At 36.3% G+C, this 54,217-nt stretch overlaps 5 protein-coding genes across 6 annotated transcripts; 3 read left to right on the top strand and 2 right to left on the bottom strand.

Annotated features, from left to right (window-relative positions):
• The first annotated feature begins 22,164 nt into the window (after positions 1 to 22,164).
• On the top strand, positions 22,165 to 24,235 carry LOC144997225 (transcription factor ILR3-like). The gene is made up of 5 exons (XM_078957080.1): positions 22,165 to 22,485; positions 23,104 to 23,166; positions 23,298 to 23,381; positions 23,456 to 23,618; positions 23,729 to 24,235. The coding sequence occupies exons 1-5, from the start codon at positions 22,340 to 22,342 to the stop codon at positions 24,008 to 24,010; spliced, it is 738 nt and encodes a 245-aa protein (XP_078813206.1). The 5' UTR covers positions 22,165 to 22,339; the 3' UTR covers positions 24,011 to 24,235.
• Positions 24,236 to 25,220: 985 nt separating this feature from the next.
• On the bottom strand, positions 25,221 to 35,427 carry G18F (autophagy 18 F-like protein). Its single transcript, XM_078993374.1, is given in 12 exon segments — positions 25,221 to 25,463; positions 25,544 to 25,791; positions 25,941 to 26,117; positions 26,182 to 26,891; positions 26,894 to 26,933; positions 27,003 to 27,239; positions 27,308 to 27,730; positions 27,822 to 28,268; positions 28,447 to 28,535; positions 28,782 to 28,872; positions 30,187 to 30,372; positions 35,302 to 35,427. Coding segments are annotated over 11 exon segments (2,772 nt in total). The 3' UTR covers positions 25,221 to 25,463; positions 25,544 to 25,545.
• LOC144997229 (uncharacterized) lies at positions 35,096 to 41,414 on the top strand. Its single transcript, XM_078957084.1, has 20 exons — positions 35,096 to 35,591; positions 35,696 to 35,784; positions 36,012 to 36,121; positions 36,225 to 36,279; positions 36,417 to 36,499; positions 36,664 to 36,730; positions 36,831 to 36,893; positions 36,991 to 37,143; positions 37,266 to 37,359; positions 37,586 to 37,665; positions 37,743 to 37,818; positions 37,926 to 37,969; positions 38,076 to 38,143; positions 38,256 to 38,341; positions 38,423 to 38,583; positions 38,673 to 39,939; positions 40,017 to 40,456; positions 40,591 to 40,747; positions 40,823 to 41,115; positions 41,204 to 41,414. Exons 1-20 carry the CDS (start codon positions 35,480 to 35,482, stop codon positions 41,279 to 41,281), a joined length of 3,576 nt encoding a protein of 1,191 aa, XP_078813210.1. The 5' UTR covers positions 35,096 to 35,479; the 3' UTR covers positions 41,282 to 41,414.
• Positions 41,415 to 45,839: 4,425 nt separating this feature from the next.
• Positions 45,840 to 46,785, top strand: CRR41 (potassium/sodium hyperpolarization-activated cyclic nucleotide-gated channel protein). Its single transcript, XM_078958573.1, has one exon. The coding sequence runs from the start codon at positions 45,902 to 45,904 to the stop codon at positions 46,496 to 46,498; it is 597 nt and encodes a 198-aa protein (XP_078814699.1). The 5' UTR covers positions 45,840 to 45,901; the 3' UTR covers positions 46,499 to 46,785.
• Positions 46,786 to 48,643: 1,858 nt separating this feature from the next.
• Positions 48,644 to 53,464, bottom strand: LOC144996927 (Tetratricopeptide repeat (TPR)-like superfamily protein). 2 transcript variants are annotated; one of them, XM_078956720.1, is made up of 16 exons: positions 53,158 to 53,464; positions 52,886 to 52,930; positions 51,956 to 52,747; positions 51,773 to 51,837; positions 51,577 to 51,684; positions 51,340 to 51,453; positions 51,164 to 51,259; positions 50,973 to 51,071; positions 50,720 to 50,839; positions 50,541 to 50,645; positions 50,259 to 50,423; positions 50,046 to 50,173; positions 49,847 to 49,925; positions 49,374 to 49,591; positions 48,973 to 49,189; positions 48,644 to 48,886 (listed from the first exon to the last, which is right to left on the bottom strand). In XM_078956720.1, exons 1-15 carry the CDS (start codon positions 53,438 to 53,440, stop codon positions 49,009 to 49,011), a joined length of 2,598 nt encoding a protein of 865 aa, XP_078812846.1. In that variant the 5' UTR covers positions 53,441 to 53,464; the 3' UTR covers positions 48,644 to 48,886; positions 48,973 to 49,008. The 2 variants fall into 2 exon arrangements, with proteins under 2 accessions (XP_078812846.1, XP_078812845.1); XM_078956719.1 differs by having other exon boundaries at positions 48,644 to 49,189.
• Positions 53,465 to 54,217: the final 753 nt, after the last annotated feature.

The following is a 54,217-nucleotide window of genomic DNA, read 5'->3' as shown; positions in this document are numbered from 1 at the left end:
GAATGCACACTGTCATAACTTCATTACCTAAATGAAGAATAAATGTAAGCTAACTCCTGGATCTTCCTTCCCTTCAATGGACCTTCTTTCCTTTCCAAAGCTTCCAATCTATCACAAACACACTCAAACTCAACAATGGGGCTAGGGTTTACAGGGGAAATGTTCTAAGAGTGATGGAGGCTAGGTTGGGGGCAATAAAGTGTGTTTAAATAACGTGAAAACCCTTAAAATTAGGGCTCCATCCACACAGGCGGATTCACCGAGTCCAGCGTATAGACTCGTCGAGTAGCCAAATCAAAATGCATGATCGTCCCACCTCTACTCGATGAATCGGGCTACAGACTCGTCGAGTACCACTTCAGAAATGAAAATACTTTATTTGAATTACATACCAGAAATAGGGCATTACAACTCTCCTCCACTTATCTTAAACTTTGTCCTTGAAGTTTACTATTGCTGCTGCTGAAAATAACTCTGGGTAATGCTCCCTCATCTCCCCCTCAGACTCCCACGTCCACTCTGAACCCTTTCGGTGCTGCCACTGCACCTTCACTAGCTGAACCACCTTGTTCCTCAAGGTCTTCGTCTTCCGATCTAAGATCACAACCGGTTTCTCGATATAATTTAGGTTGCTATCAACCTGAATATCCTCCAAGGGTACAACTGCTGACTCGTCCACCAAACACTTTCGCAACTGAGAAACATGGAAAGTGTTGTGGATCTAGCTAAGCTCTGCTGGAATATCCAACCGATAAGCAACCCGACCCACCCGGGCCAAAACCCTAAAAGGGACAATGAACCTGGGACCCCGCTTTCCCCTTTTCTGAAACCTGATAACACCCTTCTAGGGTGATACCTTCAGGAGAACCATATCGCCCACCTGAAACTCTAAGTCCGAACGCATCATGTCGGCGTAACTCTTCTGCCTACTCTGCGCAGTCTGCAATCTGCTACGAACCTGCAGGATCAACTATGTGGTCTTTAGCACCACTTCAGTGCTCCCAATGAGTCGCTGACCGACCTCGCCCCAACAAATCAGGGTACTGCACTTCCTTCCTTAAAGCATCTCGAAAGGAGGACGGTCAATGCTAGCGTGGTAACTGTTGTTATACGAAATTCTGCTAATAGAAGATACGTATCCCGACTACCCTCGAAGTCTAGAAAACATGCCCGGAGCATGTCCTCGAGAGTATGAATCGTCCTCTCGCTCTGCCCGTCCATCTAAGGGTGGAAAGCGGTGCTAAAATGAAGACGAGTCCCCATCTCGTCATGAAACCGCTTCCAAAATCTAGAAGTAAAACGGACGTCTCGGTCTGACACTACCGATACAGGCACTCCATGTCGTGCCACAATCTCTCGCACATAAATATCGGCTAGCTTCTCCGCCGATATGCTCTCCTGGGTTGGTATAAAATGAGCACTCATCGTCAACCGATCCACAATAACCCAAATCGAATCCACTCCACGTGTGGTCCTGGGAAGCTTAGTGATAAAATCCATGGTGATATCCTCCTATTTCCTTAATGGAATATCTAACGGTTGCATCTTACCGTGGGGCCTTTGGTGCTCTACCTTGACCTTGCTGCAGGTTAGGCATCTCTCCACATACCAGGCGACATCCCGCTTCATGCACGGCCACCAATAATCGGGTCGAAGATCTCTATACATCTTTGTCGCCCCTGGGTGGATGGAAAATCGAGACTTATGGGCCTCGTCCATCAACACCTTCCGTACTCCGCCCCAGTACGGTACCCAAACTCTCCCATGAAGGGTCAACAATCCCCGGCTGTCATAATCAAAAGAAGCTACTCGGCCCATGCTCCTTTGACACTTCTGCCTCTCCTCCTTGAGGCCCTCAACCTGTGCCTCCCTGATTCGCTCCAACAATGGAGTAATCACTATCATCCTCAAGCATATATCCTTGATCGGGGCCACTGCCGTCTTGCGGCTCAAGGCGTCGGCCACTACCTTAACCTTCCCCGGGTGATAAAGGATTTCAAAATCGTAATCCTTCACCACATCTAACCATCGACTCTGCCTCATGTTAAGATTCGGCTAGTCCATGAGGTATCTCAGACTCTTCTTATCAGTGTAGATGGTACAACGGACCCCATAGAGGCAGTGTCTCCAAATCTTGAGGGCGAACACCACTACCCCCAAATCCAAATAGTGTGTCGGATAGTTAGCATTGTGAGGCTTCAACTGCCTGGAGGCGTAAGCTATCACATGCCCCCGCTGCATCAACACTGTTCCCAAACCTGTGATCGAGGCATCACAGTAGACTACAAAATCATCCACTCCCTCTGGCAGGGTAAGAATCGGTGCCTCACACAATCGCTGCCTAAGAGTTTCAAATGCCGCCTGCTGCTCAGGCTCCCAACGAAACACCACCGACTTCTTGGTTAGTCAGGTAAGTGGAACTGCTATCTTGTAGAAATATTGAATGAATCTCTTGTAGTACCCTGCCAAACCTAGGAAGCTCCGAATCTCTGATGGAGACTTCGAGACCTCCCACTACATCACGGCCTCTATCTTGTCCGGATCTACCAGTATACCCTTCTGGTTGACGAGGTGCCCAAGGAAATGTACCTCGCGCAACCAAAACTCGCACTTGGAGAACTTCTTGAAAAGTTTCTCCCTCCTCAAGACCTCTAGCACCTCCCTCAGGTGCTCCTCGTGCTACTCCTGAGTCTTGGAATAAACCAAGATGTCGTCAATGAATAATATCATAGACCGATCCAACATCAGCCTACACACGCGGTTCATGAGGTCCATGAACACAGCTGGGGCATTGGTGAGCCCAAACGACATCACCATAAACTCATAATGACCATAACGGGTCATAAAAGTTGTCTTCTGAAGATCCTCACCCCTAACCCACATCTGATGATACCCGGAGCGCAGATCAATCTTGGAAAACCAAAATGTTCCTTGAAGCTGATCGAACAAGTCATCTATCCTTGGGAGTGGGTAACGGTTCTTCACCATTACCTTATTCAACTCCTGGTAGTCTATGCACATACGGTGCGACCCATCCTTCTTCTTCACAAACAAGATCGGGGCTCCCCATGGAGAACTACTCGGTCTAATGAAACCCTTGTCTAGCAGCTCCTGCAGCTATGTAGACAACTTCTGCATCTCTGGAGGATCCAACCGATACGGTGCCTTGGCTATCGGAGCCGCACCAAGAACCAGGTCAATCCTGAACTCAACCTGTCTCTCCGGAGGTATCCCAACAATTCCTATGGGAACACGTCCGGGTACTCTCGCACCACTGCTACATCATCTACTATCAACATACCCTTATCTCGGGTATCCATCACATATGCGACATAACCTGCGCATCCCTACTGGAAGTAGCGCCTCGCACTCGCTGCTGAACAAAGAATCGGTTTGCAGTGTGGCCTCTCGCCCTGAATCACTAACTCTCCCCCGCTAGGAGTGCGAACCCTCACTAGCTACAACTCACAATCAATCACCACCCCATTGGGGCTCAGCCAATCCATGTCTACTATGACCTTGTTCCCTCGCAAAGGAATAGGGGCCAGGTCCACCGAAAACTGCTCATCGAATAACTGCAGCGAGCATGCCTTATGCACCCTCGCAACCTTGACGGTCCTATCATCGGCTATCTCCACCTCGATTGGACAATCCAGCTCCCCAGGAGGTCTGCTAAAACTCTTGCTAAGCGCACGGGAGACAAACGATCAGGTAGCCCCCGATCAAACAACACTGAAGCTGAAATGTCGTTCGCTAGGAACGACCCTATACATAAACATATAACCTTAGAAACAATCAATAATAAATGCAGAGGAATATTTAGCATATATGTTATGTGTTATGTGTTCCGGACTTCAGTCTGATGCCGGGGCCAAGCCGGTGGAATGTTTATATGTTTATGTGTTATATGTCTGTTGCTATGTTATATGTATATCGAACTTCGGTCTGATGCCGGATTCGTCCGATGCCGGGCGGGGCCCGATGTAGTGGGCAAGGCCCAATGTATGCTATTGTGTGATCATGTGTATGGTATATGGTAGTTCGGGGAGACTCACTAAGCTTCGTGCTTACAGTTTTCAGTTTTGGTTTCAGGTACTTCTGGTAACAAAGGGAAGAGCTTGGGATATTTGTAGTGCACACACCGTTTGATTCATCGTGGGATGATTTACTTTGATGTTTTGACATGATTTTGATATATTGACAGTTGATTATAACATTTATGAGATACGTTTTTATATGGTGTATGATACTCATGGTTTTTATTTATGAATTAAAAGGAAAATTTTGGACTGTATTTTTAGGAATGTTACAGGATATGAATATAAATATAATTTACACTTAAAGCATAGTAAGTGTAGCTTAATTTACATAGTTTCTAGCAAAAAGTTGGGAATTGCGCGGGCATAACTCCGACCCAAAACTTCTATTCGTCAAGCTCCCAGATATCTCAGAGCCTTGCTTTATTACTCCAAAAAGCTTAAGAAATTTGGACTTGGAAGTGGGAAGATCTAGAGAGAAATTAAATGAAAGTTGCGAGGAAATTGGTGAAGTTTGAGTGCTATTTATAAGCTTCCAGGAGCCAAAAGCGTGCCACGCTTTCTAATGGTTGCTCTGCACTTTTGCATAAGCGGTAAGGGATGAATCTGGAGCTGGCACGTGTCAGATTCTGGCTGGTCCGTGTAGTCTATGCCGGGCAAAAATGTGAATCTTATAAAAATCATATATTTCGTGTATGATCTCTATTTTTGATGTTCTTTATATCCATGCATAGCTATTGAAGAGTATTATAACTTTCATTTAGATTCCATCATGTAATTCTCATTCTATCTTAAATTTAACAGTCTATGAAGTTTACACTTCAAAAGACCATGTAAAATTCATAAGTTTTTCATACGAACTCCGTTCTCAATGTTCTCTATATCGACGAGTTAGTATTTATGAGATCTTCGATTTTCATTAATATTGTTTTGGCTAACACTCAACCGATTTTAATTTTGATTATGTGTCGCACAATGTTGCACTGAATGAAACATCTCAAAAATACAGTCCAAAAATTTCGTTTTAAACTATTCGTAAAAACATAAATACCATTCATCATCTCATAAAAACATAAGTAATGTATCACAAAATCATCATAACAATTTACTGTATCAAAACCATGTGTCAAAATATCAGAGTAAATCATCCCAGGATAAAGGTTGTGGTGTGTTCCATGCATTCATCCCGAGCTCTTCCCTTGCTACCGGAAGTACATGAAACCAAAATTGAAACTATAATCACGAAGCTTAATGAGTCTCCCCAAACTACCACATATCAAACACATATAACATACAGCTAGGAGATACGGGCCCCGCCCACACTCTGCTAACTATGAGATACGAGCCCCACCCACACTCTGATGGCTATGAGATACGGGCCCCGCCCACACTCTGCTACTATGAGATATGGTCCTTGCCCACACTCTACTAACTAAACATGCATACAAGTACCACACATACAACAAGTATAACTAAATCAATCAATCAATCATATATCCATACTCAAATAAATCTATGAGATATGGGCCCCGCCTACACTCGGCTAACTGGGAGATATTGACCTCGCCCACACTCGGCTAACTAATCATACATATATGGACCGGCCTTGGCGCATTCGACCCGTCCTACTAGAGGAAAACTCACCTCAATATCGTGTAAATAGTTGAAGTGTCTATGCTCTGCGATCGGCTCTACTCACACCCTAAACATAGAAATCACATAGTGACCATTTCACATTCATGACCCCTTTACGGGTCAATCTTATCCCAAAATCAAAGTCTAGTCAAAGTCAAAGTCAACCCTAAATTGACCCGAATCATCGAGTCACTTCCTTGACTCGCCGAGTTCCCACGCTACTCACTGACAGGACATGACGAGTCAACTCTTCGAGTCCTTCTACAGACTCGACAAGTTCTGTACTTCAAAGAATCGCGACAAACCAAACCGACTCGTCAAGTTCCTATGTCTGTGACTTCATCTCAAAGGATTAAGCCCCAAATATTCAAATCTAAGCTCCATACTTCACTTAAACTGGGAAAACGTCCTGTTAAGGGTAAAGTTTCCAACTTTACCTGTTAATACCCACACATAATGGTTGTGGCTCAAACCCTAACTCCATAGGACCAAGATCTTGGTCCACAAGCTACCAATACTTCAAACTAAGGCATATTCACTAAGATCTATACTCTAAGCACTGTGATAACACATAAAACTTCTGCCTTTTTCCTCCATGCATGGACTTTGGGGCTACAAAGGCCAAGATGACATCTTAGAGCTTGCATGGAGGCTCCTATGGCATAAATTTTGCACCTTAATGCCATAATAGCCCTTCAAAGTCCTAGATCTGGAAAATAACCACTTGGGTTGTCCATTCTCCACATGCTAACATATTTGGACCAAAAACCCTCATAAAAATGAAAAGAATAGATCTGAGAAACCATTGAGCAAGGTTGGGACTTGCTTACCCGAAAATGTAGCAAATGATGTGTAGTTTCAGGATCTACTCTCTCCCTCTTGATCCTTCTAGCTTCCTCTTCTGCCACAAGCTTCAAAAGTAGACAAAGATCACTTAAAATGGCTCACAACCTCAAACAAGGCACTAGAGTTCGGGAATTAGGGTTTAGGACTTGGATGAAGTAAATGAGGTTGAGGGGTGGGGATTAAGACGCTTAAATAGGGTTGATGTGTGTAAAACCAACTAGTTTTAATCCTACTAACGTAGACACAAAATAAACACACGAAAGGCAGTATACCTATCGATTAGTAATATAGTTCAAGCAAGTAGGGTATCGAACACAGGGAACGGTAAACAATTAAAATAAATGCTAATATTATCTAAATAAAACAAATAACAAAAAGGGGGTTTCTCTAGTTTTGCATGACTAGAAACTTAAACAATTAACTAAAACTTAAACTAAGAAACTAAGAGCTAAGCAAATAAAAATCAACTAAATTCAATAATAAAGAGGACTTCTGTTTAGGTTCGACTCATTTGTTCCCATGGATGATTTCGATGTATCGGATTAATTCTTCATTGGCTACCGACTAAGATGATTAGTTTCACGTTCGCTATTACTAATCCTTAGGAAACAAATTAACTCAAGCAGTGGCCAGTTGTCTAAATCAACAATTTTCCTAGTTATTGATTCGGGTTAAATAAGACTTGTAATAGTTAATCAAATTGGTGATTCAATTAACCTCTTGTTGATGGTATATCACACAAACTCACACATTAACTTACCTATCTTCAAGTTAATTCTAGTTTCATATTCGTTATTCCTAGACATACAACTATGTGGTCACGTAAATCATATGAAATTAGCAACTAAGAGATGTTTATACAACTTAATTAATAATTTATTAACAGGAGAATAGTTATTGTTAACACATAAGATTCTTTAACAAGCATAATAAAACATAATCTCCAATTAAAATTGATCCTAATCAAATAATCAATCCATGTTCACAAATTCATCTACCTAAACAGAAGTTATGAGTTTTTAGCTCATGATTACAGCAAAAACAAGCACAAAAACGAAATCAATTGGTAAAAACATAGTTCAAACAAGAGATTAGGTAAGAATAAACTTGATTTTGACTTGATTCTCCTTAAAATTGAATGTAGGGTTGATTCCCTTGCTTCCCACGCTCCAGCAGCACCTTTAGTCGACAATTGGCCTCCAAGTGTTCATCTATATGCTAGGGTATCGATCTGAAAGTCCCTTTATATAGATTTTCACAAAACAGGGGCTACTCGGCGAATCCATTGACCTACTCGGCGAGTCCATCACTTAAAACCCGTGTGCGGCAAGTCAGCGCGTCCAGAATCGCGAAACTTCTGACTAACTCGGCGAGTAATCGACCCTACTCTCCGAGTACGTTTTGAATCAGCATTTTCTCAAAACACGAAAGTCGTCCGAAATCGTGTCTACTTTTCATAACATTTTGAATCTCGTCAATCGGAGTTACGGTTCATGAGATATGGCCAAAACACTGACAAGGGGTCAATCTGTCCAACAACGTCCTTCTTTTTTCAAAATCCAAGATCCAAACTTCCAATAGCTAGTTCCGCTTCATTTTCCTTTCGAGCATGTCTTTGTTGCTGAAAATGAAATATTTAATCTAATTAAGCACCTTTTGCTCATTAAATGAGACAAAATCAACATAAAATATTAAGATCATGCATGAATTTTATAACTAAATATGCCCATATCAAGGGTGCAAAACCCCGAAATTAGGGTTTCATCCTGGCGACCTTACTCATCGAGTCAAGGCTCTCAACTCGTCAAGTATGTGACTTAAGATCCATATTCCATTCTGATTTCTACTCGACGAGTTTGGGGCTTCTAACTCGTCAACTAGCTCTATAAAAGTGAATAAATTATAATTAAATACATACTAGGAACCCGACGTGTGACAACCTGAAACTTCTACCTGTTACATCTAGTCAGTTAATCTAATTTAAACTCGTTTCTATTAAATCCTAGCACTGATTAAGGGTTCTCTTAAGTGTTCTAAGCTTGAGTACAACCAAGGTCGAGAATAGGAATGAGTCAGCTAGTCGTATAGGGACGGAATTCATCCATACACCCCTTTTGGAGGAGTGTGCGGCCGGACACATGGGTGTACATCTGTACACACCCCTCATGGCCACACACCCACCCCTATATAAAGGGTATCCCCCTTTCCTTTCATTCCTTTAACATCCTGGCAACACACAACACCATTTCTCTCAAGCTTCTTCACCCATAAACCCTCACAAGGCTTAAAAAAATGTTAGTAATCCATCCCTTAGCTTGTTGTGCTTGGAGAACCACTTAATCTAAGCCTATAATCATTGAATTCCATAATGTTCTTCATCTCTTTGAAGGAGTGCGGCCGCACACCCACACAATGTGGCCTCAGACTCCAAAAATACCCTCTAGAGTGAGAATTGGACTTCCATATTCGAGTTGGACATGAACCTAGCTTTTCTACACCTTAAAATTGGCTTTTTGGACATCATCATGTAGGCTGTAAAACCTCACACACCCTTATGCGGAAGCACACTCCCGTGTGCGACCAATCACACACCCTAGGACCACAAACTCATTTCTAAGATCCTAAACTTGTACTACAACTTAGTATGGACCTAGAACACTTTATGGATGCAAGTATGGACCTTGAAAACACCTCAAAGACACCTTCCATAATGAGTGTACGGCCGCACACCCCTTGGACTGCACACCCATGGCTACACACATCTTTAAGGTGGCCATACACCTCCCCCATGCAATCCTTTAAGGTCATAGCACTTAGTGTAAGTACTCCCAAGTTCTTAAAGTGGTTCTCCATCACATTTAGTAGGGAAATACCTTCATTTGACTCCTTTATGTGTCATTACATTTTAATTAGGATCAAATCATGTTCAAGGCTTCACTTGAACATCCCGCATTCCGTATCGATCCTTCATTCAAATCGCACGAGGTGGGTTCATACCCCTACATTTTCCGTGTTTTTAATGTTTTCAGGGGGAATACAAGCCAAACTCAAAGTATTTTATTAAGTTTTAAACTTATTAAGATAGTCTAACGATTTCCACGTTAATAACATATTCATATATTTTATCCCTTTTTGTAATATGTTGAGCATAAGGGAAACTTTTATTTTGGAAAACTAACTACATAGCTTTCAGAAAGGTTTTTACAAAGCATTTTCCATATCAATTCTAATAAACTATAATGGGTATAGTTTGGGATAACCCTCTAGCACTTTTTACCAAATCAGATTTCATGGGTGAATATGTATAAACTATGGCAGGTTTACTTTATGGTATATATTTTCTCACGAGTATAAAGTACTATTATTCAAGGATAATTATTGTTTTATACTGTCTCTAGCTAGTAAACTAGATTATACATATTTGTGAGGCTCTACTTCAATATTGTACCCTTAGGTGTACAGGGCTGAATCCTATCTCAGTATAACCAGAGTCTCCTGGAGAGAGAGCGTGAGATTTGTGAATAGATCTATTCGGGACTGACAATCCCACACATGAATTGCTAGCTACAGTTAGGCAGGCATGCCTAAGGTGAACAAATGCCATTTAGCTTAAACGAATGAAGAACGTTATAAAGGTCTCTAGGTCACATCAAGTATGGTTGTACGACTCGCAAATAAGTTTAAACTAACTTTGGTTTACGGACTCTACTCTTCATTTGTTTTATTTTAATTAATAAAACTGCTTTTATATATACTGATAGTAATCAAGGATTTCTAAACTTGCATCTCTACCTCTAGGACGGATAACTGTTTTTAGGGAAAATATAGGATTTTCCCGGGATAACTTGGCTTTTCATAAACGTATTTGTTTTTACATGTACCTAATTGATATTCATTTTCATTCCATGACTCCTTGGATTGTACATACCTCGTATGAATCGGGAAGTCATGGAAGAAATGGGTTTTCAAACACGCTTTTCATAAGAAAATATAGGATTTTCTTAAGGAACACTTTTCAAAAGGATCAAAGAAACATTTTCCACCAAAACTAAATGCTTATGAACTCACCAGCTTTATGTTGATATTCTTTCAAAGTTGCTTGTATTCTCAAGGATTTAGTAGACAGGTACTTCCAGGATTTTGTAGAAGTCGGCGCGTTAGAGTCACGTCTTTTGATTTTACTTTGAGAAGAACAAAACTTTGTATTAAAACAATGTAAACCTTTTTCATATATGTATTCAATGTTTGGTTGTGTTTACTATGCTTGCTATGATATAACTGTTGTGATACTACGCATGATGTCAACACCCCCGAACGTTTCCGTTGTTCCGATTTGAGGGTGTGATAGATTGGTATCAGAGCCCTTTTTTATAGCGAACTAAGTATACCAAACCTTACATGGTATACAACTATAAATACTAAGGGGACTAAGTTCTCTAAACTAAAAGTATACTTTCAAAAATAAGTATTTTTATAACAAAGCATACAAGCATACTTAAGTACCCGAATCAGTGTCATAAGTAGAATAAAACAAAAGTATGTGGATGTTGGACATCGCGGTTAAACCTGGGCAGTTATGTAATCATTTCTAGGGTCAATATAGCTTGATCAACTATATTCATTCAAGACATGACCAACATGTGCTTGGGAGTGATTGTGGTGTTGCAGCAAGCCTACAACTTACCTAGATACCAGAAGAGTTCTAGAACCAAACATAAGGGTTGAAATACTATAGGAGTATTTTAGGATGCTATAACAACCAAACTGAAAACTTACCCAAGGATCCATTCTTCAAGAATCAAGCATGTGGCTATAATACATTGGAAGTATTATTACATTCGATGACTATTAACTATTCCTTTACCACCATCTCGCGTAGATAGCATGTCCGGATTCCATCTCCCTGGCGACCCGTACTTTCCTAACCAAGGAGATGATGGATGGCTCGAACCAGTGCTAGAAGAGAACCATGAGATTCCTTTGGACGATGACTTTGATGAACCATTTCCTGAAGATGCTGACTCAGAACCCGAAGTCGAGAACCTACCTTAAGTAGCGCCGATACCAAATCCTAACCCTTGACCTGAGTTCGAAGGCCCAATGCCTATGTGGGTCGGAAGCCTATATAGGTGGAGTCACGAACAAGGCCAACCCTACCCATACGACATAAACCGCAACTTCTACAATCTGAACGATGGAGGCCCTGCGGATAGGGCCCTTCCAATCCTAATACGCCGAGTGGATCGCAATGTGGAGCTAGGTATGATAACCCTTCAACGAACCGTGGAGCTCGAAGAGGATTCGAACACCAGGATGGAGTGCATTCGTCGCCTCGAGATTTCTCATGCGAGAGCTGCAAGGAACAATGAAGCTCTGCAGCAAGAGTTAGCTACAACCCTAGCCGAAGTCATAGAGCTCCGCGCACGCAAGTCAGAGTACGAGAGACGCCTGCCTGGTGTGGAGCGTCAACTGCCCGAATTAAGGTTTCACTTGAGGAGTACCCGTCGCCAATAAGGGGATACTCTACTCATCCTTCCTTTTTGGGTCTAAGGAATAACTTTCATATCTATATTCTGAGTAGTTCTTTTCCGTAAACATCTTTGTCTTTCTTGTTTCCAATATGTCCTCTGTATTAGTATGATTTAGACCTACTTTTAGGTCGTGGTTTCCGAAATATATGTAATCTCTGTTTCAGTATTAGTGGCAACAAACATTTATTAGTTGAAGATTATCATTGTCAAAAGTATACCTTAGATCGGTAGCATGCAAATTAAACAACTTTATCAAAGTCCTATCATTGTTTTGTCTTAAAAACATGTATCATAGGATGTACTTACACGATCATTCCTTTTCCTCATTGATTTCATGTCAGTCTCCATAAAAAAAAAAAACAAAAAAAAAACAAAAAACTACGATGTCATAATTAGCATGAGATGGCTGAGCCCCAAATCGTGCTGATGTCCTTGCTTCGAGAGGGCGATTCGTCTCAGTTTTTTCCCTTTTGACGAAATCCTCACTGGTTATAGTGATAAAAATTGTTCGAACCTTCGTATCATTTCCTGCGCCAAAGCCCAAAAGTATCTACGAAAGGGATGCCATGCATTCCTAACTCATGTTGTCGATAAACGCAAAAACTTAAAGGCCTTGAGAGCATCTCCGAAGTCTGCAACTTTTCTAATGTCTTCCCCAAAGACATTCCAGGGATTTCTTCCGAGTGTCAAGTTGAATCCCGTATCGACTTGATCCCCAGAACTACCCTTATAGCTAAATCTCCATAGCGTCTAGAGCCGTCGAAAATGTGAGAATCATCCAACCAACACAATGAACTGAACAACAAGGAGTTCGTAAGTTTATTGTATGTGAACTTTATTGTGTTCAAATCTTTTTCTATTCTTGCTAGGATCACATCATGGGGATGTGGGTCGAACCAATGAGAGTCAGATAGCAAAACGGGAAAATCTTAATGCATAGAGAAACATTTAGGATACATCCAGAGGCAATCATCGTTGCTTACAAGCTTCTATTCTTGACATGTAGCAGATCATGCCTCCGAAGAAACGTAACCAACCCACAGGTAAGACGCCAATCCTCAAGATGGACTGAGCTACTTTCCATAATATTGTCACAACAGCGGTGGCAGCCGCGCTAGCTGTTCTTAATTCTAACAACACAAATGTGGGTGGAAGTGTTAATGGTAATCCAAATCTTGGTGTTAACCAATCTCAACAACAAGTACCTACTAGAAAGGACACACCTGATCTCCAACCTAACATCCTAAAACGAAAGTTCAAAGGAAGTTGTTCAACCACCTACTGAGAGGAAACAAATTAGGATCGTCAGTAACCCAGTCAGCCCTGTTGTTCCAACACCAACCACACCTTACTTGGGAAAATCTCCCGCACTACAGCAAATGCAAGTACCATCATCATGGAGTCTGCCGAGTGCTTCATTGCGCTAGATGAAACAGGAAGGGGCACACCTCCCGCAGTTGTAGGACCCCAGTCAAGGTCATTGATGTGTGTAAAACAAACTAGTTTTAATCCTACTAACTTAAACACAAAGACAAACACATGAAAGGCAGTGTACCTATCGATTAGCAGTTTAGTTCAGGTAAGTAGGGTATTGAACACAGGGAACGGTAAACAATTAAAATAGATGCTAATATTATCTAAATAAAACAAGTAATAGAAAGGGGGTTTTCTCTAGTTTTGCAAGACTAGAAACTTAAACAATTAACTAAAACTTAAACTAAGAAACTAAGGGCTAAGCAAATAAAAATCAACTAAATTCAATAATAAAGAGGACTTCTGTTTAGGTTCGACTCATTTGTTCCCATGGATGATTTTAATGTATCGGATTAATTCTTCATCGGCTACCGATTAAGATAATTAGGTTCATGTTCGCTATTCCTAATTCTTAGAAAACAAATTAACTCAAGCAATGGCCAATTGTCTAAATTAACGGGTTTCCTAGATTATTGATTCAGGTTAAGTAAGACTTGTAATAGTTAATCAAATTGGTGATTCAATTAACCTCTTGTTGATGGTGTATCACACAAGCTCACACATTAACTTACCTTTCTTCATGTTAATTCTAGTTTCACATTCGTTATTCCTAGACATACAACTATGTGGTCACGTAAATCATATGAAATTAGCAACTAAGAGATGTTCATACAACTTAATTACTAATTTATTAACAAAAGAATAGTTATTGTTAACACATAAGGTTCTTTAACAAGCTTAATAAAAAATAATCACCAATTAAAATTAATCCTAATCAAATAATCAATCCATGTTCACAAATTCATCTACCTAAACAGAAGTTATGAGTTTTTAGCTCATGATTACAGCAGAAACAAGCACAAAAACAAAATCAATTGGTAAAAACATAGTTCAAACAAGAGATTAGGTAAGAGTAAACTTGATTTTGACTTGATTCTCATTAAAATTGAATGTAGGGTTGATTCCCTTGCTTCCTACGCTCCAGCAGCACCTTTAGTCGATAATTGACCTCCAAGGGTTCATCTCTATGATAGGGTATCGATCTGAAAGTCCCTTTATATATATTTTCACAAAATAGGGGCTACTCGGCGAATCCATTGACCTACTCGGCGAGTCCATCACTTAAAACCCGTGTGCGGCAAGTCAGCGCATCCAGAATCGCGAAACTTCTGACTAACTCGGCGAGTAATCGACCCTACTCGCCGAGTACGTTTTGAATCAGCATTTTCTCAAAACACGAAAGTCGTCCGAAATTGTGTCTACTTTGCAGAACATTCTGAATCTCGTCAATCGGAGTTACGGTTCATGAGATATGGCCAAAACACTGACGAGGGGTCAAGCTGTCCAACAACATCCTTCTTTCTTCAAAATCCAATATCCAAGCCTCCAATCGCTAGTTCCGCTTCCTTTTCCTTCCGAGCATGTCATTATTGCTGAAAAATGAAATTCTAAACTAATTAAGCACCTTTTGTTCATTAAATGAGATTAAATCAACATAAAGTATTAAGATAATGCATGAAGTTTATAACTAAATATGCCCATATCAGTCATCACTCCAACTACCAAAGTTGGGGATATTCCAACATGTCACCTCTGTGGTAGTGTTGGAAATTTAAAAAGAGACTATCCAACAGAGAAGAATAATGAGGAAACAGGAGGAGTCTGACCTCAGAGAAGGAGGAAGCATCGAAGGACCCCGCCATGTTTTGGTACGTTTTCAAAAACCCCAATAATGGTTCATAATTGTGATTTTTTTTCGTCCGAAGTAAATCACGAAATCCTTATAAGGTTTAAAGCCATAATGAGAAAATTATGATAACTCAGTGAATATACTAGGGTCAGTTGTAATTATACACAGTTTGTGTACACCAAACGATCATAGAGAGAGCTAGTAAGAACCATTTCATGAAAGTTCATAGTTTCAAAACATCATAACCCTCGTGTTATTAGTACCTGTTAACTTCGAGTCAAACACAGAAAACACCAGAGACACTCACCCAGGGACATCATTGTCCTAACAAAATGATCCTTCCAAACTAACTTAACGTGCATCTCTAGAACTTCGTCTCGCTTAGTCCGACTGAGTTTATGTTATACCAAACCCTTTTGTATTAAATCGTTCGATCGCAAAACTCTCGTCGCTCGTAACGTCAAACTAGATGTGAACTTCGAAAATTCATCTCTCTTCAAAACCCGAAGGTATCCATGCGAAGAGTATGAATCACAACCAACGGGTAAAATAGTGAAGATCCGCTGAAACATCTGGTGAGAGCACGAATACAAGAAGGAGAGACTCACTTGTGTCTACCTTCGAGAAGTAATTCGTTTTCATGGTATACCTGTAATCATTAACTCTGACCAGGTTAGCAAGTTTACCAAGAGAACTTAGTAACATATCTCCCGTCATTCACGTGTCGAACCTAGATAAGTGTCTATCTGATGAGACACTTGCGATTCCCCTCGACAATGTCGATTTAAACGAGAGTCTCCACTTCGTGTAGGAATCATTTGAACTCATGGACCAGGAAGTTCAGCACACGAAACAAACGTCGTATCCAGATAGTAAAGGTTCACTAAGATACCAAACAAGAACTTGAATTCACTTTGGAGCATGGGGATCCAAGGAAACAGAAGTACCCCCATCTTTTCTAGGTCCATGAGTCGTATCATTATTCTTAAATTTCGGGATGAAATTCCCTCTAACGGGGGGATGATGTGACAACCCAAAACTTCTACCTGGTACATCTATTCAGTTAATGTAAGTTAAACTCGTTTATGTTAACTCCTAGCACTGATTAAGGGTTCTTTTAAGCGTACTAAGCTTGAGTAAAATCAAGGTTGAGATTAGGAATGAGTCAGCTAGTCGTATAGGGATGAAATTTAGCTATACACCCATTTTGGAGGAGTGTGCGGTCGCACACATGGGTGTACGGCCGTACACACCCCTCATGGCCACACACCCACCCGTATATAAAGGCTAGACCCCTTTCCTTTCATTCCTTTAACATCCTGGCAGCACACAACACAATTTCTCTTAAGCTTCTTCAACCATAAACCCTCCAAAGGCTTCAAAAACGTGAGTATTCCATCCCTTAGCTTGTTGTGCTTGAAGAACCACTTAATCTAAGCCTAGAATCATTGAATTCTGTCATGTTCTTCATCTCTTTGAAGGAGTGCGGTCGCACACCCACACAAGTTGGTCTCACACCCAAAAAGACCCTCCAAAGTGAGAATGGGACTTCCATATTCGAGCTGGCCTCACACTCCAATAAGACCCTCCAAAGTGAGAATGGGACTTCCATATTCGAGTTGGACATGAACCTAGATTTGCTACACCTTAGAATTAGCCTTTTGGACATCATCATGTAGGGTGTACGAACGAATACACCTGTGTACGACCACACACACCCTTGTGCGGCAACACACTCCTTGTGTGCGGCAGCACACTCCCGTGTGCGACCATATACACACCCTAGGATCACAAACTCATTTCTAAGACCCTAAACTACTACAACTTAGTATGGACCTAGAACACTTTATGGATGCAAGTATAGAACGTGAAAACACCTCAAAGGCACCTTCCATCATGAGTGTACAGCCGCACACCCCTTGGGCTGCACGCCCATGGCCGCACACACCTTTAAGGTGGCCATACACCTCCCCATGCAATCCTTTAAGGTCCTAGCACTTAGTGTAAGTACTCCCAAGTTATTAGAGTGGTTCTCCATCACATTTAGTAGGGAAATGCCTTCATTTGACTCCATTATGTGTCATTACATGTTAATTAGGATCAAATTGTGTTCAAGGCTTCACTTGAACATCTCGCATTCCGTATCGATCCTTCATTCAAATCGCCCAAGGTGAGTTCATACCCCTACATTTTCCGTGTTTTTATGTTTTAGAGGGGGGGGGGGGTGGGAATACAAGCGAAACTCAAAGTATTTTATTAAGTTTTAAACGTATTAATACAGTCTAATGATTTCCACGTTAATAACATATTCAGATATTTTATCCCTTTTTGTAATATGTTGAGCATAAGGGAAACTTTTATTTTGGAAATCTAACTACATAGCTTTCATAAAGGTTTTTACAAATCATATTCCATATCAATTCTAATAAACTATAATGGGTATAGTTTGGGATAACCCTCTAGGCAGTTTTTACCAAATCAAATTTCATGGGTGAATATGTATAAACTATGGCAGGTTTAGTTTGTGTTATATATATTTTATCACGAGTATAAAGTACTATTATTCAAGGATAATTTTTTTTTTTTATATTGTCTCTAGCTAGTAAACTAGATTATACGGAATTATGAGGATCTACTTCAATACTGTACCCTTAGGTGTATAGGGCTAAATCCGATCTCAGTCTAACCAGAGTCTCCTGGAGAGAGAGAGAGAGAGAGAGAGAGCGTGAGATTTGTGAATAGATCTATTCGGGACTGAAAATCCCACACCTGAACTGCTAGCTACAGTTAGGCAGGCATGCCTAAGGTGAACAAATGCCATTTAGCTTAAACGAATGAAGAACGTTATAAAGGTCTCTAGGTCACATCAAGTATAGTTGTACGACTCGCAAATAAGTTTAAACTAACTTTGGTTTACGGACTCTACTCTTCATTTGTTTTATTTTAATTAATAAAACTGCTTTTTATATATACTGATAGTAATCAGGGATTTCTAAACTTGCATCTCTACCTCTAGGACGGATAACTGTTTTTAGGGAAAATATAGGATTTTATAAAACTGCTTTTATATATACTGATAGTAATCAGGGATTTCTAAACTTGCATCTCTACCTCTAGGATGGATAACTGTTTTTAGGGAAAATATAGGATTTTCCTGGGATAACTTGGCTTTTCATAAACGTATTTGTTTTTACATGTAACTAACGGATATTCATTTTCATTCCATGACTCCTTGGATTGTACATACCTCGTATGAATCGGGAAGTCATGGAAGAAATGGGTTTTCAAACACGCTTTTCATAAGAAAATATAGAATTTTCTTGAGGAACGCTTTTCAAAAGGATCAAAGAAACATTTTCCACCAAAACTAAATGCTTATGAACTCACCAGCTTTATGCTGATATTCTTTCAAAACAGTTTGTATTCTTAGGGATTTAGTAGACAGGTACTTCCAGGATTTTGGAGAAGTCGGCGCGTTAGAGTCACGTCTTTCCATTTTACTTTGATAAGAACAAAACTTTGTATTAAGAGAATGTAAACCTTTTTCATATATGTATTCAATGTTTGGTTGTGTTTACTATGCTTGCTATGATACAATTGTTGTGATACCACGCATGACGTCAACCACCCCCGAACGTTTCCGCCGTTCCGGTTTGGGGGTATGACAAGACGTTACACTGAAACTTTGAAAAATGATAGAGGCGTTCTTTATATGCACACTTTCACTTCTATGATTACTACGACTTTTGTTTAGATTACTTAGGCTAATAAGAAACCAATCTCCGATTCATATTTTACGATGTACTTTGCCCTATAGGGTTGAACTTGAAACTTCAAATAATAATAACTTATTCATAGTTAGATTTGAGCGTTCTTTGTACTCTCTGAATCCTCATCATGTCTACTACAAATTTCATCAAGACTATTTATCCTAATAGTATTTTATTTTTAGACGTTTATTGGATGTAATTCTTTAATTTATAATAATAATGTTTTATTCAAACATTATAAGCCCATACTATTTGCCCATAAAACATGTACGCAATATAAATATAATTTATATAATTTATAAGTCCTTAATACATCTAGTCCGAATTCACGGGCGTTATAGCAGTCAAATAGATGATCCCACCCGAAAGCAATAAATCAAACAAGAACCATGCGATAAGACTTTAGACAAAGAGGTTTCAGGGATACCCCAGAGCATCCACTTAACGACCAACCAATATCATCGTTACCCTAACCAATCATGACATTTACAATATCATACAATCAACAGGCAAGACCCTACAAATCTAGCATAACATGACACCAAGTGTCCTATATTGCATAGGGATACCAAGGAATTCTTCTAGTCAACTAGTATACTCGTATTCTAGCAGTACCATGATCATAACATACAAAGGATATACAATGTCATACATGGCATAATTAGAAGACTCACCATAATCACAAACCGGAAAATCACAACAACACTCTCACTCCTTGCATTGATCAATCCCGCGAATCGACTATCATCAAATAAAGATAAATCCTCAATTAACAACCCAAATCCTTCAAGTCAACGACCTCCACGTCGTGGTGAGCTCTTGGCTACGCCATGGCCAAGTTAGGACAAAACAGTCGCGATACAAAGCACCATCACATCGTGGGACTTCCCTGGCTACGTCATGGTTTCTAGCAAAATGCTCTTTTCTTCATTAAGAGCTTAATCCTTACATATGAAAGCCCAAAACTTCATATTTGGTTCTTTTCATTGACCTAATGGATAAAGTTTCCAACTTTATCCATTAAGACCTCACCATAAAGCAAGATCTTAAAACCTACTAGTGACTAAAACTTGTGCATGGTTCAAAGAGAACCATGACCTAACATCTTTTCCACCAAGTTAAGCCCAAAATGGTCACCAAGCAAGTTTAAGGTTTTGGAGTTTCTCAAAACTCCAAGAACATCCCTTCAAAGGACCTCAACCACACGAAAGGAGAAACAAGAATGATAAAAGTGGAAACTTTATACCTTCCAAAGCTCCACAAGATGCAAAAGATGCAAGATATGAAGTAGATACAACATTTCAACCAACAAGCACACCACCTTCTTATCCCAAGATACAATCCAAGGAAAGTATACCAAAGCTCCTCTAGTTTATACCTTCCAAAGCTCCTCTAGTTTATATGAGATGACTTAAACGTCATTTGACCTCTTTTCCAACACTCTCAACTTCCACACTTTGATGATTAATTTTTTTATTTATCTTTATGTAATTTTAGATGTTTAGTATACCAAAACGAAAGTATCACAAATAAAAATACAAATGTATTTTTATTTATCCATCTTGACGATGTATAAGATTCTAAATTTGTGTCCATAATTTAAAAAAAAAAAAAAAAAAAAACATATTTTTGGAAAATGGGTATGTTCCATATCACAACATTTTGTAGTTGTGAGATGTTACTACTGAATAACAAATCCAATGCAGTTACATTTTATTCTAAACAGTTAAAACTCTATTATAAATATAAAATATGTTTAATTAGTAAATTGTGTTATGATTGTATCATCAAATGAATAGTTTTGAACACATAACATAAAATACTACTTATTTCACAATATACATAGTGAAAATGAAATATTTTTTGCAAAAATTGTACTTTACGAAATGATGATATTAATAAAATGTACTTTATGAAAGTTTTTGTAGTGGATACTAATTATAATAAATTTCACAAAAATAATAATAATAATAATAATAATAATAATAATAATAATAATGCAAATCCCATTGACAAATGATATATTTTGTATTGTAGCATTGACATCATCCAATTTGCTCTTATTAGTGATTATCCGGGTATAGTATTTAACCATAAATATTAAATTTAAAACTAAAAATATACCCACCTTCCATATTATCTTGCTCAATAAAAATCAATTTACTTAGTCATGTGATGTCCTGTGCGTGTTTGAATTCTACACGCCTTACATTCTCTTCTTTCTTTAATGAACAACTGAAATCAACCACATCGTCAGTTGCCCATTTATTATAGTTATATTTATCTACATTTCTAGTTATTTTTATCTACATTTCTATAAACATTTCTATCACCATCCCATTAAGTTTACAATCATTAGATTTGTTATCATACATATTTATATTTATATTTTATAAAATTATCCCAATAAACTATTCACGTGATCCGTCACTAGTAACAATTCCCTTTAACTAGTATACTGCGAGAATACAACTATACAACTATATGATTGTTATCTTTTAAAACAATAATCCAAAAACCAGATCAAATTGTTAGACACATTCTTTTTATGTTAATTAAAACATAAAAAAAAGTTAAAATCTAATAATATTTTTGGAATTGTTGAAAAAATCGTTAATTTTATTTAAGAAATCGTTACAGGGAATCGCCGAAAAAAAGAGTTTTTCTATATTGAAGAGTGAAAAATAAAGGAAAAAAAAAACGGTTTTATATCTTTTTTTTTTTGGAAAATCGCAGGTGGATCAGCAAATTCGCAGATGGACTATTCCATCTGCGAATGTACAAGTACCTAAAGCACAACTTTAGACACTTGTACCTTCGCAGATGGAAGGGCAAATTCGTAGATAACTCATTTCCATTTGCGATTTAGGTGGTTATTTTCGCCAAAAAAAAAAAAAAAAGGGTAAATTTGCAAAATAATTAGTAAAAATGGTTATTTTTTCAATTTTCTCTTATTTTAATAACAAAGGAGAAGAAGATGCATTGTGCAATTTCTTGAATAAAGCATGTGAAAATTCCAGAACAGCTAAAGAGGCATTGACTTGTTCCTTGTTCGTAGCCGTATATGGGCCTAAGCTGCCAATAGTATATCCATATTGCATGTGCCCAGCCCAATTAAGCCCAAAAATACAATGACGTGTGCTACCGAGATCGGTGGCGCGTGACGTTAAACTCAATTGAGCGAATAAGTGAATTCAAATAAAGAACACTCCACCAAACACCGAGTAATACACCGGCTCCCCCAATCTACTCACCGGAGAATAACGAACGTCGGCGAGATACTGAGATCCTTCTCAGCTTTTTCTACTTCACAGTGCATTCCCGCCGGGTATTCCTTGGCTGTGTATTGTTTCTTCGATGGTTTCTCCGGAGAACACTAATTGGATCTACGATTACGGGTTGATCGATGATATCTCGGTTCCCGTAGGTAATTTCCTTACGCCGGTATGTGGATCCAGCTGGCCTGTGCAGACCGCTTTGACTGGTTCATCATCCATCCCTAGGTAACGTGTGTGTTACTTATTCCATTTACTAAGTACAACAATTGACCTGATTTGCCCACACTACATCGACATCGAATTGATTGATTGATCGTTTCACTTGGGGTTTTTCATTTAGAGGTGTAACATTTAAAGAAAAAAGGTTTTTTTTGGTGGTGTTATAGGTTATTAGTTATAATTTACGGTGATTGTTGCTTCCATCGGTGATACCCTAACTAGATTGCGATGTAGTTGAGGAGATAAAATTGATTTCTTTTTCAATAGCTTTGATCAAATGTGTAAGATTGCAAGGTTAAGGTTATAAGAAATCATTTTTTCTGTAGATTCTGCAAATTGATTATGCAATTTTTTTTTTTTATTTTGGTTTGTAAAGTAAACGACGTTCCTAATCTAGTTTTATGAAGAATTTCTTGATCAACCACATTTCTTCTAATAACTCATTGTGTACTGGTCGTAATCTTCAAGATGTAAGATGCATTCTTTTTTTATACTTTCTGAGTTTCAATTGCTTCTTACTAATTCCAGAATTGGGATGCAATCGTTTTTCTTACATACGCATCCATTTATATTGCTTCATCTTGTCTTTGGTTACTCACCTCTTCACTTTAATCCTTGTTTTAGTGTCGAACTTGATAGCTTACCTGCAGATACAGATGGCATTAAAGAAAGTGGTTCAAAAAAGCGGTATGTACTATTGAGTACTCTTTACTCTTAAACTTACGTGAATACATACAATGGATTTTTTTTTTTTTTTATTATTATTTGTAAATGATGAGAAAAGAGTAACAATCTTTTATTCTGTATCTACACAACAGGGGTAGGAATGAACAATGCAGTGGTACTGGTACAACCTCCAAAGCTTGCCGAGAGAAGTTGAGAAGGGATAAGCTAAATGACAAGTATACCCTTTATCCTCTCACTCCTATGTTCTCTCTCATATGTTAAAATTGTAAGCAGTAACATGTGTTAACAGGTTTGTTGAATTGGCTTCAATTCTTGAGCCTGGGAGGAACCCTAAAACTGATAAGTCTGCTATTTTGGTTGATGCTGTGCGAATGGTGACTCAATTAAGAAGCGAAGCACAGAAGCTAAAAGACTCGAATTCAGATCTCCAGGAGAAAATTAAAGAGCTTAAGGTACTGATCCCATCCAATCCAGTTGTGCCATGTGTCTTTCCATTTTATAGTATTATTCAAGTTGCTAATAATGTATTTTTATATGACATATTATTGACATTATTATGTAGTCTGAAAAGAACGAACTACGTGATGAAAAGCAGAGACTAAAGGCTGAAAAAGAGAAGCTTGAAGAACAAGTGAATATGATCAACAGCCAACCGAGGTTTATGGGTGTGCCACCTGGCATCCCTGCTGGATACCCTCCTCAAGTTCAATCAGCGTCATTAGCATCAATGGGTAGTAAACTGGTTCCTGTTATGAGTTACCCAGGAATGGCCATGTGGCAGTTCTTGCCACCTGCTGCGGTCGATACCTCACAGGATCATGAGCTCCACCCGCCAGTTGCGTAATTTGGGTTAAGAAAGTAGAGAGAGGAGAAGAGATGCAGATGCTCTTTATTGAATCAAGAGCTTGTGATTACTTTGTTAGGATTCTGTGTAATTTTTATAGGTGTCGACTATACCTTCTAAGTTGTTATGCCTGTGGTATCTTTACCAAAGTAAAAATCCACTGTTTACTCGATGTTTTGTTACTTTTGTAACTCTACTGAAAGCATAAATCTTGATTCTACCAAAGTTCTGATTGTTGGATCATTTTCAATGGTGTCGTGTTTGGTATTTGATGGAATGAAATCATAAATAATCTAACGGATTATGTCACTAAGGCATGTGTGTTGTCTAATGTGTACAATAAAAAGGATAGTTTTTCATCCCAAAACGTCCCTTTTTAGAATTTCACTTAAACAGAAACTTTATTACATAGGCATTAAACTATAGTCAAATAAAGACATATCCCTAGATAGATTACAAAAAGTATATTTATCATTTATCATTTTTGTTTACAAATATAGAAAAGTAAATACTATGAGATCTTAGAATAGGATAATAATAAAAGTTTACTATTTTTATAAGATATCTAAAATAGTTGTGAAATTTTTATAAACTTTGGTGATATTGAAGTTTGGATATTAAAATAGTCTAAAAGTGAGATTATGTGTGGGGATGCTTAACACCCTAGTTTTGGTTTGGGATATGAAAAGATGCGGAATTGATTAAAGTAGGTTAGCCAAATGAGGTATGGAAGGTGTTTATAGTCTTAATTTAATACGGTAGGTGTATAACGTTATTAAGGCATGTCATGTAGTATGTTGTTTTGATAGTTGGAAATATGTTATATATTGTTTTGGTATTGTTGGAATGACTAAAAGTAGTGGTTGGCATGCTGACCTGCTCATTTAAAATGCGACTAGGAGTGGAAATACGTTAATATTTGCTATTTTCACTTCCTAAAGTAGTAAAATGAGCCAAAACACGGTTTTGGTGATTCCAAATACATGTTTGTTAAAATCAGGGTATATGTTAGGGTTTGGAAGAATTACGGGTATATGTTAGGGTTTGGAAGAATCACGGGTAATGACAATTAATTTGCATTTTGAAATTTACCGTTGGTAATGAAAGTGGGCAGTTCATATATATATCACCAAATTCTACCTTGAGAGCAAAAAAGGGTTTCTTAAGGGGGCATTACCATTAGATGCTAAATAATAAAAAAACAAAGAAGTAAGAAAACAAATTAGCATTAGAATTGAGAAGAAGCCAAAATCAAAGAGTTGCAAATGATATGATGCTACTATCCAAGACATCATTATTCATGATTATTCAAAGTGTTATTTACACAAGTCATCAGAACGACAAACTTTTGATACAATCGCCACAACTCCACAAATATAAGAAGTAAACTCAACCCCTCCACATGCCTCCTTTTTTTACAATAGAAACAATCATACAAAGATCTTGTCCCCACCTACACAACACAACCCCAAATATTACCACATACCACAACACAAAACGGTCAATATGTAATAGTAACTGGTCAAAGTTTACCTTTAATCGACCTCCTTGTCACCTTCATCTTGCAAACGGTTCTCCAGTTTCTGACTTATGATGTTGTTACTATTTACAAGCTCAGATTGTGATTGGGTCCCACTCACACTTATCGAGCAATCTCTATTATTTACAGTCTCTAGTTGAGTGTCAGATATCAGACAACTGTCACTATTTACAACACTTTTTGGCATTTGACTAGCATCCACCCCTATTTTCTTCATCACCATTATTATCAGCATATGGCATCAAGTACATAGGATCACCACCATTCGAAACAGAGATTTGAGGGTGACCCCACCACTGATGTAATCTAAACTCAGAACTCTGTATAACAAAAAAAAAAATAATAAAATAAGTTTTCCTTTCCAAATGATCAATATAAGCAATGTACTTAAAAAAATAACCGTGTTGTTTGAACTATAGGTCCTCGGAAGTGATCGACAGCTGGCACCAAATGTCTTGGTCTTGCTTCAACAGTGTGTGTTATAATCTTCTCTATCTCAAATTCACCTTTTGAATTATTTTCCTCTTCCATTATGACATCATCCATTTTTAAAGATTGAAAATATATCTACCCCAAAAATCAACAAAATCAGATGGTGGTTTCCAAAGAAAGTCAAAGTGTATATATGTACTCGTGCTCTTGCCCATAATAGGATCTTTGATTGGTGCATCTGTAACTCAACTTCGGATATATACACATGATTCTTTTCATCAAGGCTAAAATTTTCTTTTTTGACCTTACACATACCTTCGAAATAATCACTATTTTCGTTTTCGATTCTTTTCGGAAATACCCTCCTGCTATCTGTATGCCCATTTTCACCATATATGTCAAACTTCTCTTCTCTCTCCCGTCTGTTATGTTTATGATAAATGTTCCGTTTCTGAATTGGTTCTACCATCAATCTCGAATCATGATCAGAACAATATTCATAAGCATTGTCCAATCCAGACATTACTGTTATTGGAACAGAATCCACCTCAGATGATAAACACAGTGCATACTGTATCACACAACCCGAAGAAGAAAAAACCAACATGTAGTACTTTTCCATTATATAACCTAAATCCGAACCTGTATTGTTACTGTTACCCTTGCATTTATAAAAAGTAGAAGCAATAACCCCAGAATATGAATTATTCACCCTCCCAGATTCAGCTACAGCAGCCCCTGTCACCACATTTTTCCAACCACCGTTTCCATTCCTTATTCTGCTAACAGCAGAAAGAGCCTGTGGTCCTGAATTAGGTGATAATCCAGATTCTGAAGACTTGTTTGTTGCATCATATTTCAAGCATTCTTGGGATATAGCAAATAGATGGCTAGTGCCTCTTGATGAATTATCCAGTTGCTATCAACACTAAAACTTATGTCCTGTATAACCTGTTAAAGGAAGTCACTCTAGAGAGTTGAAAATCAAGAAAATGATATTTAGGAATGTAAGAATATTACAGCATTTGTAAAGCCACGTTGGAGTTTGTAAAGATGTATGTAAGATGCACTAGTTTCAGATCCAGATGAGTTACTTGAAATCCATGGCATGATATGAAAAACATTAAAGTTATGACCATGAACAGAAGCAGTTACCAAAAGGGTACCACTAGGGTCAACAGATAGTGATGTTATAGGACTGTCATGTGCCTTAAACTGAGCAATTACTGATTTGCTAAAAACATCTCTCGCAATCACCTGACAAAAAAAAGACAAAGTTAAACAAAAACAAATTAATCCCAAAAGCTTTAAGAGAAAGAAATTACCATTCCAACATTTTCTGCATCAGGTAAATATCCATTAGATGCTACACGATCTTTACGAGCGTTTAGTTGTTGAGAAATATTGCCATCTGGCAAGAAATCAGAGTAATAACTAGAAATGTTCTTATAACCAATATCACAAAGAGTAACAATTTCAACAGCAAGTTGTTTGCTTGATAGTTTTGCATAGTGGGCAACAATGCTCCCATTTAAACCAGGAGCAGAAATTTTTTTGGAGTGTGTGAGATGCTGTGGGTTGACACGTGTATTTGGTAATGCAACAATACTACCACTATAAGCAATCCATTTAGGGCCAACAGCAACAGGCCCCAATCCTATCTTTTCAAATCTTGAAGGGGTTGTTTCTATTTGATTTGTGATAATTGTGTACTCCCTTTGTAATGTTGCAACATCAAAACAATGCACCTGTTATGCATGTAAATATGACTTTAATGTTCGTTCTTGAGTCTTGATTAAAAAAAAGTGAAGGGTGATAATGAATGAGAGAGAAACAAACCTGTGCTGATTGTAAAACAACAACAATACGTGAACCGCATCTTACTGAGTAAACAACCGATCTAAACTTCAATTCTTTTATGTAAGATTGAGATTTTAATGAATAGAACCATACCACAGTAGGTACAGAGCCAACATTTACTTGATCATGACCATTGTTTATGTTACCATTACCCGGAAGATTTCCACCCGTAGAGAAGGACTCATCTGAACAAATTACCAGAAGAGGGCGGTTGTTTGCATATTCAACTTAGGAATGCTTTGAGACAATTGGTTTTAGCAGTAATTGCATAGAAAAAACAGCACCATCATAGTGTCAGACTATGTTACGCACATTGTTGGCATCTTCAACATCCCACACTTGAAAACCAAATTGATACCCTAGCAAGAGCACTTTGTGTGAGATATCTCCCTCACATTCAAGTTTGTCAAACTCGACCCATGGCACCTTTGTGTATAAAACATGGAAAACAGGGGTCATTTAGCACGATTAGAGACCAAACCAGTCAATAACATGTCAGAAAAATGCTAAATGATCTACTGACCACAGAGCAAGAACATATATGATGTTCGATCATTTAATACTCTAACACTAATACAAGTTCGAGATAAACAAACAAACTCACCTGATCAGGAACTACATCATTATCACGGTCGACAATGGTAGATGCAGCTGAAGCAGTAGAACGAACAGTGGATGCAACGGTGGATCTTCCTCGTCATCAAAACTCACATGAACCCAACAAAATCCTCAAAAACTAATCATAGCCTCAAGTCCGTTCCCTTGTAAAAGCACATAAAATAGCCTTATTCCCGAATCAGATCACGGGTGTCTCGACAATCAATCGCTACACAACAGAAATATCCAAATTTACTTGCACGACACTCCTTAAACTCTTTCCCCAAACAAAAAATCGATTCTCAGTACTTTTAACACCTTAACCTGATCAAGACATAAAACCAACAAATTCGAATCCCTCAGCAAAAAATAACAAGGGATTTGTTCTAGTTGACGTATTCACGATACAAAGAATTTCATAGACTAACAGAAACTAAAATAAATGAACAATTTATACAATCAAATTCAAATTTTTTGGGTTTTGTAGGGTAAAAACAATGAAAATCAAAGACGTGTACACGTATATACACCTAAATATATGTATGTAAATGGATAACGATACGAAGAAGATGGAGGAATCGTATAGTAGTTGAGAAAGCGATAACAAATTGAATTGAAGAAATTTATGGAAGAACGAAAAGACTCTTGATTTACGGAATTGAATCGAAGAGACCGCCCCCCACACGTATTGTTAGTTTTCAAGCATTATTTTTCACTATTGATGTCAACCACTAAGGGTTAAACTATGTCGGCGGGATTTTACATTTGCAGCCCTTCTCTTATTGATTTATCCCATTATCACCGCTATTTTCGTTCTTTGTTTCATTTCGAGTTAAATGCAAACGAAACTAAAGGGTTGTTTGTTTTTTGTCTGTATATATGCATGACCTCTTTTGTCTGCGTCGTGCAAGCATAAGGGCTTGTAGTGTGTTTGTTTTTCAAAAGTTCACATACATAGAAACTTCTACGTTAGGTCTTCATGGCACAGACATGGTATTGAGTCTTCTTATGTTTGCACGCTTTATTAAACCTAAAAAACACACGCACCTTTCTCTCCACAAATCGGCGCAAGAAGTTAGTGTAGTGTTGCAAGAGTGACGTAATGTTTACGTGACAAAAAACTATATATGATATGGATAACATCACTCCCTAACCTTCTAAATCCCTTTTATCTATTTATTAACTTTATGTGTGCAATCCATTAGGTTTAAATGATGTTCATAGTGATGTGAGTGTCTTATGTCATTGGCATATATTTTAACAACCTTTAGCTCAAGTAATACGATAACATTTTGTATCATCCATGCCTATCATAACTACAATTTACCTTTTTAACTATGTGTTAAATCACATTAATATTTTAAGAAAAACAACCAGATTGATTAAAATCAAATAAATACAAAATTACGTAAATGGTCCTTGTGGATTACCTCTTTGTTGTTTTTTATACGAATGATCCTTATGGTTTCTAAAAATTACATGAATGGTTCCTATGGCTTCTAAAACGTACATGAATGGTATCTGAGCTTTCTAGAATGACTGAAACACCCTTTTCCATTTTGTTATTATTATCTCTTTAATTAATTCTTAAAGACAAAAAAATATGGGCCCATTATAATTTTAATTTATATTTATAAAAGAAAAAACTAACCATTAATTACCCTCACCTCATCGCCCACTCTGGTACATCCAAAAAACGGAAGAAATCAAGACACAGATGTTCCTTTTAACATCAGAAAACCACTACCTTTGGGAAATTCATATATGTCGTTGCCATTGACAACAGCATCTTCCACTGCCGAAATTGCTTCCAAGAGCCTGTAGACGATTGATCGATGCAAAAGTCAACATCTCCTCCAACATCACCAATATAATCTATAATCTTCATTGCAACTAGATTTGCAAGAGAAGCAACTGAATTTTCACATGAAGGCTGAAGAAGGCATTGATCTTGGTTATTACACTACATCTTCACCTTCATACATCGAATCTCACCCTCTATCATTTTCCCATCCTAGTTTCCTTTCAATTTGTTTAAGGTTTTATATGTTGGTTTTGAAATCGGACTCGTGGGATCAAAGGCAAGAAACGAGTTTAAGGTTCTTTGGGTTGGTTTCATATTAGTCACACAATACCCATACAACTAGCAATAAGCTCCATTGTTCAATAGAGTGTAACTTTGTTCATACTTGTTTGACCGTTGTAAATATGTTCTTGATGGAGGTGTTGATGAAGGTGTGTATTACGTTTTTCTCGTATTAAGTTTCCATCAGTTTTTATGAATTTTGTCAATGAATTATTTCTTCAAAATATGAATTTAACATATTTATTATATAAATATGATCAATTATGAAATGATTGTCTTTTTAGGACAAACTTATCAGTTTTCTATTTTATAATTTTGACATAAGTTTTAAAAATTATTATGAGTTTAGTCCATATTCTTTAAAAAAAATTATCCCAAATTTTTTCACGATTTGTTTTTATATGTTTTTTCTTAAATTTAGGTTTTTTTTTAATAACTTTCTTTTACATATATGTCTTAGTATAACTTGTTTTTGTATATGAGGATTTGCATGTCAACATTATTACTTGACTTGTTTTGACTAATATTAATTTGTTACGTATTTAGCCGAATATATCTAATTCTCCATTTTATCACATCTATGAAATGGTATAAGTAATAGTATTAAAAAGTATAAACAAATGTTTGGTAAAAAATATTTAAAAAAATACAATAACTATTCCCCCTAATTTGTGAAGTTGAAGCCGTCAAGCCACATATTTTGTGTGGTTCTAAGTTTCAGGTTCGGTTCCATGCGTGTTCCAGCCTAATTATTACGTGTTGGGTCCGCATAAGATTTCCAACTAGTTATACTTTCCTCCTTTGCAAACCCAAATTTTCTAAAGATTTTCACTTTTGGTTATTATAGAAAGATTCCAAATAATTTTCTGAAACTCGTGTATTACATAGGTTGATTTAAAAAAAATTAAAAATTAAATTAAAGTATAAACAGAAAATATTTTATATACAACTTTAAAATAAGAAAAGAAAAAACGTATTTATTGCCTATCATATATATGATATTTAATACTTTACATATATAAATATATAACTTTAACTTTAAAACTGAAAAAAAACAAAAATTGACAAGTGAATAATATTCATTTCAAAAATACCACAAAATGACGAGTGTTAAAACTCATTAGAGATTGACATGTGGCAGAAAAAAACATTCATTTATCAAGAAGGATCTAAATCACGATAATCTTTTCGAAAAAAAAACTTTTTTAATATTGTTCAAACATGTGTCATAGTTCTATTGGCCAGTCATATATTTGATTAGGTCATCCGTTATACTCATCACTAACCATTATAGTGGTGGGTGTCACATCATCACAACTAGCTACCACTAAAAGGTTGTGATACTCACCACTATATCCCTCTTATTTTTTTATTATTAAAATAAAAAATATAGTATATTTTTTAATTAATTAAATTGTAGAGAGAGATGGAAAAAGGTGGAGAGAGATAGAAAGGAATAGAGAGAGAATGGAGCTGATTGGGTGTGGTGATCCGTGCTCCTCATCACATATGACCACGAAAGTATTCCACCACTAGCCACCACTAATACTATGAGATGGTGTTCACATTTATGGTTAGTGGCCACATAGAAAGTCTCGTGATAACTATACCAGAAGACCTTATGGAAGTAAACACTCATGAACGACAATCACAATAGCCATGGACTAAATCCTTGGACTAGCAAAATACCACACATGTTCAATTGCCATTCGATAAGGTGATAAAACGGACGGCTTGAAGATGTAGACAATGGGATCAAATCAAATGGGTTGCTTACGTTACGGGTCAAGTCAAAGATGGATTATCCCGCACATATTTTTTTGTTTGTTTTGAAAGATTTTTTAATATATAATCCCTTGAAATTTATATATGTTTCAAAATTAAGCTGTATTACAATAAAAAATCAGATTTTAGTAAAACTAAAGATGTTGTAAGCAGTATTAAAAATAACTTATTGATCTTTTTTTAGAAATGGAATTTTCCTAATGAGAGTTTCTAGATCAGCTTTCGCGCACCAATTAATCGTCGTTGTAAACATGAAATTATTGATTTTTGAAAAATCAGTAAGTCAAAACAATATTTGACAATGTGAAAATAGCTTTTAAAATAAGTTTTCATTATCCTTTTAAAAATGAGATTTTAATAAATTATGATTTGCAACTTTTTCAAATTAAATGACATCTACAATTGTTATGTTTTTTCAACAATTTTTATTTATTTATTTATTTGTTATGAATTTAACTTATCGATCCTCATCTATCTAAAATTTTCAAAAACATCATCTAAACATATTATACTTTAATATGAAATATTTCAAATTAACGTCATCATTTGAAATTAGTATACAAATATTTCATAAATGAAATCTATGATAGAAATAATTAAATAGTTAAATAAATAGAAAATATTTAAAACTATAATATAATTAAGAGGTAAAAATAAAATATGATAAAAAATAAAATGTGTTAGATGTCTAAAGCTATATAGTATATTGACCAATAGATATTGAATAGTCAACATAAATAAATAAATAAATAAATAAATAAAATCCATTTCAATGGTATTAAATGAAAATAAGTGATTACTCAATAATAATAATCTCTAAAATAAAGACATTGAAGATAGTTTTATTAATTTTTCCCCACCACATAAGCTAATCCCAACCTTTTGCCTAAAAGTCACTTGGGTGCTATTCCATTTAATAGATTGTTGAATAGTGAAGATTGATTGATTGTGTCGATTTTGTTGTTGGAAGTGACGATACCAAATAATGCGTGCCGAAATTATAAATCTTATAAGATTACCTCTTGTAGTATAGTTATAGGATAATTGTGATCACCTTTTATGTTTTGACCTCATCATGTTGTTATGCAAGTCCTCCAAGCCAAATGTTTACAATTAATGTTGCACAACATTTTAGGAATCCATGTTTGGATGCATGTGTCGTGTACACGATTTGTATGTTACTCCTAGTCGATTTAAACAATCATTATGCTATATACATATGAATAATACCACGACAAAGTAGATATAGGCTTTCATGTGAAGTTTTTTCGGACGTCTTCAAGTACTCATCATAAGCATTATGAACTGTCTCGTAGGCTAGTCGACGTGTTATAGATGTTCACTCATGTAACCTAGTAAAAGACTTTTTGTCTCTACCATCTTATGATACTCTAAAATATGAAAATTGTATTTTCATAGCATCAATAATTCATATGAATAGTTCTTTTCGCATGCATCCGAAAACAGTGGCGAATCTAGAACTAAAAATCACATACATCCGAAAACACTGAAATAAATAGTTTTTTTTAGCAAAAATAGATAGATCTTTTAGCCAAAATAAGATAGATCCTTCATATTTTATATATATATATATATATATATATATATATATATATATATATATATATATATATATATTTGTTGTAATTAAAAAAAAGGTAGGTCCTAAGACCTACCTTAGCTACACTTAGCTACGCCCCTGTCCGAAAACCTGTTTTTGAACATTTGATCACAATGTACGGAATTCTCAGCAAAGTACTATTTAATGAGGATATATTGTGTAGCTTCACAAATTTATGTCTATATGATTTCTCGATCATAGTGCTCTGATTGAACTTGAATTATCATAAAAAAGGAGTGTAGCTTCAACCATTGTTGAAAAAACAATAACATTATATTCAAACATACTAATCTGACGACTTAACATCTGATCAACTTGATGATAATAAATCCGCTTTACAAGTATAAAGTATATGTTTAAAAGATAACGTTTTGTACATAAAGTGCGAAACTTGAGAATGTTTAAAATGTATTTATTATTGTTTTTCTAAATTGAAAAATAATCGTTGGCTTCCGACGGTCAACAAACAATTCTCGGGACAACTGTACCTAGTCGGGGTGTTTTTTTGTGTAATACCGCGAGTATGGGGCGGTGTTACCACTCCGTACCAGAGGGGCACATCAACCTTCCCACAACACACATCACACCACACATATATTCTCTTTTTTTAAGAAACAAAACCAATGGTTTGTAGGATGTAAATTGGTTCGGAACCGGAAGAACCGAAATTCGGTTGATGAGTAAACGGGGAACCGAAAACACGACCGAATACCACTAACTGATTATGGTTCGGTTCTATTAGGAAATGTGCTATCTAAAAAGATGTTTTGTACCGAAACTGAAAATAATGGATTGGAGGAACCGAGCCGAATACCACCAATCAGTTCCAACCATTTCTGATTTCGATTGAGGTCAATAAAAAGAATACTAAATTCCATACAACTTATATACTTAAAAATGTACATTGTTATAATAACAATATACCAACACATTTTGTATACAATAACAACATAATCGCACTAACTATTTATAAAAAACAACATATTTGTATTTTTATAATGACTTCAGCAAATACGTAACCTGAAGCTTATTTTTTTTTTTAAATACATCCTTATTGTGGTTAAACAAATGACAATAAAAGTATGCGAACGTTTCTTTCTAGTAATTTTCTAATAAAAAACCTAATTCTGCTTCAGCTACATAAAAAGTTTAGAAATTGAAAGGAAACAAAAACAATTGCAGGTGGTCCGCTAGACAAAAAGGGAAGTTTTTATACATAAAACGACGCTTTTTGGCGATCTCTTACTTTTAATGCAAAGTTTCCATCCATGAGAAAACCGAAGACATCGACATATCATCGCCTGACAACGGCCCCGAGAGGAGAACCCATAACAAAACGGCCATTATCTCCAACCGCCTCACTCCTTTACCCTCACTGCATCACCGTCGCCGTCAATCCCTCCGATCACCACAATCGTCAGCACCGCCACGTCATTGCTTTTGCCTTCATCTATCACCGCATTTGATCTGGCTTTCACGCTTGAATTTTTCGTCATTGCCGGCGGTTGTTGATTGGAAGGGTTGTTTTGGAAAGTCGGCTGAGGAATTATGGAATCGATAATGGCTAGGGCGCTGGAGTCCACTCTCAAATACTGGCTAAAATCTTTCTCCAGAGATCAGTTCAAGTTACAAGGACGCACAGTGCAGCTCTCTAATATAGGTGCGCATTTACCTTTACTTTGATTATGACACAAATGTGTTGAAATCGAAGAACTCGACGCAATTTGAATGTTGAATTGGAATTCAAATTTTGAACTTCGATAGATATAAGTGGTGATGCTTTGCACGCAAGTCTTGGATTGCCGCCTGCAATAACCGTAAGCATGGCGAAATCAGGGAAGTTGGAGATTGTGGTATGTAATTAACTTCTCGATGCAATATCAGTCACTTAATTATCATATGATTTTATTTTTTTGGGAAGAATTGCATTCAATAGTAAGTTCAGCGTCTGCTAGCTGAAGTTAATCTGTAGACACACAAATGGAGACGTTAAGTATTTTAAAGCACAGATAATTTTGTGTGTATATGCTGCTATACGTACATGTATTCTTAATATGATCGGATGTATGTATTTTTGAAGCTTCCGTATTTGAGTAATGTGCAACTGGAGCCCATTGTTGTAATGATTGATAAGCTTGATGCTGTGTTGGAGGAAAATGATGATTTGGATGCACGTAGGAGCACAAGCAGGTGATCGATCATTAGTCATTAATCATTAGTTTAAAATCTTGTGTTTAAGTTTAACATAAAATAATCGTGTTGGAGCACTATTTTGTTTGTTTGTTTCTGAAAGTGCACAGGCGTCTTCTAGTTCATCAAAAGGTGGTAGCTATGGATTTGCTGAGAAGGTTAGGTAGTTTTACAATTTACATGGTGCAATTGTGATTATACAGTGTGTCCTGAATATTTATCTATGTATTGAATTACAGATTTTTATTCTTATTTCTTAAATCTTAAGCTAGCTGGATTTTGTTTTTATTATTAGATCGCTGATGGAATGACATTACAAATACGAACCATCAATCTATTACTTGATACTCATGGTAGTGGTGGTGGAGAGGCAAGTTGGTAAGTTTATGATCTCAGATACATGCTTACTAAAAAGATAACAACAGTCATGCATAATATTTTTTATACATGTAATTCATTTTAATTAGTTAATTGGAATTTATATGAGTGCCAAAGCCCAAAGGGGATTTAGACTACTTAATTATGTATTCTTGCTAAGCCAGGGTACCACCAATGGCATCTATTACAATCCGCAATCTTGTGTTGTACACCACTAACGAGAACTGGCAGGTCTCTTCTAAAACTAGCTATATATTTATCTAATTTACACATTTTCTACTTATTTCAAATTACAACAAATGATTATTTATTTGGCAACAACATGTGACAGGTTGTGAACCTTAAGGCAGCAAGGGACTTCTCAAATGACAAGAGCTTCATCTATGTGTTCAAAGTAATCTTACCTGTCAAAATCTAACTATTTTGTTAGTACTGATCATTTCATATGATACTTAGTGTGTGTGTGTGTGTGTGTGTTGTGGAATGAACAGAAGCTTGAATGGGAGTATCTATGTATGGATCTGCTGCCTCATCCTGATATGTTTGCAGATCCTTCTCAAAACAAGAAACATGATAAGGGTGGTGCAAAGCGGGTGTTCTTTGGTGGTGAGCGGTTTATCGATGGAATATCTGGAGAGGCTTATGTAATCATAACACTTGATTGTCTGCAAACTCAGCTTCACTACCTAAATTAACTCACTCATCAGTTTAAACATTTCCTTAACTCTATCCAACTTTCATGTGTTTTGTTTTTAATTCTAATCAGATTACAATACAAAGAACGGAGCATAATCGTCCATTAGGTATGGAACTTCAGGTGCATATTACAGAAGCCGTCTGCCCAGTGTTAAGTGAGCCAGGTTAGTATGGGCTTCTTCCTTTTATTATTTAACTTAATGCATTAAGCACTTAATCTGGACAACTATTACTATACATGGTTGTTTCTTTAGAATGGTCATTTAGTCTCATTTAGACAATATGTTCAGTCTATAAAAGAAACAAACTTTATGTATACAATACTTTATCTAGAGAGACATCATTACCCATGCATGACTTAATGACTTCACTCTGATAAAATAATAACAGGACTTCGAGCTGTTCTTCGTTTCTTCGCGGGAGTATATGTTTGTCTTAACAGAGGAGATGTGACTCCAAATGCTCAAAAGGTTAGTAAAAAGTTACTATAGAAACTAACTGCGTAAATTTTATAAAAAGTAAAAACCAACTTTTTTTTTTTTTGCAGCAATCGATAGAAGCTGCTGGGCGTATAATAGTCTCCTTTATGGTGGATCATATATTTCTTGGCATCAAAGATGCTGGTTTGTGACTTTTTATATTCGTCTAAAACCCATCTTTCTTCTTTTTGTTTTCCTATTTTAGACAATAAAAAAATGGTACTCACTGAAAAATCTCACTGTACTTCTAGGGTTCCAGCTAGAACTTCTGATGCAGTCACTTCACTTTTCTCGGGTAGATTTCCATGCCACACTCCTAAATAGCTATATGTTTATGTTTTTCCCTGTACAATGTAATTAGTATTTATGCATGACGACAGTAATTATATTTGATTTTGTAGGCAACTGTATCTGATGGAGCAATTGCCAAATGCTTAACTCGGCTCACGCTTGGTGGACTAATTTTAAGGTATACTCTCTTAACATAAAACCTTCACATCCAAAATTTATATCTGCATCTGTCATTGTGTTTACTATTGATAGTTACTAAACTTAAACAAAATTTATATGATTGAATTCAGGGATACGTTCTCTCGTCCACCATGCCCACTAGTGCAACCATCCATGCAAGATGCTGCAGATGAACCTCTACACATTCCAGATTTTGGTATGGATTTATTTTGTGACTGATGTGTTTCTCATTAATGTGAAAATTAACATTTTGCAATTTCTTTTTTTTTTTCACTAGGAAAAAATTTCTGTCCTCCAATATATCCGCTAGGCGATCAGCAACCACCAACGCAGGATGACCGTGTCCCACTCATGTCCCTCCATTGTCTTAAATTCATGCCCTTCCTTCCCCCACCAGAGATTTCTTCACACACTGTAATCGAATGCAAGCCTCTTACGGTATTATATCATTTATCATCAGATTTTACATAAACCAAAAAAGATTATCCAATTTTACTCATAATGCAACCATTCTTCAATCTTCCCAGATTCATCTTCAAGAAGAGTCGTGTGTAAGAATATCATCTTTCCTAGCTGATGGAGGTGTGGTTAACCCCGGTGATATATCTCCAGATATCTCCATCAACTCCATTCAATTCAATATCAAAAAATTAGAAATCACTGTTCCACTGGAGCCCAGGAAACCAGACCATCCCACATATTTCCATCACCATTCGAGCTCCTTCAATGGAGCAAGGCTTCAAATCCACAACTTACATTTCTCTGAAACACCTTTTCTAAAACTTGGCCTGCTCAATCTTGACATGGATGCTGCATGCTTCTGTTTGTGGGAAGGCCAACCGATTGATGCCAGCCAGAAAAAATGGTCAATCGGAGCTTCTCTGATTTGCCTCTCTCTAGAAACATGTAGCAATCCCTTTGGACCTAATCCTTCTAGGATACGCTCTTCAGAGTTAGAGTTATGGAGGTGTATAGAGATGAGAAGTGTTTGCATTCAGGTGGCTATGGTAACAGCAGATGGAACTCCGTTAACACACGTTCCTCCACGTGGAGGTGTTGTCAGAGTAGGAATCGCCTGCGAACAATATCTATCCAACACCTCCATCGAGCAACTGTTTTTTGTTTTGGATCTGTACGACTATATCGATGACGTCAGCGTTAGGATGGCAATGGCGGGAATAAGTAAACCAACGAAGATTGTTAGATCCGAAAGTTTGGATCATGAAAGTTTAAGCGAAAAGGTCCCTGCTGATACTTCAATCAGTGTATCGGTTAAGAATCTGAAACTGACGTTTCTAGAATCTTCCTCCGTAGACATTCAGGGTACCCCTCTAGTTCAACTTGTCGGAGATGACCTGTTGATGAAAGTCGCTCATCGAACCTTGGGTGCTGCGATGGCAATTTCGTCAAATCTGCAGTGGGAGAAAGTGCAGGTGGAGTGTGCAGAGACAGATACAAGTTTGAGTGAGATGCGAGGTGTGTTTTGGGTGCAAAACAAGAGGAATTCGAACGGCGTTCCGATTCCGTTTATGAATATAAGCGTGGTTCATGTGATTCCATACAATCCAGAAGATACAAAGTGTAGAAGCTTCCGTGTAATGGCTTGTATTGCGGGTGTACGTCTTGCAGGTGGAATGAATTACAACGAAGCTTTACTCCACCGTTTCGGGATTCTAGGGCCAGATGGAGGCCCGGGGGATGATCTCTCGAGAAGTTTACATCATATATCTTCGGGACCTTTGTCAAAACTATTCAGACCATCGTCTCCGTTTGCCGATGACGTAGAGACTCGGTGTAAGCAGCTAGGGTTTCACTTTTCACAGTAGTCATTTATTTTCAATCGTTAATCGTCTTTGTTTCTTTTGTTTTAGATGAAGGCGTAGGGAGTATTAGTAGTAGCAGCAGTAGTAGTTACCTGCAGTTGGATGAAGTGAATATATCGATAGAATTGAAGGACTGGATATTTGCGTTGGAAGGCGCGGAAAGGCTGAAGTTGGAAGTGGAGGATTCCTGCAGCAGAGAAAAGAGATCCTGGCATACGTTTTTTGAGAGTTTTGTAGTGAAAGCAAATGGAAGCAAAAACCAGAAAGTAAAAAATTCGATTCAAGGAGAAGCACATAAATATCCTGTTCAAGACGTCAAGGTTGGTATTGAAGGGTTGAAGACTTTGAAACCTGAGTCACCGACAAAAGGAAGCGCAGATCAGAGACACAGTGGAGTCGATATTAAAATTGACGTGGTGCCTTGTGAAGACAAGGCTGGGAATATTACTTGGGCAGTGGAAACTTTGAAATTTTCTGCAAAACAACCGGTGGGTTTTTATACTTTATACTATTCAAGTTGTTGGTATTATTTTATAAAATTATAGGATAGGGGAAGTAGTATTTAATTTAGGGACCAATTATTATTATTATTATTATTATTATTATTATTGTGGTGGTGCAGATTGAGGTGGTTGTAAGAAAAGAGGAGCTGCAACATGTAGCTCAAATGTGCAAGCTGGAAATTGATTCAATGGGGCGAATAGCGGCTGGAATTTTACGATTGCTTAAGCTTGATGGACCCGTAGGTCAGGCAACACTGGATCAACTAAGTCGCCTTGGTAAATGAGTCTGAGATTTATTTATTTTTTTGGAAATCGAGGAGGTATTTGCATATCATATTGAAAATTTTGCAGGGAGTGATGGTTTTGAGGAGATATTCTCTCCGCGAAAGGTGAAGACTGATACTACTACTGAAGCTCCTAGTGGTAGCATGAACAGGAGTCCATCTTTCCTTGCACCTGTAGATGATAAGGAAAGTTGTTCTTGCTTGGATCCGACTTTAGCTTCACTTGAGGCAGAATTGTTGGAGTCACAGTCCAATTGTGCTGAATTGAGATCATCAGAATCTTCTTCCAACCCTCACTTACAACAGCTTGCTCGGAAACTAGAGACTATGCACAGTTTATTGGCCAGGTTGCGGGATCAGGTATATTTATTTTTCCTAAGTCCCAGTTAATTTATAGCTTGTTTTTACTTTTTATATATTTATTACATTTGCAAATTGCAAATTGCAGGTTCAAGTGATTAAGGAAAGGGAAAGATGTACATTCGAGATGATTAATTATAGAGGCCTAGAAGACGTCCTTTTGTAATTACCCGTGTTTTCTCACTTATTATTTTGTATGTATGTTATTGTTAGCCAATTTTGATAGGTAATTATTTTGTAAAGCTTCCCTTAAATGTACTTTTTCGATTAGAATGGCACGCAAACATCATATTGGGTTAGGGTTCATTCCATAATTAAGATTAAGATAAGATAATAACTCTTGATCATAATTCTCTCTTTTTAATTAATGATTCAGATTGATAGTAATTAACTTTTACCATTTACGCCAAGGCTTTCACAATATCACATCATGCCAATAACAACCATGTAGACATATTTTTCAGGTTATTGGTACAACCCAATATAATTATAACAAAAATTCAAAGTGAACTCGTCACGTTATTGGTTAATTTCATAACATCACCTAGAAATCACAATTCGAACAAATTATAATCTTACTTACCCAAGTAGAGCTTATAATGATTATAATTTGCAAAAATAACAAAATATCTATGTCAAAAGGGTATGAATTGAGTGTGAATCGGCTTTAGAAGACGATGAGAGTCTTTTTAGAACGAATTGATCCCTAAATTTATTTTTTTTGGCTTTATAGGGGCACAATATGAGTTTTTTTTGTCTAAAGGGTCATTAAACCGGCTATTACAGATTGACATTGACTAAAAGAGCAGATCATATCCTAGTTTAGGGGTTCATAAAGTCCGAAAAAAACTTTATACACTCAACGGGTAAACCCTGAAAAGTTCGTAAGGCATTTGTATCATTTTCCCTAATAAGATAATATACAAAATGTTTTCTCTATATGTCAAAACATTTTTTTCCTAATTAGTTAGTAATCCTTAACAATATATTAATACATTTATTTTGGTTTAAGGCCATACAATATATTACATATTGCTCTATTCAGTTTGTTGAACCGCATCCAGGAACACCACAACTTAGGTGTGGTGTGGGTGCGGTAGTTGAGTATGATGCATTTCTCGTGTTCTTTCTCCTCTCTTGATTAAGCAACGATTTATAGATGTATTTTTTTTTTCTTTTTCAGTTTTAGTGATATTTAATTAAATTATATATATAATAAAAATTATAAAAAAATATATTAAAATTTATGGTTATTAATTCTCTATAAAAAAAAGTATAATATTGGTATAAAATATATTTAATAAAAAATAAAAAATGAAGTGAGTGAAATGTGACAATTTCCGATTTTGAAGAATGAGATGAGAGTGATGAGAAAATAAGATGACTCTTAGATGGTAGACAAAATGTGAAAGAGAACTGATTCGTATACAATAGTTTTTTCTAATACACAACAATTTATGCATTACAAGGTTGTACAATACAACATTTTAAAACACTAATTGTTGTGTATAGAGAAAAATTATTATATACAAATTATCTCCCAACGTAAAAGGCGAAAAGATTATATATCCTCAGACCTAAAATAACCGTTTTCATCAATAAATAGTTAAGCTAGTTAGATATTTTGACATTGAAATGACGAACTTATTAGATTATTAGAGACCAATCCATGTTTGTCAAAAGTTTTAAATTAGTTATGAAACGAAAGAAATTTCTAATTTAACATTGAATCTTAGTTTTCGTATAAATTTGGAATTTGGTGCAACATTATGTTGCTACTCAATATATACTACTTGTATGATGATACTCTATATAATATTTGTTATTTGATATTTATTTATGTTATATATTATATTTAATTTATATGTTTCAATTTTATTTAGAATTATTAGTACTTATTCAAATAATTAAAGATTGAATTTGTATATAAATAAAACACAGTGTTATATAATGTTGGTAAACTAATATAACACACAGAAATGGAATGATACAGAGGGAAAGTGAAGGGTATCGAAGGAAAATCGTGTTCCTAAGTTTCATTAATGGAAGGAAAGTGAGGGGAGGGGAATGATTTTGGAGTCAAATTTTCCTTCCAAATTTTCCTCCCAAATTGGGCGGATTTGGGAAGAAAGTGAGGGGAAGGAAAATTTTATGTTTTATTTTCTTTTTCCTCCCAACTCGGGAACACAAAAACTTAAAATTTTCCTTCCATTTCCTTTCGTTTCCATCGAACTCGGGAATACGGAATAATGAATATTTTCCTTCACCTCTCTTTCTTTCTGTCATAATTTTCCTTCACTTTCTTTTAATGAATTTACAAAAAAACTCGGGAACAAGGCGTACGGGTGAATGTGATTCCGATGCAACCGAAGCTGTGAAAAAAGTGTCATCGTTAGAAGTCCAAATAATGATGAATTATAACGATTTTCTTGCTCCGTGTAGTCCTGTCAAAGATAAAATAAAAAAGCTCATATAGTCCAAAAACTACATTAAATATGTATGAAAATGTTTCCAAGAGTGTAATATTTCTCTACTTATATATGTAATACGTGTGTAGATGCATAGATAATATTTATTTAAAAGGGTACTAGATGTAACGTTTTCATCTAATAATTTCGTTGTTTTAATTTATTATATATGAATATTATAGTTTGTTAAGATAGTTCAAAAGTTATTCTAGTAAAAAGAGTGCATGAGTTCTAGGAATTCCCATATCGGTTAATAACTTAATAAAATAATAAAGTTAGAATATTTCTTTGATGTTAAAAAAGATATTGTAAATACAAACAATGGATGGATGGAAGATGCGTTTTTTTAGAAATTTGAGAACTTAATATATGCTGACATTTATGATTTATCTTAAGAATATATATATATATATATATATATATATATATATATATATATATATATATATATATATATATATATATACAGAGAGAGAGAGAGAGAGACAAAACTGTAAAATTGGTCCCTGTGGTTTTCTAAAAACTTTGGATAAGGTCCAAAAAGTTTTGGATAAGGTCCAAAAAGTTTTCAAGTTGCATGGAATGTCTAAAATCAGAAAAAAAATTTGGTTTTAGTCCCTAAAAGAGTTGAAATGACTTTTATGCCCTTTTAATTTTTTTAAAAAAAATTCTTTATTTATTTTAATTGTTTTATAATAATAATAATAATAATAATAATAATAATAATAATAATAATAGTAGGGAAATGGGCCCTACAAGCTATAACACCCTGACTCATTTTTTTCTCCCTCTCTCACTCATCAAAAAGTCATCATGTGAAAATTGCTCTCCATTCTCACTCACCTTTCCCATCGAGAAGCCCTAACGCCATCGCCCTAAGTTCGTCGTCAACCGCCCAGATTTCTCGCTACCCTTCATCGTCGGTAAGTATCTTACTTCTCATCGCCTCGATTCCCCCTCTCCTTCTTGAACCAATGGATTCACCTCTTGATGATTGAAACCCAACATCACAAAACCTCGATGGTAAAACCCCATTGTCAGACATCTACAAGTTTTTTGTCATTTCATTTTCAAGAATTTGCCTCCTAATCCCATTGTCAGCATCCTCCTGTCAATTGTGCAGCCTCCTGATAAGCGAACCCCACTCCAGGTTTCCTAAACACAACTCCAATGAAACCCCCTTCCCCTTCAGGAGGTCAAATTAAACTTTGAACTATGTATCGCCTTTCTGGAGAAGTTTTTCAGGTTCAGTGAAAATCTAATTTGCATAGAGAACTGAGATGGTCACATTGGATCAAAAGAAAAAGAAATTTGATGTGTGTAACAGAGAAAAAGAGGTAAGTTTCGATTTGAAATCAGATGCAATGTGCTTTGGGTTTTGCGGATTCCAAATTTGGAACTGGAAAATAGATTCCAGGTAGGTGATTGAACGGTGGGGAGAGAGGGAAGCAAAGATCAAATTGGTCGATGGTGCTCGAGTTTTGAGGAGTTACCAACGGTGGGTTATGTTCATTGGTGTCAAAACCACCAACCATTGTATTCTAATACCACACTAGTCAATTGAGTAGAGGTTATGGAGTTAGTTTTCCTTCGTTCTTTTGCTGATAAGGGAGGGATTAAGATGAGACCGGATGCAAGATTATTAGAGAAACCTCAAGTTTTGAGGAGTTACCAACGGTGCGTATGTATGTGTAATTTTCAGGCTTCAGATTGAAATTTGAAACTAGTTTTATATACAATCACAAATATAAAAAAATGAAGAAACTAGTGTCTGTGTGTGAAATATGTCTGTGGGTTTTGAAGAGAAAGGGAGGGGTGAACGATAACATACATCGGAGGATGGGATACGTCGGAGATGTTCTAGCCTTTTAGGTTTGATCGCCTACGAGTATGTGTTTGTGTGTGAGAGAGAGAGAGAGATAAGATAGAGAGAATGAGAGTTTTACCTATTTTCTTTTTATTATTATTAATATTTTTGTTATTGAAATGTTAATAAAATGTAAAAAAATGTAAAAGTAAATAAATAAGGGTATAATCGTATTTTCAAGTTTTTTTGAACTAAAATCGCAGGAATTTCTTGATTTTGGACCTTCGGTGCAAGTTAAAAACTTTTTGGATCCTATCCAAAGTTTTTAGAAAACCACAAGGACCAATTTTAAAGTAATATATATATATATATATATATATATATATATATATATATATATATATATATATATATATATATATATATATATATATAGTTTTTACGGGTAATATAAAACAGAACAAATTGAGGAAAAACTAGCAAGGCTTATCTTCATTCGCTTGGTGTTGCCATGGCTTCCTCTACCATTTTCCACCTCTACCCCTTCAAAACCTCCATAAAACCACCTCCTCACAGACACTCTGTCATCAAATGCACTTCAAATGCATCCTCTCAGCCACCGGACTTCCCCTCTCCCGACTCCTCAACCACCACCAGCTCGGATAGCTTCCCCATCGAGAAACGACGAAAATCCGAGATCATCAGAGACCGAAGATCCAAATCAGGCCTCGTAAAACCAGAACCTCCGAATTTCGAAGTCGGATGGAAGAGAACGGTGCCGATTCCTCTAGAGAAGCCTATAGGTTACGTGATAATGGATTACCTGGAGAAATTGGAGGAGTTGATGGGAATGGAGTACGGATCGACGGCGTTGCTGGCGAAAGCCGGTGAAATTGTGGCGGAAAGAGCGAGAGAAGAGGCGGAGGATCTGAGAGATGAAGGGAAAGTGGAAGAGAGGATGGTGACGGAGCTTTGTAGAGTGTTGAAGCTGATGGAAATGGATCTGGCGATGGTTAAAGCTTCTGTGAAAGAAGAGACTTTGAACGAGAGGCTTCAACAGGCGAAGGCCAGATGCCGACAAGCCATTCTTGTTGCCAGTTCCTTTTGATTCTTCTTCCTCCGAAACTGGAAATTTTGCAGGGATGAGACGTTTTGCATATAAATGTGGAACTTTTTGTCTCATCATAGGTGTTAAAATATGGATTAAATTAAGTAATGATATGGATGTTTATTATACGTAAAAAAATGCTCCCATTAAAAAACAGTAATGCCAAGTATGTTACTTGTTGTGCATTTAACCTGCAATGTGAATGTGATTTATCTTCTCAGCTAGAACTGAACTGATTGTGGTTACAAGATATAAGTATATTTGAAACATATTGTTATTGATCATAATTCGTAGGTATGGATATGCCAAATGTTCAATGATACATATCTGCCTGCAAGGCTTGTGATTAAGATACCGGTGTAGGGATGAGGGAACCTGCCGGAACTGGAACCGATGGAACCAATTGCTCCAGGATTGCCGAATTGGGATGATATTCTTGTGGATTTTTGGAACTGGGAACCGGACCTGATAGAACCGGCAAAAACCGAAACCGTATGTTGCTATTTTTTGATGATCGGTTCTAACATTAAAGACACGGCAAGAACCGGTAGAAACCAGTAAAACCAGTGGTCTGGTCCGGTTCGGTTTTTAATTTCAGCTGACTTCGGTTCCCGGGTTGGGTCCGGTTCGGGCCGGTACCAGCTGGATTGATTCCTTTGCTCCTTTGCTCATCCCTATGCCGGTGGCCTCCTAATCTATTTAAGGGTTCTAGCATATATTTCATTGATGTTGTAACTAGCGGAAGGTGGAAGATAGTTGAGTCCGGACTGAGATATGTTTGGCCACGATTTCTAGAATATGCAATTTCAGTTTGATTTTTTTTAAAGCAAATTAATTTTATTGAATTTTTATATTTGGTAAAAATAAAGACCGGTTTATTAGATAAATTTAATATTAGTTTTGATTTTCAACATCTTGTCATTAGGTAGAAATATTTGAAGATATAAAAAATTGAAAACAGTTTAATTTCTCAAATAGATTATTTACTCTTACAAATCACTTATTAGTCTTGGTTTCGACAGAAATGTCTAAGAACCCACTGGTCATTATTAATCATTTTGAAATAACTTATTCTTATCGCAGTGTTTGTTCCGAATCTGATATAAAAATATTTAAGAACAAACAACCCGTCCCCTCAAAGTACTAGGACATCCAAAAAATATTTGAATATTGTCGACTCGAAATAAGGCCTCCTAATCTAATAATTTACATCCCAACCCTTTAATATTTGTAACTGTCTTAAAGTTTGCTGCGCATGCTAAAAGCAAACAACTCAATAATATTAACTATCAAAATAACCTTTTTATATATAATATGATAGAAAAAAAATAAAAACAAACCTACAATTTACTAATATTCTATATCGTGCCTTAAAGTCACACATACAAATCACCGATGCACAAAATCATAGGCACGAATCCCCGATGCACAATCTCTGCTAGCCTAACTACGATTTCATGCTTGCTAGATGCAGTTTCCTCTTTAAAAAAATACATCTCGATTTTGTTGGCAAATAACTAACATAAACCTATCCTAAATGATATAAAAACTTATAAAACACCCTTATAACATGAAGTAACTAGACAACTTACAAAGTCTTAGTGTGCATATTGATCTTGAGACATTGAGAATGTTAAAAGAATTTTTTGAAGTCGAAAGTGTGAAAGAAAAGTTATTTCATGAGTCTTAGGTTTTTATACTTAAAACCCATGGTCCGACAATGGGCGGAATTTGACGTCCAAGAAGGTGACATCGCAAATCACCTATGGTTTGGTTAGATATTTTCAGAAAATGGTTTTCTTTTTGCTATTTTGTGACAAGCCATTAAAAGGACTTTGGCTAAATTTGTAATTTCCTCAAAATAAAAAATACAATTAGTATAAATTCATTGGGTTATACTCACGACTCAAATATTATTTTAAAATTTAAACTAATAATCGCGGACTCAAAAACCCATCTGGATCAGTGTATGTAAGGATGAACTTTTAACCAGAAAACCGAATCAGAACCGATTAGTGGTATTCGGTCCGGTTCTCGGTTCCCCCAATCCATCATTTTCGGTTTTCGGATCATTTTACATGTGCTTTGGTTGGGCTTCTTATATTTTCAAATGAATGAATCAGGTGCATGGAGACGAGGGATCTATGTCATCAACAGTTATTTGTTTTTTTTATGATTTGATCATGAAACCCAGAATCCCATATAAACAGGGTATGGAATGGGTAGGTAGATGTTAATGCTAAAGCTATAGTGGTATTCTTAAGAGAATGATTACAACAATTAATCTACTACTAGCTACTTACCCCACTTACCGTCTTCATCTTTCATGGTGTACGAATCAATTTCCTTCCTACTGAAATATACGGTTACTTGAAGAATCACGATCAGCTGCAATGCAGGTGCACCTTATTAGGTCAAGAGAGAGAACCAAGTGACCAAAATGCCAATTAATTGCTAGTGCAACCCCAACCCACCCTCATCTTGTATATAACGTAAAAGCTTTTCACATTCTACTTTGATTTCTTTTTGTTTTTCTTTTTCTTCCCCCCAAGGGCTGAGGAGGAGGATATGCCATATGTGGCTTGACATGCTTTAATCACATCACACACATGTGAGTCATCATCCGATATATTTCCTAACAAAACTTTTGCAGCTTTATGCCCTCCCGATGCCAACAGCGCCTGATACATCCTGCAAAACAAAATATATGTAAAATAAAATCGGCTTAAGACACTACTAATGATGAAAAATTATGGATAAAATGGGTTGGTCATCTACTCCCATTCAGACTTATTATGTATACAACACTTAATCATTTTACCCATACAAGACTTAATTGGTTTAAAATAAAAAAGAAACAACAGGTAAAGGTAACCTTAGGTAGGTTAAGACATTGTATGGAAGGCCAGCCGTTGGATATTCTTTCCAAACAGAAAAAGAACGGTTGAGATCTTTGGCATTGACACAAGCACTAAGAAGAAAATCAAGACTTTTCCTTGATGCCCGAATCCCAATCTCTTCCTTCATTCCTTTTAGCAGATCCAACCCAAACTGCACATCACTTGGTTTCATCACAGCAATCTCATAAAACACCTGCCATTCAATTCAATAATCATTACCAATCACATTCTTTTTCACATGGATGTATAAAATAGCAATCTACTACTTTCATATAAAGAATTCTTTATTACTACATGATTCTACTTTGCAAAAATCCTATCCTATCCCACTTTGCAAATGAAAGCGGCATGTTATATTCAACAGAGAAATGAAAATATGTTTCTATTTCTTGCATTTAGCCCTGTGGGAATATTGGGATATGATCAAAAGAGAGAGCAAACAGAAAACCTCATCAAAAAGAACTTCAGAAGCCATTTCATTGGAGGATAACTTTTCCATACGTTGCTTCAGTAAATCAACAGCCGGCCTAAACCAAGTTTAACATATCATCAATAATCAAATAAACATAAACAAACAAACAAACAAACAGATACTATTATTATTATTATTATTATTATTATTATTATTATTATTATTATTATTATACCCTAAAAGCTTGTATCGAACACAATACAAGATGATTCTGGCACACCCATCATGCCAAAGTTCCGAATCCTCTAATTGCTTCAACAGCTGAAGTAATCTGTCTAATTCGCCTTCCGGTTGAAGATGTTCCTGATTCAAACATTTATAACTATTATTAACTACCTACCTACTACCTATAAAAACAACATACATATATATTCAGCTCTAGTCTTACAATAAGACATATAGCTGATTTTGGCTCCAAAATTGCTTCAACTTGTTTAAGTTGATCGTAAACTTGTAGGGCATCTGCCATTTGGCCATTTGTGGCAAGTGCAGAAACCAGCACACTTTTCATTTCATTCACAACTTGAAACGCAATTCTCTTGTCTGAGAGAACCTGCAATTGCAAATTGATTACAAATCAAAATACAACAATTTTACCACAAAAACACAAGTATGGGAGGGGTTAAACCACAAAAATATATTATATTATATTTGTATATGGAAAGCTTACTTGCTTTGCCTTGTCAAACAACCCACAAGCTGCATATGCATTTATAAGTGCCATGAAAATGTGTTTTGTGGGTTGAACTCCTGATTCCTCCAGTTCTCTAATATACTACACAAAGCATCACCAATCAGAGCATGGATGTTATACATAAACATCAAATAGAAACTAGCAAATTTTATTACCTTTATGATATCATCTTCACTATTGCAATTGCCTAATATATAACTGAACGTAAGAGAATCAGGTTTAACTTTTGACTTATCCATTTGTTTAAGAACCATCAGTCCTTTATGAAAGTTCTTCTGCAAAAATAAAAAAGGTTAGGGAAATGGAAGGGTGAAATAATAAATGAGGTCTTAATGAGATCAATGGATTAAATCTTGTTCCCATTAAGTCAAAAAATAAAACAACACAAAGATGAATAAGAAAATTGACCTGTCGAAAGTATCCACCCATTATTGCATTGTACATGTTGGCAGTAGGAATTAAATTCAATCTCTCCAGATCTCCAATCATGTTATATGCCTTATCAAACTGCAAATAAGTAGCAAAGGTATTTTAAAATGCTTGGGATTCAACATGACAAAAAATAAATCAAATGCAACAACAAATAAAAGATCACTTACATCCTTCATTTTCACACACAAGCTTATCATAATTCTGAAGGTCTCGGCATTCGGATGTATATTATGATCATTTAGCATGGAATTTATGCGATGAACCTGTCATACGATTTGAATAATTATTCATTATTCATCTAAACTACTTCTAATTTATAAGCTTAATCATGCTAATAACATACCAAATTATATTCACAGCTCAAATCACATGTTGTTAGTATGGAATTGATTGTATTTATTCGAATATTTAACCCTTCTTCAAACATAGATTCGACCAAATCAATGGCTAAATGTACCTGTCTCAATCAAGAACATAATAAACTATCAGCAACATTCAAAAGTACAGAGAAAAAAAAAAAAAAAAAGATATATTTTTACACAAAAAGAAGTACAAATGAGATTAGTAGTATTGTGCACACCTCGCCTGAGCTGCAACAGGTTTTAATAAGCTTTTCATAAGGTTCGGATGAAGATGAAACCTTCAATTCAGCTTGCAAACTTTTGAACTTTGTAACAATGTTTTCAATCTTAAAACCAAGTAATCAAACATCAGTAAATAAGAGTATAACAATCAAACATTATACATTTGCAAAATATTTTTTGACAAGTGCTGACCTGAATATTTGGTATACTCATTGCATAGCAATAGATCAAGTTTGACAGATCTTGCCCAGTTTCACCTGTATTTTGAAAAACAAAAATACCCAAAAAGAAGGGTAGAAATCATTCTTCATTACTCATTACAAACATAAACTTAGATTCTTCAAGAAAATCTTTAAATGATGAGCTTAAGCTTACCATCAGTTTTGAGTTCCAGTAAGAATTTCTTTGCATAGGTCTCCAAAGAAAGCCCTCCCAATGATTTAAAAATCCTTTCCATACTCTCCTTTGAGGAAACTTTGTTTATATCTATTGTTTCTAAAAGCATTGATACTTCCTCTTGTCGATCTCCTTCACACAAGGCTACCAAATAACTTGCATTAAAGTTGGATTCATCACTACCATCTGCATTTGTAATTAGCATCTGTATCTTATCTCCATCATTTAGTTTTATCCATAAAAGCATCTCATAGTAAGCTAGTCTTGAAAGAGAATTTGGATTTTCTTTCTTGATGTTCTCACAGAAGAAGTGAAATTCTTCAACCATGCCCATGTCAATGATAAACAGAAGAAACGGGCCATAAGTTTCTTCACCAATTTCAAAACCACCTTCCCTCATTGATTCAAAAACCCTATAAGCTCTATGGAACTCTTCCAAAGCAGTATCCTCATCATCCGTATTCCTAGCCTTCTCTATGCATACCTCTATCATAGCATTATATTCTTTAACACCAGTTTGACGCCCCAATTTACCAAAAACTTTAATAGCATTATCTGCCCCTAGCCTATGTGTGCAAGATCTGGTCAGCCTGGAAAAACGAGTGCCCTGAGTAGACTTGAAGACCCATTTTTGCTTCCTCACCCGTGTTACATCTTTGCGACGCAGTGATGTCATGCTGTTAATTATGGTTGGCACCCATGGTATATCCAAAAGACCAGCCGAAGGTTGCACATCATAATCACAGGTCTCTTTAGAATCTGGTGACTCATCTGTATCTCCAACATTTCTATTGTGATAAGTAACAAAAAGAATGAAGAACCATGAAGTGGTAATACGAACATAGATGAAACTTAACATGTTCGGCCTTACAAATGTGAAATTAAGTAGACTATCAATGAGATACGTACCGAATACTATAGAATGGAGTTGCCTGGAAAGATCTCGCTTTGAATCTGGTAGAGAACACGTTAAACATCAATTTTTTCAGATTAGCTAAATCAAAAGTATCATGTACGGGGTCAGAAGTGTCTAATCACATGATTTCAAATTAACACTTTCATTTGATAGTTTCAGTTTGTAAACATGGGAAAACCTAGCAAAGGAATCTGCCGCACAGCATATATTAAGGATAAAATTACATTACATTTCTCCATTATACAGATATAGTACGATTAAGTACCGGAAGTAGAAGACGAAGTGTCAGCCCTATTGCTCTCGACTGCCAATTCACTTAGAGGCTTGGAAGATGGAGAGTTGTTTGATCGTGAGGGTTTAAGATATGAAGAAGAAGAAGAATCTGCGGCGCTGGCAACTCGTATATAGTTTTTTAGGGTGTCTTTGGCGGCGGAGGCGAGAGACGAGGTGTTGGTGACGGCAGAACGGGTGGGGTTCTTCGACTTGCGATGGGAGTGCGTGGTGGCGGAACTTAGCAGCTTGGTGAGGGTTCTGGTCTTGGCGGACATTTGATCACACGATTTTGATTTTTGGTGAGCATTTATATCATTAGGATGTAAAAAACTTAGTTCCCGTTTTAGTTTTATAGTTGTTGATTCTCTTGTTTGGTAAGAAATTTTGACTGAGTAAGAAATCTTGTTGTTTGATTGTACATCTGACTGAATGTGCTGAGTGATGAAAATGATAATTTTACCCTTCTGTTATATATATAAATGGATTAAGTTGTTGAATAATTATAAAAAACATACATATTATCATACAAAATATAAATTACACACAAATAAAAAATGTCATACAAAAAGTAAATTAAACATAAATCATTAAATATCCAAAAAAAACATAAAGAAATTTAAAATAACATAATAATTTAACGTAAAGTAGGTGAGAGTAATTGATTTGCAATCTGATCACGCAAAACACGCATATATTCAATGGCTTCTGGACCCCATTCTATGTCTTGTATGTTTTCTCTATCGATTCCCCCACCTTGGACGTCAGGAGTAACCATAGTGTCCTCCTCAAAATTTCTAAACAAGTCATCTTCTATATTGTACTTCCTTATAAAATTATGGACCGCGACACAAGCAATGATTATGTCTCTTTGCACTGTAAAAGGATAAGGGGCCATTTGTTTTAAGATTGTGAATCTCGCCTTCAATACACCCTAAGCACGCTCAATAACATTTCTAAGTTGTGCATGAGCATAATTGAACCTTTCTTCTTTAGTTAAAGGTCTGCCTCTTCGAAAATCGGCTAACCAATACCTAGTATTGCGGTATGGAGCC

Source organism: Lactuca saligna, chromosome 5, assembly GCF_052625555.1.
Source record: "Lactuca saligna cultivar CGN05327 chromosome 5, ASM5262555v1, whole genome shotgun sequence".
NCBI classification, from domain to species: Eukaryota; Viridiplantae; Streptophyta; class Magnoliopsida; order Asterales; family Asteraceae; genus Lactuca; species Lactuca saligna.
Note: the sequence above shows the minus strand (reverse complement) of the source record. Positions and strands in the feature narration are given on the sequence as shown.

What these genes read in the sequence shown, in the direction of transcription:
- LOC144997225 (XM_078957080.1), top strand. Translation starts at nt 22,340, where the DNA reads ATGGTTTCTCCGGAGAACACTAATTGGATCTACGATTACGGGTTGATC. An exon ending in GGTTCATCATCCATCCCTAG is followed by an intron (nt 22,486 to 23,103) that starts GTAACGTGTGTG and finishes TCCTTGTTTTAG; the next exon opens with TGTCGAACTTGATAGCTTAC. An exon ending in AGAAAATTAAAGAGCTTAAG is followed by an intron (nt 23,619 to 23,728) that starts GTACTGATCCCA and finishes ATTATTATGTAG; the next exon opens with TCTGAAAAGAACGAACTACG.
- LOC144997229 (XM_078957084.1), top strand. Translation starts at nt 35,480, where the DNA reads ATGGAATCGATAATGGCTAGGGCGCTGGAGTCCACTCTCAAATACTGG. An exon ending in GCTTCATCTATGTGTTCAAA is followed by an intron (nt 36,894 to 36,990) that starts GTAATCTTACCT and finishes TGGAATGAACAG; the next exon opens with AAGCTTGAATGGGAGTATCT. An exon ending in TCGAATGCAAGCCTCTTACG is followed by an intron (nt 38,584 to 38,672) that starts GTATTATATCAT and finishes CAATCTTCCCAG; the next exon opens with ATTCATCTTCAAGAAGAGTC.
- CRR41 (XM_078958573.1), top strand. Translation starts at nt 45,902, where the DNA reads ATGGCTTCCTCTACCATTTTCCACCTCTACCCCTTCAAAACCTCCATA.
- LOC144996927 (XM_078956719.1), bottom strand. Translation starts at nt 53,440, where the DNA reads ATGTCCGCCAAGACCAGAACCCTCACCAAGCTGCTAAGTTCCGCCACC. An exon ending in TGAGCTGTGAATATAATTTG is followed by an intron (nt 51,260 to 51,339) that starts GTATGTTATTAG and finishes ATCGTATGACAG; the next exon opens with GTTCATCGCATAAATTCCAT. An exon ending in GTGAAGATGATATCATAAAG is followed by an intron (nt 50,646 to 50,719) that starts GTAATAAAATTT and finishes TGCTTTGTGTAG; the next exon opens with TATATTAGAGAACTGGAGGA.